The sequence below is a fragment of the Coffea arabica genome, chromosome 4c, assembly GCF_036785885.1.
Source record: "Coffea arabica cultivar ET-39 chromosome 4c, Coffea Arabica ET-39 HiFi, whole genome shotgun sequence".
Classification (NCBI taxonomy): Eukaryota; Viridiplantae; Streptophyta; class Magnoliopsida; order Gentianales; family Rubiaceae; genus Coffea; species Coffea arabica.
The window spans coordinates 51,616,572-51,688,660 of NC_092316.1; the positions used below are offsets into that span (position 1 = coordinate 51,616,572).

A 72,089-nucleotide genomic window follows, 5' to 3' on the forward strand; every position below is an offset into this window, starting at 1 on the left:
GAACTACGATTCACATCTTACCACTAAAATGTAAATAGATAACATATGAAAGAACACAATAATTTGCTCTCATAATTTTCCTCTCTAAATAGATAACATATGAAAGAACATAATAATTTGCTCTCATAATTTTCCTCTCTACTTATTCACGTTCTACTCTATGTATATGTATAAATATATAAGTATCTTTTAATTTTAAAATTTTCTGTCATTTAATACACTGCCTAATATACACTTCATCTTTTAGACTTTTACAACCCACTTCTCTTCAATCATATTATTTAGTATAACTTCTTTCCAACCACCACTAACCTATGACACTTTGCATAAAGTATTTCCACCCTTTGTTCCTCTGATTAATTTGGTATTCTTTGTCTTTTTGAAATTTATTTATTCATTATTTTCTTCTTAAAATACACACACGTATTTAAAGACTAACCAAAGCATTCAAGAATCCCTTAGAAGATGAAATGCCAAAATTCTTTCTTCTAACTTCAGATCATGAACTCAAGAACATTATTAGGACCTACAATCAGAAGATACTGAAGGTACGAGAGTTTTGATCTCATGAATTGATTTCATAAATCCATAATTTCTAGCCTATACACATATACACGTACTCACATACCCACATATTTTTGTATCTAATATTGGGCATTCGATTTTTAATGGCGTCTTTATTGGATTCAATTGGTACCCTTTATTAATACCAAAATTCTGATAGAAAAATCTATCAGCTGTATAACTAGATTAATATTCACAATTTATCGAATTTTATCCTACTTGTTGCCATTCTTAAATCAACCAACCCATCAATCTAAATAACCTGGATTAGCACAGGAAGATCTCTCATAAAGATGAACACTTGATTAACTTTGAGAATTACAATTCACATCTTACTACTAAAATGTAAATAGATAACATACGAAATAACACAATAATTTGTGCTCATATTTTTCCTCTCTTCTACTAAATCATGTTCCTAAGGCCTTGTTTGATAGTCCAATTCAATACTTAAATTTAATTGATTTAAATCTTAACATATTTAGACGGTTTGATAACCAAAATTTGAACATTTGAATTAATTAAGTGGCACTGAATTTACTAGGTAAAACTTGCTTCCAAAATTATGTGATGAGTTATTCACTTATTACTGAATGTGATATGCATTCAAATATATTAGATTTAATATTTAACAATTCAATAAGTTAATGGATTTAGATTTTACATTTCACATTTCAGATTTCACATTTCAAACTTCAGTTTTCAGATTTCAGTTTTATGAAGGGCACCCTAATATTGCGTAAATCAATATACTATTTGTATAAAAGTGGTTACAAAAAAAAAAACGAAATGTACACAAATACATATATATTGGTAATGCAATAGTGCAATCTCAAGTTGCTCTTTTTAGCAATATTGCTTTACAAAGGAAGTTTCAGTAGCTAGCCCATCTTGGGTCAATGACCTGTTTCATCCCTCACATTTCATAAAAATATTTTTTTCGTCCCTCACTTTTAAAATGAAGCAAATTCGTCTCTGACATTTAAAAATTAAAGTTATTACATTCCTGAACCTAATTTTCAATCTGAATCAAATCATTAAATAATCCAGTAATAAATTTCGAAAATAGAATTGATAGATCATTCGATCAATTTTATCATATTCACATGACATTTATTAAACCAAAAAAATAAAAATTATAACATAAAAGGCCATTCTTTGTCTTGGAATAGTAGAGTTTTTTTTTTGATAAATCTTTTCATGCACCGTTAGTATATCCGCTTGCGAATCTAGATGTGTATCATAAATATAAAATTTGGTGTTTAAATTTAAATTAAAATGATATGGCGGTATATAAAACCATCTGTGTATACAATGATAATGTAGAAAATATTAATCTTTTTTTTTAATGTTATAATCTTTTATTTTTTATTTTTAGATTTATTAAATTTCACAAGAATATCAAGTTGAGTTAACCCAAGTGATCTACCAATTACACCCCAAAAATTTGTAATCAGGTTGATTGGTAGTTTGATTCAGATTGAAATTTGGCTTCAGGGATGTAATAATTTCAGTTTTTAAATGTCAAGGATGAAATTATTTCATTTTAAAAGTGAGGAACGAAAAGAATATTTTTGTGAAATGTGAAGGATGAAACGATCATTTTCCCCTTACTGTAAAACTCATTTTAGTGTTTGTATTTGGGCTGGGCCTATTGCAATTATTAGTTAAAAAGTTTTTTTTTTCCCAAGATCCGCAATGTAGCCCAAAATGCGGTGGATTAAGTAATTGCTGTTTTGGGTTTAGTTAATTTAATTGAGTGATGTAAGTGGATTAGGTGGTGAGATAAGACATGGGGAGACATATTATTCTTTCCTATTAACTTAGGTTCCGTTTGGTAACATTTGTGTCTTTCCATTTCTGTGCATTGCTATGAATGTAACAGAATACTTTCCTTCTCCTTATCTTCATCAAATTTGATAGCTAAACTTGACAAACTTTTTCTCGATTCCCATTTCTCCTCATTTCTTGCAAATTCGCAACACTTATTGTTCCACTTCAAAAGTGTCCGATAATGGGTATGCTCTTTCAGATAATGGGAGGGGAATGCCGTCAGATTTTTTTTTTATTTTTTACTCATTTTGTTACAACAACTCGAATTTAATTGACTATGCTCGTATTTTTATTTTATTTTATTTTTTGTTAAATCAAAGCTAAAGTCGAAACAGTCTCAAAATGGAAATAACTTTGACTCGCCTCGATGAAGCTGTAATTAACAAAATTTCGCTTGAATAATGTGATATTATCAGGTATGGCGATGCAGGAATGTTCAGAACTCACCTCTTTGGTGCACCTGCTCTATTATGCCAACAATGGCTTTTTGCTGAACTTTTAGGCACTGATTCCATTATAGGATCTCCAGGTGCAGATTTTTTTTTTTTTTTTTTTGTCAGCAACGATACATTTGTATAATCTACTTTATCCTAATTTAGGGGGGAGGGGGAGTCTAAGGAGGTTGTGATAGGGGTTAATGGGTATACAGACCCAACTAGACCAAGGGAGTGATATGACACAACCCTTAGATTGTTTTCTTTCGCTACAGGTGAGGTTTGAACAACCCTCACCTACTGCCCAAAGAAAGACTTAATGCCACTGGGCCAATCAAGGTGCAGAACACGCTAGACTCAGAATCTTTAAGTGTGGTAAAAGCCATCAATAAGCCTGATGCTCCCCACAGGGTGGCCCTTATGGTGATGGTCCAGCCCCGCATCGTCAGTGCCCTCCGATCCTGGGCACAGAGGGGCAGAATCGTAGCATATGAAGAAGCAAAGAAGGTAACTTATGAATTCACCTTGTTACCTGTATTGTTTGACTTATCAAATCTCTGGCAGATCAAACCCCCTGTTAAAATATAAAGAATTAATAAGAATTGAATATAAATATAGAATGTTTAAAGAATTTATTTTGTATGCCCAGTTTCTTGAAAACTATAAATATTATTTATTTTAATAGTGTAAGTGGAAGGGTTCGAATTCGAGACCGCTCACTTACATTTTATCTCTTCGAACCACCCAGTTCATCCCTCCCTCCGAAAAATTTTAAATACATGTAATATTTGATTAAAAAAGGATTTCCAAAACATTTAATAAGAAATGTATAGTCTTTCTGAAGGTTCCTTTTATTTCATATTTTTAAGTGTGGTTGACAAAACAATTTCTCTTTTTGGGTTCATACACTTTCTCTTTTGTTTTTTTTTTTTCAATAGTTCAAAAGACTCTTTTTTTACGATATAAAAACGTGCGTGAAACAAAAACTGAAATGTATATATTATTTTTCAGTAAGATTTTTTATTTCTTTAGAGAATAGGCTTAGTCTATGTGTGGCGCATGGACTGAATGGGTGAATATTGGTGGGAAAATATCTAAAAAAAATTATAAATTATCGATCAAGATTAAACCAAGTCCAATGTTTCCTTCTCTTTTGATTGTGGCGTGAATCAAATGAACTAGGCCTGCACTCTGAAGCAAGTACAGTGTAACCTATTTTTTTATGCTTTTTTGAAATGGAATGTCAGGACCAATAATATGTCGAAGAAAAATACTTTTACAAACATAAAAAAGAATAATGTACATCTTCAAAATGGGATGATTTAATGTATGAATTTGTGATATTGATGCAATAAATAAATCAATTCAATTAGAGAAAGTAATTGACAAGGCACGAGAAAGCTATGTGATGGATACGAATATGGTAATAGTTGAAAAATAGATGGTGGACCATTGTTTATTGTTGGGTACATTACCTTTTACCCTATTGTGATTTGGTGTTTTACCACAAAATGCTCCTATGGTTTAAATATATATATATATATATATATAACTCTCTCGTGATTTGGATTAATGTGTCATCGTTAATTTTTTGGCTAAAACTAAAGATTAATAGTAAAAAAATTAAAGTCAAACTAATAAATTGATAAATGTACCCTTTCATTACTTCTTTTTTTCCTCCAAAAATAAAAAAGAAGAAATTGAAATATAAAAATTGATAAATAAGAACTACTAAATACCATAAAAGATTTGGGTAAAAAACTTATAATGATATTTGTAGTCAGAAAAGATTTGGAATTTTTTGTTTCTTATTTATTTATTTTTTATTTTCCTTCTATCTCTTTTGCATTTGGGGAAAATTAAGATTTTGTAGGCCAAAATATAAGTTTTCAAATAATCTCTTCTTTTCCCAGAGAGAGAGAGAGAGAGAGAGAGAGAGAGAGAGAAAGGAAAAAAGAAAAAAAAACAAGTAGTGAAAGGGTGAATTTGTCAATTTATCAATTTGACTTTGACATTTTATCATTGAATTTCATCAATTTGAATGATTTCTGGCCACATTCCACATCAGTCCAAAGCACAAAGAATTTATTTGGGTGTTCCTGAATGATAGGGGGTTCCATGATTGTTAACCAAACCACAAGGGAAATGATTTGTTTTAAAAAAATAAAATAAAATGGGCACCTAAATCATCCTATAATTTTGGAATTGAATTAAATGTACAAGTTCCATAATTTAAACAAAATCCTTACGTGTATATACCTTAATTAGGCTCATCAACGTGGTTGTATATGGCATTTGTGCTTGATGTTTTATGTGTTTTTAAGTGGAAAGAAAGAGCAAATTAATCTTACTTTTCTTTTTTAGCATTAATGTAGTCATCCCAATAAATGGAAGTCCCATATGGTCAGGAGGAAGCTTGGTGCCACGGGCGGAACATTGGTTTGTTTGGATTGCTTCATATTTCCCCAATTTTATTTGCTTACATCATCTTTACAATTTTCAATACACCTTTTTATCTTCCCAATATCTTTTCATCTCACATACATCACATCACAAAAAGTGCTACAGTAAAAATATCCCAAATAATCCCAAATAACTTACAATCCAAACAGACCCCCAGTGTCCCAATAATTTTCTAACTAAACATTTACTTTGGACAATCAACTTAACTAGGGATGGCAATGGGGGCGGGTGCCCGCGGGGGGCTCACGGGGCGGGGGGTGGGGCGGGGGCGGGGGGGAATTTTTTCCCCCCGCATAGAAACGGGGCGGGGGTATACTCCCCCGCCCCGCCACCCGCAAAAAAAAAAGTATATATATATAATATATATATATATATATATATATATATATAAATGACTATATATTATATGTAAGTTAATTAGTTATAAACTTATGATAATGATATTATTAGTTAGATGTATTATATAATGTATATTAGTTTATGTAATATAATTGATATTATCAATTATATGAATAATTATACATGTCTACTAATAGAATTTATTAATTAGTTATACTAAATTTACTAATACATTTATACTAAATTTCTAATTACACTTAATAGAATAACACTTTTTTCTCAAAAAAAAAGTACAAACACAATGATGAATTAGTGATTGCATTTGTACTAAAAGTGAAAATTTGACTATTTTAGTTATATTTATTTCATCATATTGGATTGTATTCAAATAACTTCTGTTTGATTGTTTTTATGAGTTTCAATTGTAAAATTACAATGAATAATAATTTGGTGATGTGTTGATATTTTAGTACTTGATTATTTATTAAAATTTAATTATAATAAAATTATATAATAAAATTTGATTAACCCCGCGGGGGAAGCGGGGGAAGGCGGGGCGGGGGCGGGGCGGGGCGGGGCGGGGGACGGGGGGAACTAATAGGCAACGGAGCGGGGGACGGGGGAGGGGTCCCCCGCCCCAACCCCGCCCCGTTGCCATCCCTAAACTTAACAAACTTATTACATAGATATACCATATATTAGATGAATAAGTTTCAAACTTGTTGCAAGTAGTTATTACACTCTAGTAACTACTATGATTTTGCTAGATCAACATAAAATGTACCCAAAAAAAAAAAAAAAGAACGAAGAAGAAAAGGGCCTGCAAACGTGATGACTTCTTAAAAGAGACTGATTAAGGCTGAAAACTCCAAACAAGATCATGAAGCACAAAATAGAACAGCGGCCTTCTTTTGCTATTAGGTTCTGCTTATGTTAATCTCAACCCCATCAATTGGTCTTGGATGCGGGAGATAACTCATTTCTGCATCAGCATTAACAAGTTCCCACCTGAAAATTTGTTCATAAGTACATGAGTATGACATAAGCATACACACAACGTTACACTGTTGTGAGACTTTATTTTCTTAATAAATATTAATTACTGGATTTTGAATTTATGCTTTTCTCTTTCTCCTTTGGAAAGAAAGAAAAGCTGGTGTTCTCAACCAAAAAAAAAAACAAAAGATTAATTTTTCGTACACATTCAGTGTATGCACTGACGGATTTGGATGCATATTGGTTTATTTCAATTTAAATTTGAATACCAAATTTTATATATATATAGCATGTATCTAAATTTGTTAATATTGTCACAGTAGTGAATAAAAGATTTGACTCCAAAAAAAAAAAAAAAAAGGGTACAGTGACACAGAGAAATTTCACCTGTATCCTACAACCAGATGGTGGATAAAAATAGCAACCTGCATTCGAGCAAGCATATTTCCTGGACAAATCTTTGAACCCCCACCGAAGACCAAGAATGTCCCAGGCTTTGGTTGTTCCTGATCAAGGAAATATCTAACAGTTGATCAATGCATAACCCAAAATTCGTCTTCTCAATACAAGTGCAAATAAATATTTGTGCTTACGTTCCATCTATCTGGATTGAAACACAATGGATCTTCAAAATTTTTTGGATCTGTATGAATGTATCGTAGCCAGCAGATTACTTTCCATCCTTTAGGTATTTTGTATCCTGTAAGAAAGAGTTTCAACAGTTTTTAAGCAGAGGAAGACGAGCTGCATCCCTCCTCCATGCGCATCCTAAGTACTTCTATTCTGTATACTAAAAGAAATGGAGTGCTTTTACCTTTGTACTCAACATCCCTCTTAGCTGTCCTGAAAACAAATGCTGATACATTGGCTAGTCTTATTGTTTCTTCCACCACCTGCTTGTAAATATGAGTAAATTAGGCAATGAAGCAATAATACACAAGAAAATGCATAGGAATACGTACAGTAACTATTTGCCTATGAATGCTTAGCCACATAATTGTTTATGTGGTATCAAACAAAAATAAAGTACCATGTCAAGTAACTGATGGTATTTATAAATTTTGACTATATGATAAAGGGATAAGTTGGATCTATAAAATACGTTCCTATAAAACAAGATGCATCATCGCCACCATCTGCATCCTCCACAAGTGATGAGATTTTCAAGAAGGCACACGACTACTATGTTACTGTAAATGTTTTTTTTCTAAGCACACAAAAAAAAAAAAAAAGAAGAAGAAGTTTGGGGGCAGTATTAAACCTTTAAAATTACTAATCATTCCCTTAATTGCAACACTTTTCAACAAAATTTACTCTTCTACATTTAAAAAAAAAAAAAATAGACCTACTTCTTAGTCTGTTACCTTAGAGGACACCAAATAGACGAACCTTTAACAAATTAATAATAGTATTAGCATTTCCTAACTAATCTCCGTCATATAATCTTGGTGCAGATATACCTTGTTTGTGTACTGCAATTTCAGAATGTCATCACGTGTTATGAAATCACCATTTGTACCAACATTCATGTGCTCCTCCTACAATTCATTCGATTTAGAGTCATGAAAAAGGAAACATATATAAATGTAATCAAGAACAAGTAAAGAAGTTTATCTTTGGTTGTCATCTAGCTAGAGTTTGGAAGTTACTTATACCCGTAGCTTTTTGAGTACATTAGGGTACTTGGCGAGATAATACAAAATCCACATAATTGAAAGTGAAGTGGATTCGTAGCCAGCAATTATTAGGCCTACAATGTTATCAAGCACCTCTTCATCTTGTAATTGGTGACCATCGTCATCTTTTAGGTTCAAGAGTTGGTCCAACAAATCAAACTCAGCTCTTGCAGCATTGCCTTCAAACTTTCTCTTATTTATCTCCTTGGTCAAAATTGTCATGACTTTCTTCCGACACTGTGGAATGGCAAATTTGTGATTAGTCATTGGAATTCAAGTCTAGCTCATACAAGAATTGGAACTCTAGAAATTAAAAACCTCCCATAAAGGGAATTTACTCATTTTTGTACTATTTTAGCTTAAGAGTGAATTTGCTAGCCTGGAGGGCGTGATGATAAGCAGTCCCTGGAATCTTAATTGGTTGACTTCTAACTCCTTTGATCATACCCGCAAATAGCTGATCAAGTGTATCCAAATGGGGCCCTGGCTCGAACCCGCAAAAGTACTTCCCAATATTTTCAAAAGTAACCTTCAAGGACAATGAAAAAATAATGAAAAATAAGGAAAATGATGGCCTAGAGAGATTTCATGAAAGTTGAAATTAGTATGATAACTTGTATCAAGAAAATTTTATATAGATCTAGATTTTTCATACGTATATTAGTCTACCTTCTTAGCTTCTTGCAATGCTACAATTCTCCCTTTCTCTGACCATAGTCGAAGGGCTGCAACTATTCTTGGTTGGACCATAATGGCTATCTTGCGGAGGGCATCAGGTTGATTAATGGCCTTTACAACTAAGCCTCTAATCCTTGTATGTGATGATCCTTGAAGGAAAAGGAGGGAATTGTTGCCTATAATTTGAGTGGCAGGCCATCCCATGCCAAAGTTTGCATCCGATTGAAGGATGAATTTGTTAGCTGATGGAGAGGATGCAATTATAGAGGGTGAACCAAAGAGATGACTTTTGTACAATCCTTCTCCATCACCATATCTGAATTAAATGGTTAATTCGGAAGCATCTTGTTAATTCTAATTAATTTTATGTACAGCTGATGAAGTCAATTTGTAGCATTTATTTTGGGTGGAAAGCTTATTGTTTAACAATTTGTAACCAACAAGTCGAAATACTGTGCTAGGCAGAAGAGATGTCAATTCACCGCGCACTTAATCGACAACTTGGTGGATTTGACATGAGCACACGGTGACAACATCAATTTCTCAAAACAGGTTAGGCAACATCAATTTTGACAAAATGAATATAGTTTGTATAATCAATTCTCTTGTCACCAATAACTCAAATATATTTTTGGAGCATAAAATAATTATGATCTTCATCTATTCAAACGCTACAATTTATTCAATTCATTATTTCGGAACATGTTAGAGCATAATAATTAAATCCGGCCTGGTCCTCAGCCTGGTAACTAGATTGGTTCAAGGGTTTAATCACGAGTTAATAATTGGTTGAACTAGTGGGTTCTAATATAATGAAATAATATAATTGTTAAGAAACGTGTCATGACCTGAAAACTTAAGAAAAATGCTATTGTTTATGAAGTGTTTTAAGAGAAATATGTTTTCTTGCAGAAAATAATCCACCCATCAATGCATGTCTACAATATTCACCTTTCTGGGTTCGAAAATATTGAGGATAATTTTAAACCATGCTCTTCAATTAAAATGAATATCACAGATCCATCATAATATTAGTTGTTCGCTATTATTGTAGCATTCTTTTTCATATTCCAAATTTCATCTACACTACAATAATTTGATAGTTAGATTGATCCTTTTTAAGTTCAATTCATCAAAAGACACATAACTAATGTGTGGAGCACCTGCACTTGAGGAAGTAGACTTGCGATTGTCTACAAGATGTTGCAGAAATTGCTACAGCCAAATGCCATGAACTTGGGCCAATGGCCGCCGTGTATATGTAGCAATAAGTTGGACGGTTGTGCAACCGAAGTTACTAGGAATAAAATGGAACAAGAGAGGAATAAATCTCAAGCACGGAGAAAAACCTTACTTGTCTCTTTTATTGTTAATGAAGTCGTCAGGCCGACGGATAACCTTAAAATACCAAAGAAAATGAAGCATTTCTCCAAAAAATGGAATCCCCATGTGACCAGGAGGAAGCTTCGTCGTGGTTCTGCCTCCAAAACGCCAGAAAGTAATCGGCAGAGCAAATCGAAAATAATTCCACCACCACAATCCCGACACTAGCAGTGTTATGATTCCCACCACATTTGCTATCCATATCCCTAAGGTTATTTCCATCTTTGTGAGTTGAGGCTCTAATAGTTCATGTGATGTGGTACTCCCAGGCTCTAAGTTTAAATACACTTACTTGCGATGAGAGTCAAAGTTGGTGAGCTCTCCAAGAGTGCCACTACCGTGGTTAAAAATTTGACAGCCACTCCTCCTGTTGCCCACATTGACAAATTCTTGGTATAAGTATGGTTAGGTAGTCTTAGCATAATTAGATCAATTCTGTGGGAGGCCGAAAATTATTTTTATCATTTATAATTTCATCTAATATTTGAATGTGTTGTAATTTGTATGATATTATTTACTTTCCATGTTTGCTTGTTTCATGCGATTAGACGATTTGAATGCACCCTCAATTAGTGTAAGATATCTTGTTCAACCACAAAATATTTTGACTAAAAAAAATGGCAACATTTTGACCAGACTGAAATTTGCATGAGCGCGCATAAAAATGACGTTCAAACTTGTAATTTAGAAACAAGGATATGAAATTTGACTCAAATGGTAAAATTTGGTCATGTTTCAAACCTATCTTATATTCAAACTGCAGGAAGAAAAGCCTGTCATGTAGTTGGAAATAAAACAGTGGACGTTATCAGTTCTTTAAATTACCTGCCCTCTTCTTATTTACTTCTCAGTTCTCACGATACCATTGAATTCCATGGCAGAAGTTTCCACTTTGGTCCACACATTCTCTTGGTTACGATTGAATAAATTTCCTCCCTCCAAAATTTTCATCTATAGTCTACACTTTCCCTCTTTCCTTCCTCATCAATCGGTTGCTACCATATGCAGATACAACAAAAGGGTTAGCGACGTGGTTGCCAAAGAGTATATGAAAAATAGCAGTGACGAGATTAGACTATCATGTTCTCTTGAATTATCTGCCCACACATATACTGTGTGAATATCTGTCCACACAGATCAGCATTTCGTGAATCAGTAGGACTCATACATCGCAGCAAATGAGCAAGTGGTAGACGATAAGGACAGTATGGTAAAAAAGATAACAAAAGAATTCACGTTACGGTAAAATGTTACTTTGCACCCTGTGAACGTATTCAGATTCCCACTTTGGTCTCTATACTTCAGAGTGAGACAATTTAGTCCTTAACTTTATAAAATATGTTTTGCTTAAATAAAATTGTTGCTGGAAATGTGATGGATTTTATGTTTTAAAAATTAAAGTGGGACAATTTTCATATTTTAGAGATTAAAGTTTGATAGATTTTATTTAAGTGGCTTGATTACTTTAGGAACTAATTTGTCCCACTTTTAAGTTTATGGATAGATGTGAGAATTCGGGTATAATGGAAGGATGTAAAATCAAATTAACCATAAACTTTAGTTTTTTTTTTGTGTTCTTTTTTTCATTTTTTCGTTTGGGAGAACAAGAAATTTACTTTATTCCTTATCGGGGGAGAGTTGAGTTGGGTGGTTCGGGGGAGATAGTGTAAATGAGAGGTTTCGAATTTAAACCCTTCTACTTACATGAACAATAAAGTATTAGTGTAAATGAAAGATTTTGAATTCAAATTCTCCTACTTACACGAACAAAAAATACTTTATTCCTTGTCATAACATGTCTAACAAATTCCATGTTCTATAGGAGGCACTTGCTTCTCTTTGTTGGCTTAAGCTATAACAGACAGTTGGAGCTAGACATATCAATGGATAGAATCTATGTTAAATCTTTTTGATCCAAATTCAGACTCGTTAACTTTAGTTAGACCCAAACCCTTATGGGTCTAAAAAGCAAACTTAGATCTAGTTCCTCATGAATTTGGATATCCAATGGGTATCCGTGGATTTTTTTTTGAACATACAACAAAGAATTTAAGTGAAAATATTTCAAAAATAATATGAATATTATCCTTTTTTTTTCAAATAATAAATTAACATTCAAGAAGTTGAATGCAATATAAAGGCAGGATTAAGTGATGTTTTGTTAGGTTAAGAGAGTATCCTTTAATCTAATAGTCATAAAGTCTTACTTTGTTTGATCTAATGACCATAGAATATTAGATTAATTTACAAATTTAGTGATACACACACAGTCATGGCCTTGGATAGATTCTGATTTAGACTTGGATTTGGGTCTGGATCTGATTAAGAAGATTGCAAACAGTTCCGGATTTTACTTAAATTTGATTTTTTCTTCTTTATTCACGTGCATAGACTTGGACCATGTTGAGCAGTCGAAGAAGAATACGTGCATAGTGTGATTATGTAGTTCTCTCTTGGAATTCTTTCTTAGTATGCTCTGGTAACACCACATGATATCAGCCCAAAAAAAAAAAAAGACAGAAGAAGTCATAATAATTTTAAGAAAAAAGGAATTACATTTAATATAATTACGTAGTACTGCATAACTGCAGCAGATGCTGGAGTGCTACTGCGTGTGACTTTTAAATACACTTATTCAAGCCAGTGATAACACATCCTCTCTTTTTTTGTTTCGTATTTTTGTTAAAAAATGTGCAAGAAGAAGGAGGAGGAGGAGGATTTCATATCACAAATGTTGACATATTTTAACTACGCATATTTAGAATCTTAATAGTTTTAGAAATTGATTTGTTATTTGATAACTATATTAAATTTGGTGTCACAGTTGGTTTAGGAAATAGAGTTGAGTCACATTTTGATATTATAATTAGAATAGAATTTGTGTTTATATTTCTCTATTTAAGGATTTGGAGTCCTAAGTTTGTAGTTAATGGAAATTAGTAAATTGAAATAGAATATTTTGTTTTCTCCTGTGCCTTTCTTATTTGTAAGATTTTTAATATTATTTCCGCTATGTAACTTTTTGTACTAACAACAAAGAAAAAGAAAAAGAATATTCTTACAGTGTTCTCACGGCACGGCATGATATCACAAAAAAAAAAAAAAAAAAAGCCATGAGAATTGTGAAATCCTAGTTTAGACTAGGGCTCTTAAAAATTGGGAAGTGTCTAAAGCTTGGAATTTCGATCAAGGTATTTTTATTCATTGATCCTGTATAGATAAGGAGTAGAGAGTGTTGTGTATAACCTTTTTTTGTGCTTTTTCCCTGGCTAGAAAATGGATTTTGGTTTCTTACCAAGGTGTACAATTTCTTGAATATCAACAAAAAAGCTGTGTTTACGTAAAAAAAAAAAAAGGAGAGAAAGTCTATGGCTATTTGTGTTATGAAAAGGACTTCATATATATATATATATATATATATTTTTTTTTTACTTGATAGACCTTTGCAGAGAGATTTGGCTGGGCCATTTTGCGATTTTATGATGTGAACACTAATATTAAATAATTAAATGCGGAGAATATAACATGATCATAATTGAATAATTTCACAAAATTTTCCATTTCCTGTAGAATAATATTTTAGTATAATTTCTGAGACTGGATTAGTTCAGTAAGTGCTTCTTCGACATTTGAATATTCAGCGATTGCATGCCCACGACCATCATTGTCGGATCATGCCCCCTATAGTCCATATTTTCTCCATACGCTGTTGGTGATGTTTACGGATCAAAACAATTATCATACATAAGTAATCTGTTTACAGTCAAATATTTCTCGTTTATTCAACAAGATGACAAAATTTATATGACTTGGGAGTATACAATCCTTGTTCTTTTCCGTGGAACATCATGCGTCGACTTTTTTATCCGGTATCATAATTTCTTTTTTCTTTTTGGTTAGAAATGTAAACGAGCCTAATTGAACTGAACACCTTAGTATTTAAAATTGTTTGATTATTTTAACGAATTTAAAATTTTTTTAAATTAGCTTGTTTAGTTGCTGAACTGAATTTGAATGAGATTTTTATCAAATTTGAGCATTATCGAACATAAAATACTATTCAAATTCAGATTGATTGGTTGGCGAACCAAATTCGAATAAGCCTTTATCAAATCGAACTCCCTTCAAGTATTAACCAGTTTGATTTAGAAGTGGCAGTTTCAATTCATGTCCATTTAACCATACATATTCACCTCACTTAAATGTTTTGGATCATTATACAAATTTAGATGGATATTAACCAGTGGTCGAGCCACATGGAAGTAAGTGGAATCAATTGACCCACTTAACTTTGAAAAAGTTAACTTTTAGGCTTAGGAAATTTAGAAAATTTTAAACTTGCATCTTATTTGACCCCACTATATTTTAACAAACTTTCTTTTCTATATATATTGACCCTAAATAATTGAAAATTCATAAATTTTGCCATCACAAGAATTTTGAATTTGTTTCAAGTTATTTATGAAAGTTATTTCAAGAATAAATTCTTCTAAAGTTTTTAAAAACAAGGGATGACCTTTCTTGACTGGAGTGGAAAAACTAATTCTTTCAAAATTCAAAGTTTCCATTCTTAAAAGAAACTCGTAAAAATCAAGTTGATGGTAGTTCACAGATTATTTAAAAGTTTCAATTACTTACATTGAAAAAGTTGTTTTAACAAAACTGATAATGCATTGATTTTGCAACATTTTTCAGAAGATGAGTACTTGTAAGGTACAATTATGAACATTTTGAAGATCTATTATTTTTAGTGCATGTTTAACTTACCATTAAAATGGAGATGTAAATCAAATTATGCTGGACAATTTTCTACAATATATTAATGAAACTTGCTTTATATATATATTTATATATATATAATTTTGATATTTGCTTTGTCAAAGTTTTAATGTACTGCCAAAAAAAAAGGGTTTAGTGTACTAAAATTTGACCCCACTTACTGTGGGGTCTTGGCTTCACCTCTGATATTAACGGACATTCAAGTAAAACCAATTGGCTCACAGTAAGGAGGGGTTAACTGTTATCACCTGTTTGGCAGTTATAATCTATTTATTAATAAATAATTAGAATTGCCTGAGCATCGATGATCAATTAGTTGAACCATTGCTGAAATTATTTCTTGGCTAGACCTTTAATTATTGTTACTCTAATTTTAGTAAATTGTCATTTAATTTTTAGTTGGTTATTTTATTTTTAGTTAAATTGTTTTAATTGTCACAATTTATGCAAAAACACCCCCTGTGTTACTTTGGATTTCTAAAGAGACAAATACCCCAATCCCTGAGGATACGACCCTACTTGCCCTGTTTATAAATTAATAATTATTTGTGTAAAAGTCATCCCCATTCAGGTATATCGGATCAAACAAACTCTTCGGGAACTGGATGAATCAAATAACCCATTACACGCCTAGAGTCCCTGCTCCAGTATTTGGAATCGGGTTTTGGCTATTTTAATTGACAATTAAGTTTATTTTTATTATTGTACTGGCATCGACAATCTGTCACTAATCAAAGAATTCAAGAATCCCTTAGAAGATGAAATGACAAACTCTTTCGACTAAACTCAGATGATGAACTCAAGAACATTTTTATTAGAACCTACAAATCAGACGACAATGAAGGTACGGACGAGAGTGTTGATCTCATGAATTGATCACAAACATCCATAATGGCTAGCCTATACAAACATACACACACTATCACAGATCCACATACTGTATTTTTTATGTATTAAATATCTGGTGTCCGATTTTTAATGACCTCTTACTAGATTTTATTAGTTTATCAATTCTAAATTCTGATTAAAAAAAAAACCCATCAGCTATATAATTGGATTAACCATTGGACCGAGTTTTCACAATTTATGGAATTTTATCCTAGTCGTTGCCATCCTTAAAACAACCAACCCCTCAATCTAAATGACTGGATTAGTACAGTAAGATCTTTTGTAAAGAGGTACACATAATTAACTTTGAGAACTACGATTCACATCTTGCTACTAAAATGTAAATAGATAACATATGAAAGAACACAATAATTTGTGCTCATATTTTTCCTCTCTTCTACTAAATCATGTTCCTAAGGCCTTGTTTGATAGTCCAATTCAACACTTAAATTTAATTGATTTAAATTTTAACATATTCAGATCGTTTGATAACCAAAATTTAAACATTTGAATTAATTAAGTGGCACTGAATTTACTAGGCAAAACTTGCTTCCAAAATTATGTGATGAGTTATTCACTTGTTACTGAATGTGATATGCATTCAAATATATTAGATTTAATACTTGACAATTCAATAAGTTAATGGATTTAGATTTCACATTTCAGATTTCACATTTCAAACTTCAGTTTTCAGATTTCAGTTTTATCAAGGGCACCCTAATATTGCATAAATCAATATACTATTTGTATAAAAGTGGTTACAAAAAAAAAAAAACGAAATGTACACAAATACGTATATATTGGTAATGTAATTGAGCAATCTCAACTTGCTCTTACAAAGGAAGTTTCAATAGCTAGGCCATCTTGGGTCAAATCCATACTCTATCTATAATATTCATATTTACTGTAAAATTCATTTTACTGTTTGTATTTGGGCTGGGCCTATTGCAATTTTCAGTTAAAAAGTTTTTTTTTCCAAGATCCGCAATGTAGCCCAAAATGTGGTGGATTAAGTAATTGCTGTTTTGGGTTTAGTTAATTTAATTGAGTGATGTAAGTGGATTAGGTGGTGAGATAAGACATGGGGAGACATATTATTCTTTCCTATTAACTTAGGTTCCGTTTGGTAACATTTGTGTCTTTCCATTTCTGTGCATTGCTATGAATGTAACAGAATACTTTCCTTCTCCTTATCGTCATCAAATTTGATAGCTAAACTTGACAAACTTTTTCTCGATTCCCATTTCTCCTCATTTCTTGCAAATTCGCAACACTTATTGTTCCACTTCAAAAGTGTCCGATAATGGGTATGCTCTTTCAGATAATGGGAGGGGAATGCCGTCAGATTTTTTTTTTATTTTTTACTCATTTTGTTACAACAACTCGAATTTAATTGACTATGCTCGTATTTTTATTTTATTTTATTTTTTGTTAAATCAAAGCTAAAGTCGAAACAGTCTCAAAATGGAAATAACTTTGACTCGCCTCGATGAAGCTGTAATTAACAAAATTTCGCTTGAATAATGTGATATTATCAGGTATGGCGATGCAGGAATGTTCAGAACTCACCTCTTTGGTGCACCTGCTCTATTATGCCAACAATGGCTTTTTGCTGAACTTTTAGGCACTGATTCCATTATAGGATCTCCAGGTGCAGATTTTTTTTTTTTTTTTTTGTCAGCAACGATACATTTGTATAATCTACTTTATCCTAATTTAGGGGGGAGGGGGAGTCTAAGGAGGTTGTGATAGGGGTTAATGGGTATACAGACCCAACTAGACCAAGGGAGTGATATGACACAACCCTTAGATTGTTTTCTTTCGCTACAGGTGAGGTTTGAACAACCCTCACCTACTGCCCAAAGAAAGACTTAATGCCACTGGGCCAATCAAGGTGCAGAACACGCTAGACTCAGAATCTTTAAGTGTGGTAAAAGCCATCAATAAGCCTGATGCTCCCCACAGGGTGGCCCTTATGGTGATGGTCCAGCCCCGCATCGTCAGTGCCCTCCGATCCTGGGCACAGAGGGGCAGAATCGTAGCATATGAAGAAGCAAAGAAGGTAACTTATGAATTCACCTTGTTACCTGTATTGTTTGACTTATCAAATCTCTGGCAGATCAAACCCCCTGTTAAAATATAAAGAATTAATAAGAATTGAATATAAATATAGAATGTTTAAAGAATTTATTTTGTATGCCCAGTTTCTTGAAAACTATAAATATTATTTATTTTAATAGTGTAAGTGGAAGGGTTCGAATTCGAGACCGCTCACTTACATTTTATCTCTTCGAACCACCCAGTTCATCCCTCCCTCCGAAAAATTTTAAATACATGTAATATTTGATTAAAAAAGGATTTCCAAAACATTTAATAAGAAATGTATAGTCTTTCTGAAGGTTCCTTTTATTTCATATTTTTAAGTGTGGTTGACAAAACAATTGTTTTGTTTCTCAAAGAGTATGGGCTAATGATGCATAACAAAAAACTTTTGGGAAATGAGTTTTGCACTTCAGTACTTTTTGGGTTCATACACTTTCTCTTTTGTTTTTTTTTTTCAACAGTTTAAAAGACTCTTTTTTACGATATAAAAACGTGCGTGAAACAAAAACTGAAATGTATATATTATTTTTCAATAAGATTTTTTATTTCTTTAGAGAATAGGCTTAGTCTATGTGTGGCGCATGGACTGAATGGGTGAATATTGGTGGGAAAATATCTAAAAAAAATTATAAATTATCGATCAAGATTAAACCAAGTCCAATGTTTCCTTCTCTTTTGATTGTGGCGTGAATCAAATGAACTAGGCCTGCACTCTGAAGCAAGTACAGTGTAACCTATTTTTTTATGCTTTTTTGAAATGGAATGTCAGGACCAATAATATGTCGAAGAAAAATACTTTTACAAACATAAAAAAGAATAATGTACATCTTCAAAATGGGATGATTTAATGTATGAATTTGTGATATTGATGCAATAAATAAATCAATTCAATTAGAGAAAGTAATTGACAAGGCACGAGAAAGCTATGTGATGGATACGAATATGGTAATAGTTGAAAAATAGATGGTGGACCATTGTTTATTGTTGGGTACATCACCTTTTACCCTATTGTGATTTGGTGTTTTACCACAAAACGCTCCTATGGTTTAAATATATATATATATATATATATATAACTCTCTCGTGATTTGGATTAATGTGTCATCGTTAATTTTTTGGCTAAAACTAAAGATTAATAGTAAAAAAATTAAAGTCAAACTAATAAATTGATAAATGTACCCTTTCATTACTTTTTTTTTCCTCCAAAAATAAAAAAGATCGAAGAAATTGAAATATAAAAATTGATAAATAAGAACTAGTAAATACCATAAAAGATTTGGGTAAAAAACTTATAATGATATTTGTAGTCAGAAAAGATTTGGAATTTTTTGTTTCTTATTTATTTATTTTTTATTTTCCTTCTATCTCTTTTGCATTTGGGGAAAATTAAGATTTTGTAGGCCAAAATATAAGTTTTCAAATAATCTCTTCTTTTCCCAAAGAGAGAGAGAGAGAGAGAGAGAGAGAGAGAGAGAGAGAGAGAGAAAGAGAGAAAGGAAAAAAGAAAAAAAAAAACAAGTAGTGAAAGGGTGAATTTGTCAATTTATCAATTTGACTTTGACATTTTATCATTGAATTTCATCAATTTGAATGATTTCTGGCCACATTCCACATCAGTCCAAAGCACAAAGAATTTATTTGGGTGTTCCTGAATGATAGGGGGTTCCATGATTGTTAACCAAACCACAAGGGAAATGATTTGTTTTAAAAAAATAAAATAAAATGGGCACCTAAATCATCCTATAATTTTGGAATTGAATTAAATGTACAAGTTCCATAATTTAAACAAAATCCTTACGTGTATATACCTTAATTAGGCTCATCAACGTGGTTGTATATGGCATTTGTGCTTGATGTTTTATGTGTTTTTAAGTGGAAAGAAAGAGCAAATTAATCTTACTTTTCTTTTTTAGCATTAATGTAGTCATCCCAATAAATGGAAGTCCCATATGGTCAGGAGGAAGCTTGGTGCCACGGGCGGAACATTACTAGAATCCGGTGTCCCAATAATTTTCTAACTAAACATTTACTTTGGACAATCAACTTAACTAGGGATGGCAATAGGGGCGGGTGCCCGCGGGGGCTGGGGCGGGGGCGGGGGGGAATTTTTTCCCCCCGCATAGAAACGGGGCGGGGGTATACTCCCCCGTCCCGCCACCCGCAAAAAAAAAAGTATATATATATAATATATATATATATATATAAATGACTATATATTATATGTAAGTTAATTAGTTATAAACTTATGATAATGATATTATTAGTTAGATGTATTATATAATGTATATTAGTTTATGTAATATAATTGATATTATCAATTATATGAATAATTATACATGTCTACTAATAGAATTTATTAATTAGTTATACTAAATTTACTAATACATTTATACTAAATTTCTAATTACACTTAATAGAATAACACTTTTTTCTCAAAAAAAAAGTACAAACACAATGATGAATTAGTGATTGCATTTGTACTAAAAGTGAAAATTTGACTATTTTAGTTATATTTATTTCATCATATTGGATTGTATTCAAATAACTTCTGTTTGATTGTTTTTATGAGTTTCAATTGTAAAATTACAATGAATAATAATTTGGTGATGTGTTGATATTTTAGTACTTGATTATTTATTAAAATTTAATTATAATAAAATTATATAATAAAATTTGATTAACCCCGCGAGGGAAGCGGGGGAAGGCGGGGCGGGGGCGGGGCGAGGCGGGGGACGGGGGGAACTAATAGGCAACGGAGCGGGGGACGGGGGAGGGGTCCCCCGCCCCAACCCCGCCCCGTTGCCATCCCTAAACTTAACAAACTTATTACATAGATATACCATATATTAGATGAATAAGTTTCAAACTTGTTGCAAGTAGTTATTACACTCTAGTAACTACTATGATTTTGCTAGATCAACATAAAATGTACCCAAAAAAAAAAAAAAAAGAACGAAGAAGAAAAGGGCCTGCAAACGTGATGACTTCTTAAAAGAGACTGATTAAGGCTGAAAACTCCAAACAAGATCATGAAGCACAAAATAGAACAGCGGCCTTCTTTTGCTATTAGGTTCTGCTTATGTTAATCTCAACCCCATCAATTGGTCTTGGATGCGGGAGATAACTCATTTCCGCATCAGCATTAACAAGTTGCCACCTGAAAATTTGTTCATAAGTATATGAGTATGACATAAGCATACATACAAAGTTACACTGTTGTGAGACTTTATTTTCTTAATAAATATTAATTACTGGATTTTGAATTTATGCTTTTCTCTTTCTCCTTTGGAAAGAAAGAAAAGCTGGTGTTCTCAACCAAAAAAAAAAACAAAAGATTAATTTTTCGTACACATTCAGTGTATACACTGACGGATTTGGCTGCATATTGGTTTATTTCAATTTAAATTTGAATACCAAATTTTATATATATGGCATGTATCTAAATTTGTTAATGTTGTCACAAGTAGTGAATAAAAGATTTGACTCCAAAAAAAAAAAAAAAAAGGGTACAGTGACGCATAGAAATTTCACCTGTATCCTACAACCAGATGGTGGATAAAAATAGCAACCTGCATTCGAGCAAGCATATTTCCTGGACAAATCTTTGAACCCCCACCGAAGACCAAGAATGTCCCAGGCTTTGGTTGTTCCTGATCAAGGAAATATCTAACAGTTGATCAATGCATAACCCAAAATTCGTCTTCTCAATACAGGTGCAAATAATATTTGTGCTTACGTTCCATCTATCTGGATTGAAACACAATGGATCTTCAAAATTTTTTGGATCTGTATGAATGTATCGTAGCCAGCAGATTACTTTCCATCCTTTAGGTATTTTGTATCCTGTAAGAAAGAGTTTCAACAGTTTTTAGGCAGAGGAAGACGAGCTGCATCCCTCCTACATGCGCATCCTAAGTACTTCTATTCTGTATACTAAAAGAAATGGAGTGCTTTTACCTTTGTACTCAACATCCCTCTTAGCTGTCCTGAAAACAAATGCTGATACATTGGCTAGTCTTATTGTTTCTTCCACAACCTGCTTGTAAATATGAGTAAATTAGGCAATGAAGCAATAATACACAAGAAAATGCATAGGAATACGTACAGTAACTATTTGCCTATGAATGCTTAGCCACATAATTGTTTATGTGGTATCAAACAAAAATAAAGTACCATGTCAAGTAACTGATGGTATATATAAATTTTGACTATATGATAAAGGGATAAGTTGGATCTATAAAATACGTTCCTATAAAACAAGATGCATCATCGCCACCATCTGCATCCTCCACAAATGATGAGATTTTCAAGAAGGCACACGACTACTATGTTACTGTAAATGTTTTTTTCTTTCTTTTTTCTATTTGGTGTTCTTAAGGAACTAGCTAAGCACAAAAAAAAAAAAAAGAAGTTTGGGGGCAGTATTAAACCTTTAAAATTACTAATCATTCCCTTAATTGCAACACTTTTCAACAAAATTTACTCTTCTACATTTATAAAAAAAAAATAGACCTACTTCTTAGTCTGTTACCTTAGAGGACACCAAATAGACGAACCTTTAACAAATTAATAATAGTATTAGCATTTCCTAACTAATCTCCGTCATATAATCTTGGTGCAGATATACCTTGTTTGTGTACTGCAATTTCAGAATGTCATCACGTGTTATGAAATCACCATTTGTACCAACATTCATGTGCTCCTCCTACAATTCATTCGATTTAGAGTCATGAAAAAGGAAACATATATAAATGTAATCAAGAACAAGTAAAGAAGTTCATCTTTGGTTGTCATCTAGCTAGAGTTTGGAAGTTACTTATACCCGTAGCTTTTTTAGTACATTAGGGTACTTGGCGAGATAATACAAAATCCACATAATTGAAAGTGAAGTGGATTCGTAGCCAGCAATTATTAGGCCTACAATGTTATCAAGCACCCCTTCATCTTGTAATTGGTGACCATCGTCATCTTTTAGGTTCAAGAGTTGGTCCAACAAATCAAACTCAGCTCTTGCAGCATTGCCTTCAAACTTTCTCTTATTTATCTCCTTGGTCAAAATTGTCATGACCTTCTTCCGACACTGTGGAATGGCAAATTTGTGATTAGTCATTGGAATTCAAGTCTAGCTCATACAAGAATTGGAACTCTAGAAATTAAAAACCTCCCATAAAGGGAATTTACTCATTTTTGTACTATTTTAGCTTAAGAGTAAATTTGCTAGCCTGGAGGGCGTGATGATAAGCAGTCCCTGGAATCTTAATTGGTTGACTTCTAACTCCTTTGATCATACCCGCAAATAGCTGATCAAGTGTATCCAAATGGGGTCCTGGCTCGAACCCGCAAAAGTACTTCCCAATATTTTCAAAAGTAACCTTCAAGGACAGTGAAAAAATAATGAAAAATAAGGAAAATGATGGCCTAGAGAGATTTCATGAAAGTTGAAATTAGTATGATAACTTGCATCAAGAAAATTTTATATAGATCTAGATTTTTTATACGTATATTAGTCTACCTTCTTAGCTTCTTGCAATGCTACAATTCTCCCTTTCTCTGACCATAGTCGAAGGGCTGCAACTATTCTTGGTTGGACCATAACGGCTATCTTGCGGAGGGCATCAGGTTGATTAATGGCCTTCACAACTAAGCCTCTAATCCTTGCATGTGATGATCCTTGGAGGAAAAGAAGGGAATTGTTGCCTATAATTTGAGTGGCAGGCCATCCCATGCCAAAGTTTGCATCCGATTGAAGGATGAATTTGTTAGCTGATGGAGAGGATGCAATTATAGAGGGTGAACCAAAGAGATGGCTTTTGTACAATCCTTCTCCATCACCATATCTGATTTAAATGGTTAATTCGGAAGCATCTTGTTAATTCTAATTAATTTTATTGTACAGCTGATGAAGTCAATTTGTAGCTTTTTTTTTTGGTGGAAAGCTTATTGTTTAACAATTTGTAACCAACAAGTCGAAATACTGTGCTAGGCAGAAGAAATGTCAATTCACCTCGCACTTAATCGACAACTTGTGGATTTGACATGAGCACACGGTGACAACATCAATTTCTCAAAACAGGTTAGGCAACATCAATTTTGACAAAATGAATATAGTTTGTTTAATCAATTCTCTTGTCACCAATAACTCAAATATATTTTTGGAGCATAAAATAATTATGATCTTCATCTATTCAAACGCTACAATTTATTCAATTCATTATTTCGGAACATGTTAGAGCATAATAATTAAATCCGGCCTGGTCCTCAGCCTGGTAACTAGATTGGTTCAAGGGTTTAATCACGAGTTAATTGGTTGAACTAGTGGGTCATAATATAATGAAATAATATAATTGTTAAGAAAATATAATTATTGAACTGGTGATTAAATCCATTAAGCTTCAGTGTTCACCAATTGAAGCGACGGGTTAATGACTTATCAATAGAAATCTTTATTATCCTCTCCAACTATCAATCCAACCTAGTTAAATAGCGAGTTCACCGGATTAGCTGCTCGAACTGCTTAGACAGACTGGGTTCAATAACTTTGGTTTAGAGTGGCATGACATTACCTTTACCTGCCTATTTGTAGGCAAAATTACAGCAGTAGCTCCCATCAAATTTATAAATTATCCTGTCCTAGTCCTTCACATTTATTGTTAATTTGATTAGAAATTTATGATTGTAGACAGTTTTCAAGCATGCTAAATGACATGTTGAGTCAAAATCTTTACCACAAAACACCACCAGCTAAACAAGTTGAGGGCAGTATGAATTTTTATGCGATTTGATTAGACTGCAATGTTGCAATTTCTGGTAAACTTTTAGCTCCCTCCATTCCTTTTTTGAGTGAAAATCTTTACCACAAAGCACCATCAGCTGATAAAGTTGAAGCATTAGGGATTTTTATGTGATTTGATTAGACTGCATATAAACTCTTCTTTTATACTGTATTAAGGGAAGGAACGTGTCATGACCTGAAAACTTAAGAAAAATGCTAATGTTTATGAAATGTTTTAAGAGAAATATGTTTTCTTGCAGAAAATAATCCCCCCATCAATACATGTCTACAACATTCACATTTCTAGGTTCAAAAATATTGAGGATAATTTTAAACCATGCTCTTCAATTAAAATGAATATCAGAGATCCATCAAAATATTAGTTGTTAGCTATTATTGTGGCATTCGTTTCATATTCCAAATTTCATTTACACTACAATAATTTGACAGTGAGATTGATCCTTTTTAAGTTCAATTCATCAGAAGACACATAACTAACGTGTGGAGAACTTGCACTTGAGGAAGTAGACTTGCAATTGTCTACAAGATGTTGCAGAAATTGCTACAGCCAAATGCCATGAACTTGGGCCAATGGCCGCCGTGTATGTAGCAATAAGGGGCAATTGTGCAACCGAAGTTACTAGTAATAAAATGGAACAAGAAAGGAATAAAACTCAAGCATGGAGAAAAACCTTACTTGTCTCTTTTATTGTTAATGAAGTCATCAGGCCGAAGGATAACCTGAAAATACCAAAGAAAATGAAGCATTTCTCCAAAAAATGGAATCCCCATGTGGCCAGGAGGAAGCTTCGTCGTGGTTCTGCCTCCAAAACGCCAGAAAGTAACCGGCAGAGCAAATCGAAAATAATTCCACCACCACAACCCCCACCCTAGTAGTGTTATGATTCCCACCACATTTGCTATCCACATCCCTAAGGTTATTTCCATCTTTGTGAGTTGAGGCTCTAATAGTCCATGTGATGTGGTACTCCCAAGTGGCATATGACCAGGTTTAAATACACTTACTGGCAATGCAATCATTTGTATTTTATACCCAACATATTATTCTTTCAAGTAATATTACAAGAGGACAATCTGAACTGTACTTATTCAACTGGGAACAAATCTAAACTATACTCACTTGGGGCTATGGCAATTTGTGTGGTTGCCGCAGCAACCATGTATGGCATTGTCATTTTCACCAAAAGAAGTGGTGAGACTCAAAGCTGGTGAGCTCTCCAAGAGTGCCACTACCGTAGTTAAAAAATTGACAGCCACTCCTCCTGTTGTCCACATTGACAAATTGTTGCCAATGTGGGTCATTCCTGGTGTAAGTATGGCTAGGTAGTCTCAGTATGATTAGAACTAGAAGCATGACTAGACTGATTCACTTTTGCTTAAGTTTCATCTCCACTGATTCACTTTTGCTTAAGTTTCATCTACTTTCTATCTTCTTCAGTATGTATAAAACAGGGCACAGTTTGAAGTTCAGAAAATGCTAATTTACTTATACTTTCTAACCAGTGCTTGAAATCTAGTATTTTAGATTTCTCATTCTTTGGAAAACTTGTTACCACACCTACAAACATGAAATCATTCAGATTAGTTGTTCTAATCAGCAAAAACTGCCACATACTAGAAAGAAATTGACTCATTCACATCCATTGGTATAGATATTGTGCATTGTGCTGAAACTTGTCTGTGAGTTTCCTTCTTCCGAAGTAACAGGCCTATCCATTAAGTTTTTCCCTGCAGAAAAGTTTGAAGGCAAATTGAAACTAGTGTCACATTTACCTCCAATTTTTCAATTGGCAATACTATATATGTTTTTTCTAATTTTCTATTAACACTGTGTACCTATTAAGGATTTGCATAGCTTTTTCCTAACTTAGGGTCTTAAGAGCAAAATATACTATATTTTGGGCTTTGGATTACAGTTTGACCGAAGGGTTTCTCAGGCTCCCCCATGGGACACTTTTAGCGGGCGTATCCATTGGTTAACGGGTGTGAATGAAAGTGAACGTTTTGTTTAGTTGATGTTTTTATGATTGGTCATTTCTAAAATCATGATTGGACATTCAAGTTTAGATTTATTAAAAAAAAAAAGAGTTTAGATTATAAATCAAAACTTTATTGGTTCTAACTAGCACATTCCAAGGATTATAAGTTCGTCGAGTTTTTGATAAATTAGTAATAGGAATCTGTTAGTCGGGGATTTGGGAAGGCTCTTTGGAGGAAATTTCTGAGGATCCATTTGGTTTTAGATATTGTAATGCATTCGCTTATATATGTTATTATAGGTTGAAAATGGATTGGTGGTACGGTGGGAGGGAGAGGTTTCAAGTTCGAGACTTTCTACTTACACTAAAAAAAAAAAAAGGATGGGAAATGGATTTTGATTAAATAAATTATAATTAAATCTGCCCAACTATTAAATGGATTAACATTGGGTTGGTCAAGTTGGGTTAATTCAAAACTATAGACCCAATTATGACCCAACATAGTTTCTCATGTGCTTCTTAATATTCATTCATTTGTACATGTATATGCACATTTTTATCCACTCTTGCTTTGGGAAAATATTAGTAAACTATTCTTTGCACATCTTCGTGCACACACATACATGCGCAATAATAATATTTTCCTTTTTTTATTTGGAATAACATTTTAAGAATTTAGTAGACCTAAATGTGTCCGTGTCCCTACCAGATAAATATGTGCCATGAATTTGGACATGGTTTCGCGAATAAGATCTACTTGTTTCTTATTCACTTGTTTCAGAAATATGTTGTTCAAAAGATGATGAGTTGAAACTTTCCCAAATTTTTGTAGACGAGGGCTAATGTCATTTTACATGAGGTGAAATTAAAGAAAAAGTGATCTAAGTAGATTAGGTTAATACTACAAGAAATAAGGTTTTCAGTCACAACACAATGACAGCATCTAATTTTGTCATAAATAAATTAAATTTATTAAAAATATAGTTTATTGTCACATAATACTATCTATTTATGATAACTTATATTGTTGTCAAAATATATTGTCAATAATACTATTCCTGAATGCAGTGACCAAAAAAAACTGAATATTGTCACTTAGTAATTTTCCATGTTTCTAACGCAAAAATAAAAGAAATAGTAATTTTTCTCCCGTGACAACTCATAATGTTGTTAGAATTTCTCCAATTGGAATGTTACTTAAAAAATAAATGTTGAAAACTTAGAAAATGCGGAACAATTGGAAAGTTCACTTAAAAAAATAGGGATAATTTCACAAACCTCCCCTGATGTTTTTGACACTTGCACTGACCCCCCTTGAGGTTTTTAAAATTTTATTAACCACCCTTGCTTTTGAGATATTGGTAACAATTCAATCCAAATAGCATTAAAATATTATTTTCATGAGTGAGATGATATTTTTATTCCATGAATGCCCTTTTGGTCCTTGTATTAGTAGAAGATTGAAAATCTTTAAAAGGTTGAAATGATTAGTAAAGTTGAGAGGGTGTAAATGTAATATAGAAACTTTCAAGCACAACATGGAAACATAAGAAGTGTTTTAACAGCCATAGCAATGGCTAATGCAAGTTCCAATGGCTAGATTTTTTATTTAGCAATGTATATAAACATCACAACTGCCTACCCTCAAGATTATGACTGTGAGTACGTAGCAAGATGTGGGGTGCATACAAAGTTATTGTTTTGTACTACATTTAGAGTTCATAGTGAAAACATTTAGTAGAAATTATGGCCTCTTCAAGCCATAAGGGAGAATCATGGAATTCATCAACATCTTTCACCATTAAAAATAGATATTGCTATCGTAATCACAAAGCAACAGTGAAGATATTTGAGAGTAAAAAAAATCTGGACAAGTTGTATTTTTGTTGTTCAAAGTGCAAGTATTTCAAATGGTATGACGGAGGTGAAGAAGAAGAAATTAACAGCAAAAAAAGCAACCGCAATATACAGAGCGAAAGGACAATTGTCACAATTGGGAGTCTTAGGGAACATGCTGCTCATCATCAACTTCATATTGTTAGCTATATTTATGTTCATTGAAAATGTAAAATCAATTGGATAAACTCATGCAAATCTACCGCAACATTGTACCAACTGTATTGTGCCTTTTTAGTGACAGGCAATTCAAACTAGAAGGCTATGTCAGTTGGAATTCATCATAAACCAATGTAAACCCACGTATGCAGCAGTATAACTTAAGTATGAAGGAATAAATGGCTACATTATTTGACTCAATCATGCACCTAGATATGTAGTAAGAAGAGTAGTATGTCAAGCTAGCAACCAGTTATCTATGATGGAGGAAATGATAAGGCATATTGAAGACGCTAAAAGGGATATTACATTAGCTAAAATGCCTTAAGCATATCAGTAGTAGATCCACATACCCATTAGTGCAATCCAATAATACAAAACACCATCTACAATAAACAGTAGATGCAGATAATGAGGATTGCAACTCCACAATTCTAAAAGACTGTTAGGAGCCATTTTCAAAAGTACTTATAGTCAAGAAATCAGTGAACTTTACAGCACCACCAAATACAAAAGACATTAAGCTAAACATAACTAACAAGTAGTTTGAGTGGCTACTCAAAACCACATGCTGAGATTATTGGTAGTACTAATGATGACGAAGTTCAGATTGTTGATGCATTTACGCTAGTTAGTAATAAGCCCCAACTTCATAGGACAAAGTGGTAATTTCAACCATCATGATGTAAGCAAAGTCTCAAATTTTTGCCAGGGGTGGTCAGTAAAAATTTTAAAACCTCGCGGGTATTAGTGCAAGAGTCAGAAAACTCAAGGGAGGTTTGTGAAATTATCCCCAAAAAGTAAATAGCGAAAACTTTAAAAAACAAAAAAAAGGACAACATCCTCATTTCTCTCTTCCTTATCACTCACTTCATTCAAAATTAAATCAACCCCAACTTCCACTTGACTTTGTCCCTTTCTCTCCCTAAAATCGAAATCCACCATTTCGATCGATTAACCTCTCTCCCTTTCCTAGCATTGAATTCGCGATTAGACTAGAAGTGATTTTTGCACTTATTAGTAGCTCAATCTCAATCTCATTTATGTTTCTAAACTCCAGTTTCAGCATGAATTTCGAGAAATTTCACTGTTAATTTTGTTTATTTTTAGGGCATTGTATCGGTAAATAGAGTAATTAGAGGTTCATCATGCATGAGTTGCTAATTTTGTTCATCGGCAAACCAATGCCTAACTCCATTCTCAAAAAAAGTCATTGCAAAATTCTCTGAGCCTTTTTTGAGCTCCTCATGTTCAAATTCTAGGTAATCAAGCTTGGATTATCTTTCTTTTCCTTCTATATATATGTTTTTTTTTTGTCATAAAAACTGCCACGTGATAAAAAGAAATTGGCTCATTTGCTTATTTTAGATTCACACCCTTTGGTATAGATATTGTGCATCCTGCTGAAACTTATCAGTGGGTTTCCTTCTTCCAAATTAATAGGCCCATCCATTAAGTTCTTTCCTACAGAAAAGTTTCAAGGCAGATTGAAAGTCAATGTCACATTTACCTCCAATGTTTCAATTACAATACTATATATGTGTTTTTTCTATTTTCTATTACCACTATGTACGTATGAAGGATTTGCATGGTTTTCTTCCAACTTATGATTTTTCAAATAATAGGAAGATGGCAAGTCATAATAATCTAAATAAATGAACAATATAGAGTTAGCTACTTTTTAGATGTTTAGTTTTAGTAACCTCATAAAAGGCTTGCCAACAAGTCGTCTACGTACATATTTGAAAATTGAAATAAACAACATCATAGATAAATTGGTTTTTTCTCAAACATTTTGAGTATTCTTTTCTCAGCTTGCTAGTACGATGAAAAAACTAAGAATACTGTTAAAAAAAAAGAATTTGAAAAAACGCTGCCAGAGAAAGTCCCAACACAAAATCCAGGCTATTGACAAAAAAGTCTCGACATAAACTATAGTTTACTAACAAAAAAGTCTCCAAGCTATAGGCTGTTGAAAAAAGAAAATCTCTATTAACAACAAAAATAACCCCAAGAAAAAAAAACTATAGTATATTGTTGATTTATTCCTCTTTTCCCACACATATTTTGCCTCCCTATATACATTGATTTTATGAAATTTATTTCCTATATTTTTTTGATAAAATATTTTGGATTATTCAACTTTGATAGGTATGAAACTTTCTAGAATATGGATGTGTAGCTTGTTCTTATCATGTAATTAATATTATATTGTTGATTTATTCCTCTTTTTGCACACATATTTTCCCTCCCCATATACATTGATTTTATGAAATATATTTCTCCTATAGTTTTTTGATGAAATTTTTTAGGTTCTACACTTGGTGCTTGGATCATTCAGCTTTGATAGCTATGAAATTTTCTAGGATATGGATGTGTTCTCTGAATGTATTCTCGTTCTTTGGATTTTACTTTGTGACGTTTATAATAGAAATTTACATAAAAAACGACATGTTGATGGAAATTTTATTCTTCCTTTACAACAATACTCTATTTTTTTTTTGTAAATAAAGATGCATTAAAATAAAGTCAAGTCAACAGAGCGCAAGATAAAGCACAATCATCCGTGGGGTGGTAACCCCCTTTAAGTCTTGCAAAAGTATGGGTCAACAATACTCTGTAGTCCTCTAGTCTTATGATTGTCAGCCTTCTAATTTCATGTTTTTCACAATTCTTCCTCTTTTTTCAGATACTAGTTTTCCTGATACACTTTTGTGCATTCTCCATAAATGAAGCTACTATTGAATTCAAATTCATTAAGACTCAGTTGATATTCCAGAATGAAAGTTCCTATTAGACTTGGCCAAACAACCCAAAGTCCAACAACCTGCCCAATTCGCCTATTAATTTTAAAGGATGGGTTGGGTCAGTTGGGTTATAGATTTTATTGGGTTGGGTAAGAATAAGCCAACTTATTTATTGGGTGGGTTGGGTTTTATATTTGGACACTCAATATCCAAATACATCCGCCCAACCACTTGTATTTAGATATGTGTTAACAATTTATTGACTAATTTGTATTCAAAATTCTCATATATATACATAATTTTTTTTTCAATCACTTTTTTAATTTTTATTTAAAAGAAAAAAAAACTTAAAATGAAAACTTGTGCTTATTTTACTTTTACAATAATAGTTAAACTTGCACGACATCTATAATAATTTATTATGCCTTTTAAGAGTATGTTGTTTTCCTCCCTTTTTTCTTTTTTTTTTAATTGTTGTTCTTCGATTGCTACTTACTTCTATTTGTTAATATTTTGTGTACCTAGAATAGAATTTTAAATTGGTTCTAATTGTAGTCTTTTACTTCTTTCTAACTTGTTTTATTTCATTGTTAATAATTCCTTATCAATATTATAATACAATAAATTATGTCTTTTAATTACATTTTCGAGCATAATATAATTTAGCATTCAATAATTTAAATACACAAATCTTACAACTTACAATAGAGCAGATATGAATGATAAAAGTGTTAAATAAGTTGTGACAAAAATAACTTTCAATCAATTAGTGGTATTAAGAAGTATAACGTAAACAAAATTTTTTAGCTAATTTATTTAAATGTACAATTTATTATCTAAAATTCACAATACAAGCAATATAAAAATATTATTCTATGTATGATGTGTTTTCAAGGAGTTTAAGAAGTGAGTGTGGGTTTGTGTGTGTGAAAGTGTGTTAGTGTGTGAAAATATATTTATGTATGTTAAAATGTGTTTATGTATGTGAAAAAAAATCTTTTTGTGTGTGTAAATGTATAAGAGAGAGTTTATGTATTACAATGTATTAATTAATATATTGGGTCATATTTGAGTCATGGGTTTGAGATGACCGAACCCAAATTCAACCCAATCTAAAATTGGAGAGGTTGGGTATAACTTATTTAAGTGAAAATCCAATATCAACCCGGCCAAAATCCGATCAACCCGCCTAATTGTCAAGTATATGATAGGTTGCATTTTTGTCCTAAAATTCATGATTGTTTTCCCTTTTATTTTATCAAATATTGCGTTAATTAGTGGATTCTACTTATATTTGGTAATTGTATTGATTGTAGAGATTCGGAGTGAAAAGAAGTTAAAAATGTGAATTTTAACTAATTTTTATGCAATTTGGCATAGGCGCGTTAAGATCTAACTCTGCATGTCCGAAAACTCGAGATTTGGCACGTGAACTGCAATCTTAAAATTGAAGCAGTAGGAGTCCGTCTCTTCACCGAAAAAGTAATCTCCTACTTCTATTAGGACATTGGTGTTGTTGGCCTATCTTGACTTTTTGAAAAGAGTCCACTACCTAGTGGGAATTTGATTTCGTGGAGGAAAGGAACTTTTAGTAGAGATAGGAAACAAAGTCTGGGAGATTGGCGTCGTTATTATATTTCTTTCTAGCAAGAAACAACAAAAACGTCTTGATCTTCTTTTTCCTTCGATATTTTTATTTCATAGAGAATGGCCTCAGCAATTAATTCTAATACTTGGAGCATGGCTTTCTCCTTAGGTATGAACTAAGCTTTTCATTCTAATTAAGTAACAACGGAGAATTTGGTTCATATAAAATTGTGAGATCGAATTGATTATATTTATTTTCTTTATTTTACTGGTATCCGTATGTTATCTGATTTAATTTCTTATAGTTATTTTTTTTATTTGAATATCAAGGGCAACCGATAATTAATTTAATCTAATAACATAAAATGAGTTAGAGCAGTTAAATCCGTAATTATTTAATTGCTTTAAATTAGTAGTGACTGGCATGATTGGATTTGTATCAAGGAACATATGAGCTAACTTAAAATAACCCTCGTAGCGTGTTATTTGATTAGAACAGGACTTCTCTAATTTTTAAGGCAATTGAAAAATTGAACTCTAAGGTCATGCCTAGGGTTATTTCTTGATTAGCGAAATAAGTAATGGTCGCACTTTGATCATCGATACAATAAGGAGAAGTTGATTTTCATCGCGTGTTTGGCAGTTATAACTTAAGTTGAATGAAATTATTATTACATCCATGATCAATTAAGTGAACCATCTCTAAAGTTATTTCTTGGCTAGAGATTATTCATTATTGATTTAATTTTGCTAAATTGTCATTTAGTTTTTATTTTATTTAATTTATCTAAATTGTTTAATTATCCTCAATTGTATAAAAATCCCGCAAGACTCTGAACTCTAGAAGAAACGAATGATCCCCAATCGCTTTGGATTTGACCCTACTCACCCTATATACAAAAATTATATTTTTCTCGAATAGATATTTATTATTGCATAAGTTCGACACCTGTCAGTATAGTTCTCGTGTTAGAGCATGGAAAGTTCACTACCGCTCATCAACAATTTTTTTTTACCAAAGACAGAAGTTCTGTTTGTGCTGGGTAGATGTATTCTAGTGATTATAAGATATATGTTACATGATCAGGCGATACCATCATAAATCTGGGTGTATCTGAAATATTAAGAAATATGGTTCTCTTAGAGTTCATATTCAAATGAGGAAGGGAAAGAAAATCTAAAATCTACTACTAATGATAATGACGAAATGTGAATCATGAATAACAGGTGTCGAATTTGATCAATGCTACTATTTTAGTTTAAGAGCAAGCATCATTCCACTTTATGCCTCAAACTTTGTATGAACTCTTATTTTGCACTTTATACTTTAATTCGGGTCACATTATACCCTTATTTTTTTATAACTAATCCACTTTGGGTCCAATGATTAATAGTTTGCAGAAACTAAATTGAAAAAAGCATATTAGCAGTACTACCGTATTTACCGAGGGTAAGTAAAAAAAACTAACATTTTCAAGTGATAAATAATTTTCTAAATGTGGAGGAATTATCAAAGGATTAAGAACTGCTGCTGACTTGCTTCATCTCCCTCATCTTTCAATAGTATTAGCGCCATTGGGCTAAAGTCCATAGTGGGACAGATATATATTAAAGTTAAGGATGCTTCATTAAAAAAGGTTAAAGGATGCAATGTGTAGCATATATGTGGGGGTACAAAGTGAGAAGTAGTATAAAGTCTGTGCATGCAAAATAATATTAGTCCCAATGATCTTTAAGTTTGAACACCCAATATTGTAGGCAAATTTAAATTTTGATAACTTTCATACACAAAAAAGTAGAGAACTTGATACTATATGTAATTTTGTTTGAAGTAAAATGTCATTTTAAATATTTTTTTATTTTAAGTGGCACAAGAAGAATGAAGCGAATTAAAATTGGTCCATACTAGCCATACATACATCATGAATTTTTATTTTTTATTTTTGGTTTAATGCATCATGCTTGCTAACCTGGAGGGTGTGATGATAAGCAGTCCCTAAAACTTTAATTGGTTGACTTCTAACTTCTTTGATCATACCTGCAAAAAACTGATCAAAGTGTATCCAAATGGGGTCTTGGTTCGAACCTAAAAAACTACTTCCCAATATTTTCAAAATTAACGTTCAAAGACAATGAAAAAAATAATGAAAAATAAGCAAAACGATGGCCTACATATGAGTCTACCTTCTTAGCTTCTTGCAATGCAACAATTCTCCATTTCTCTGACCATTGTCGAAGGGTTGCAACTATTCTTGGTTGGAGCATAATGACTATCTTACAGAGAGCATCAGGTTGATTAATGGCCTTCACAACTAAGCCACTAATCATTGCATGTAACGATCCTTGAAGGAAAAGGAAGGAACTGTTGCCTATAATTTGAGTGGTAGGCCATCCCATGCCAAAGTTTGCATCTGATTGAAGGATGAATTTGTTAACTGATGGAGAGGATGCAATTATAGAGGGTGAATGAAGAGATGGGTGAATTTCACAATATATGTATTAGGTATAGTTATACCGCTTCTCACTTTTTACCCCAAAATATAACATACTATACATTGCATGTAATGATCCTTGAAGGAAAAGGAAGGAATTGTTGCCTATAATTTGAGTGGCAGGCCATCCCAGGCCAAAGTTTGCATCTGATTGAAGGATGAATTTGTTAGCTGATGGAGAGGATGCAATTATAGAGGGTGAACGAAGAGATGGGTGAATTTCACAATATATGTATTAGGTTTAGTTATACTACTTCTCACTTTGTACTCCAAAATATAATATGCTACACATTGCATCCTTTAACCTTTTTTGATGAAGCAACCTTAACTTTAATATATATATATATATATATATATATATATATATATAAATATATAAATATCTGTTCCACTATGGACTTTAGTCCAATGGCGCTAATACTATTGAAAGATGAGGGAGATGAAGCATGTCAGCAGCATAGTTCTTAATCCTTTGATAATTCCTCCACATTCAGAAAATTATTTATCACTTGAAAATGTTAGTTTTTTTTCCTTATCCTTGGTAAATACGGTATTATTGCTAATATGCTTTTTTTAAAATTTAGTTTCTACAAACTGTTAATGATTGGACCTAAAATTGATTGATTATAAAAAAAAAAGGTAAAATATGACCTGAATTAAAGTATAAAGTGCAAAGTAAGAGTTCAAATAAAGTTTGAGGCATAAAGTGGAATGATGCTCTCTCTTAAACTAAAATAGTAGCATTCGACACCTGTCATGTAGGATTTACACTTCGTCGATAGCATTAGTAGTAGATTTTAGATTTTCTTTTCCCTTCCTTATTTGAACATGAACTCGAAGAGAAACATACTTCTTAATATTCCAGATACACACAGATTTATAATGTTATCGCATGATCATGTAACACATATCCTATAATCACTAGAATACATCTATCTAGTACAAATAGAACTTTTGTCTTAGGTAAAAAAAAAAAATTGTTGACGATCAGTAGTGAACTTTCTGTGCTCAAGCATGAAAACTTTCATTCAAGAATATCAACTGAGTCATTTTAGTAAACAAAAAAGGAACATCAAATGATCCTCAATAAATTTGAATTCAATAGGGGCTCCAATTACGGAGAGTGCACAAAAATATATCACAATTGGAAAAACTCGTATCTAAAAAAGGAGGAAGAAACATTTAAAACATGAAATTAGAAGGCTGACAACCATAATACTAGAGGGCTACATATTATTGTTGTCGAGGAAGAATAAAATTTTCATAAACATGTCATTTTTTTAATGTAAATTTTATTATAGACGTCACACAGCAAAATCTAAAGAACTAGAATAAATTTTGAGAATACATTTATATCCTAGAAAGTTTCATAACAATCAAAACTGAATGATCCAAGCACAAAGTGTATAACCCAAAAAATTTCATCAAAAAACTATAAGAAAAATATGTTTCATAAAATCAATGTATATGGGGACTAGGGAGGCAAAATATGTGTGCAAGAAGAGAAATAAATTAATAATATAATATTAATTACACGACAAGAACAAGCTACACATCCATATCTAAAAAATTTCATACCTATCAAAACTGAATGATCTAGGCACCTAGTGTAGAACGCTAAAAATTTTATCAAAAAAACTATAGGAGACAAATTTCATAAATCAATGTATGTGCCCTTTTGGCAAAATATGTGTGAGAAGAGAAGAATACATTAACCATATACTATAGTTTTTTCTTGGAGTTGTTTTTGTTGTTATCAGAGATTTTTTTTTCAATAGCCGATAGTTAGTAGACATTTTTGCCAGTAAAGTATAGTTTATATTGAGACTTTTTTGTCTGTAGGCTTGATTTTGTGTTGGGACTTTCTTTGTCAGTATTTTTACAAATAGCATTTTTAAACAGTATTTTTAGTTTTTTCATCTTACTAACAGGCTCAGAAAAGAATATTTAAAATGTTTGAGAAAAAACCAATTTACGTATGATATTGTCTATTTCAAATTTCAAATATGTATGTAAATGACAAGGCTTTTATAAGGTTACTAAAACTAAACATCTAGAAAGTAGCTAACCATATATTGTTCATTTATTTAGAATGTTATGACTTGCCATCTTCCTATTATTTGAAAAATCATAAGTTGGGAGAAAGCTATGCAAATCTTTCACAGGTACATCGTGTTAATAGAAAAATAGAAAAAACATATATATGGTATTGCCAATTGAAAAATTGGAGGCAAATGTGACACTGACTTTCAATCTACCTTCAAACTTTTTTGCAGGGAAGAAGTTAATGGATGGGTTTGTTACTTCGGAAGAAGGAAACTCACAAACAAGTTTCAAAAGGATGCACAATACCTATACCAAAGGATGTGAATCTGAACTAAGCAAATGAGCCAATTTCTTTCGATCATGTGACAGTTTTTACTAGTTAGAAAAACTTATCTGAATGATGTCATGTTGTGATATTTTTGTCAATGCGGGCATCAGCAAGAGGCGCTGTTGCCCATTTTTTAGCCAAGGCAGTGACACTCTTGAAAGAAGAGCTCGTCAGCTCTTTCAAGAGTGTCACCACTCTTTCCATAAATGGTTGTAGGAGCAGCCACACCAACTGCCAATGCCCCAAATATGAACCAGGGTAAGATGGCTTGGCTGTTTTCATTTTCCTTCTTGGATGCTTGGCCCGAACCCCTTGTTCTACCCTGGCCTGCTTCCAAGACCACATTGGATGTTTGGCCTTAACTGTTCATTCTGATCTCATTTGTTTCCGTGGCATCTTCAGTTACCACAGTAAAATCACCTTCAGTTACCGTAGGCACATGCATAGGCACATCATCTTTGATCACTACTTCAAGCTTTGCATAAAATGGACAATTAATGATGTCAATGACATGTATCTTAGAACCAGAAAGTTAGAACTAGAAAGTTGCATGGTTACCTCTGCCATCAGATGATCAGCTTACTTTTTTTACAGCAGCAGAAGTCCTAAAAACTAATAAAAAGAAAGAAAACCTACAACCAATACACAACACCTATTAGTGCAACAACTACAGAAAAAGAAGAATATAATACTAAAACAAATATAATTGAACAGCTGCTATGCTTTGCTTCACATAACATAAGCAAATATAATAAAAGAACAAAGATAATAATATATCCAAGAAAGATTCGTCTATAGAAAAGGGCACTAAAATACTAAACCAACAAAATCTAATTTCCTCGACTGCCTATATCTAAGTACCATGCAACTAATCAATTGCTTATTCTTAGGCCACTATAGCAAGCCATTGTAGTATTTTCTGTTGAATCAACAATAAATATATTATTAAATTATATCTCTTTCTTTATGTCTTGTAAATAGGACCAGTATATACTGTCGATCCATCTCATTACTATAGAACTCTGTATATCAATTCATGCACACAGTTAAAACTAAAGCACAACAACCTACATGAATTTCTATAACTAAGAAGCTGAGTTTGGGAGCAACAAATAAAGACTTTTCTAAAATAGTTTCTTTCAACACATCGCTATCAATAAAGAGATGAACATAGCAAAATGATAATAACATTTTGTAACTCATATCATGGCTATATTCAAGCCAACCAGTTTGAAAATAGGTGTTTACAAGACATAGGTGAAGTATTCAATGTTCAAATTTTGAAATATGAAATGAGATTATTTAAATAGAATCATCACCATTCAGTAAATTTCAACACATTCTTTACTTATTTCATCACCATATGAAATGAGGTTATCTTAAATTGACAAGAAATAAAGAAACTAGTGCCCAAATTTCAATTTCATAAACAGGTGTTTTACAATTCTATAAGGTTATAACTATCAAGTTGATGAGTAAAAGGCAAACTTACCAGAAAAGAATTCTATTAGGCAGCTAGATATGAGTTGGGATGACCACCCAAGCATATGAAATTCCAGCACTTTAGTTTGTCCTGTTCAATCCGAAAATAAAGGTAAATCACTGATACTAATATAAAATAAGATTTCCATATATCAAGATTTCAAAACCGTTTGGGATTAACATAAGGCATAACAAAATAGAATTAGAGCATTTTATAAAAGTATTATGAGAGCATTAGGTTGATTAATGGCCTTCACAACTAAGTCTCTAATCCTTGCATGTAATGATCCTTGAAGGAAAATGAAGGAATTGTTGCCTATAGTTTGAGTGGCAGGCCATCCCATGCCAAAGTTTGCATCTGATTGAAGGATGAATTTGTTAGCTGATGGAGAGGATGCAATTATAGAGGGTGAACGAAGAGATGGGTGAATTTCACAATATATGTATTAGGTTTAATTATACCGCTTCTCACTTTGTACCCCAAAATATAATGTGCTACACATTGCATCCTTTAACCTTTTTTGATGAAGCAACCTTAATTTTAATATATATATCTGTTCCACTATGGACTTTAGTCCAATGATGCTAATACTATTGAAAGATGAGGGAGATGAAGCATGTCAGCAGCATAGTTTTTAATCCTTTGATAATTTCTCCACATTCAGAAAATTATTTATCACTTGAAAATGTTAGTTTTTTTTCCTTATCCTTGGTAAATATGGTATTATTGCTAATATGTTTTTTTTTAAAATTTAGTTTCTACAAACTGTTAATGATTGGACCTAAAATTGATTGATTATAAAAAAAAAGGGTAAAATATGACCTGAATTAAAGTATAAAGTGCAAAGTAAGAGTTCAAATAAAGTTTGAAGCATAAAGTGGAATGATGCTCTCTCTTAAACTAAAAGAGTAGCATTCGACACCTGTCATGTAGGATTTACACTTCGTCGATAGCATTAGTAGTAGATTTTAGATTTTCTTTTCCCTTCCTTATTTGAACATGAACTCGAAGAGAAACATACTTCTTAATATTCCAGATACACACAGATTTATAATGTTATCGCCTGATCATGTAACACATATCCTATAATCACTAGAATACATCTATCTAGTACAAATAGAACTTTTGTCTTAGGTAAAAAAAAAAATTGTTGACGATCAGTAGTGAACTTTCCGTGCTCAAGCATGGAAACTTTCATTCAAGAATATCAACTGAGTCATTTTAGTAAACAAAAAAGGAACATCAAATGTTCCTCAATAAATTTGAATTCAATAGGGGCTCCATTTACGGAGAGTGCACAAAAATATATCACAATTGGAAAAACTCGTATCTAAAAAAGGAGGAAGAAACATTTAAAACATGAAATTAGAAGGCTGACAACCATAATACTAGAGGGCTACATATTATTGTTGTCGAGGAAGAATAAAATTTTCATAAACATGTCATTTTTTAATGTAAATTCTATTATAGACGTCATATAGCAAAATCTAAAGAACTAGAATAAATTTCAAGAATACATTTATATCCTAGAAAGTTTCATAACAATCAAAACTGAATGATCTAAGCACAAAGTGTATAACCCAAAAAATTTCATCAAAAAACTATAAGAAAAATATGTTTCATAAAATCAATGTATATGGGGACTAGGGAGGCAAAATATGTGTGCAAGAAGAGAAATAAATTAATAATATAATATTAATTACACGACAAGAACAAGCTACACATCCATATCTAAAAAATTTCATACCTATCAAAACTGAATGATCTAGGCACCTAGTGTAGAACCCTAAAAATTTTATCAAAAAAACTATAGGAGACAAATTTCATAAATCAATGTATGTGCCCTTTTGGCAAAATATGTGTGAGAAGAGAAGAATACATTAACCATATACTATAGTTTTTTCTTGGAGTTGTTTTTGTTGTTATTAGAGATTTTTTTTTCAATAGCCGATAGTTAGTAGACATTTTTGCCAGTAAAGTATAGTTTATATTGAGACTTTTTTGTCTGTAGGCTTGATTTTGTGTTGGGACTTTCTTTGTCAGTATTTTTACAAATAGCATTTTTAAACAGTATTTTTAGTTTTTTCATCTTACTAACAGGCTCAGAAAAGAATATTTAAAATGTTTGAGAAAAAACCAATTTACGTATGATATTGTCTATTTCAAATTTCAAATATGTATGTAGATGACAAGGCTTTTATAAGATTACTAAAACTAAACATCTAGAAAGTAGCTAACTATATATTGTTCATTTATTTAGAATGTTATGACTTGCCATCTTCCTATTATTTGAAAAATCATAAGTTGGGAGAAAGCTATGCAAATCTTTCACAGGTACATCGTGTTAATAGAAAAATAGAAAAAACATATATATGGTATTGCCAATTGAAAAATTGGAGGCAAATGTGACACTGACTTTCAATCTACCTTCAAACTTTTTTGCAGGGAAGAAGTTAATGGATGGGTTTGTTACTTCGGAAGAAGGAAACTCACAAACAAGTTTCAAAAGGATGCACAATACCTATACCAAAGGATGTGAATCTGAACTAAGCAAATGAGCCAATTTCTTTCGATCATGTGACAGTTTTTACTAGTTAGAAAAACTTATCTGAATGATGTCATGTTGTGATATTTTTGTCAATGTGGGCATCAGCAAGAGGCGCTGTTGCCCATTTTTTAGCCAAGGCAGTGACACTCTTGAAAGAAGAGCTCGTCAGCTCTTTCAAGAGTGTCACCACTCTTTCCATAAATGGTTGTAGGAGCAGCCACACCAACTGCCAATGCCCCAAATATGAACCAGGGTAAGATGGCTTGGCTGTTTTCATTTTCCTTCTTGGATGCTTGGCCCGAACCCCTTGTTCTACCCTGGCCTGCTTCCAAGACCACATTGGATGTTTGGCCTTAACTGTTCATTCTGATCTCATTTGTTTCCGTGGCATCTTCAGTTACCACAGTAAAATCACCTTCAGTTACCGTAGGCACATGCATAGGCACATCATCTTTGATCACTACTTCAAGCTTTGCATAAAATGGACAATTAATGATGTCAATGACATGTATCTTAGAACCAGAAAGTTAGAACTAGAAAGTTGCATGGTTACCTCTGCCATCAGATGATCAGCTTACTTTTTTTACAGCAGCAGAAGTCCTAAAAACTAATAAAAAGAAAGAAAACCTACAACCAATACACAACACCTATTAGTGCAACAACTACAGAAAAGGAAGAATATAATACTAAAACAAATATAATTGAACAGCTGCTATGCTTTGCTTCACATAACATAAGCAAATATAATAAAAGAACAAAGATAATAATATATCCAAGAAAGATTCGTCTATAGAAAAGGGCACTAAAATACTAAACCAACAAAATCTAATTTCCTCGACTGCCTATATCTAAGTACCATGCAACTAATCAATTGCTTATTCTTAGGCCACTATAGCAAGCCATTGTAGTATTTTTTGTTGAAACAACAATAAATATATTATTAAATTATATCTCTTTCTTTATGTCTTGTAAATAGGACCAGTATATACTGTCGATCCATCTCATTACTATAGAACTCTGTATATCAATTCATGCACACAGTTAAAACTAAAGCACAACAACCTACATGAATTTCTATAACTAAGAAGCTGAGTTTGGGAGCAACAAATAAAGACTTTTCTAAAATAGTTTCTTTCAACACATCGCTATCAATAAAGAGATGAACATAGCAAAATGATAATAACATTTTGTAACTCATATCATGGCTAGATTCAAGCCGACCACTTTGAAAATAGGTGTTTACAAGACATAGGTGAAGTATTCAATGTTCAAATTTTGAAATATGAAATGAGATTATTTAAATAGAATCATCACCATTCAGTAAATTTCAACACATTCTTTACTTATTTCATCACCATATGAAATGAGGTTATCTTAAATTGATAAGAAATAAAGAAACTAGTGCCCAAATTCCAATTTCATAAATAGGTGTTTTACAATTGTATAAGGTTATAAATATCAAGTTGATGAGTAAAAGGCAAACTTACCAGAAAAGAATTCTATTAGGCAGCTAGATATGAGTTGGGATGACCACCCAAGCATATGAAATTCCAGCACTTTAGTTTGTCCTGTTCAATCCGAAAATAAAGGTAAATCACTGATACTAATATAAAATAAGATTTCCATATATCAAGATTTCAAAACCGTTTGGGATTAACATAAGGCATAACAAAATAGAATTAGAGCATTTTATAAAAGTATTATGAGAGCATTAGGTTGATTAATGGCCTTCACAACTAAGTCTCTAATCCTTGCATGTAATGATCCTTGAAGCAAAAGGAAGGAATTGTTGCCTATAGTTTGAGTGGCAGGCCATCCCATGCCAAAGTTTGCATCTGATTGAAGGATGAATTTATTAGCTGATGGAGAGGATGCAATTATAGAGGGTGAACGAAGAGATGGGTGAATTTCACAATATATGTATTAGGTTTAGTTATACCGCTTCTCACTTTGTATCCCAAAATATAATGTGCTACACATTGCATCCTTTAACCTTTTTTGATGAAGCAACCTTAATTTTAATATATATATCTGTTCCACTATGGACTTTAGTCCAATGATGCTAATACTATTGAAAGATGAGGGAGATGAAGCATGTCAGCAGCATAGTTTTTAATCCTTTGATAATTTCTCCACATTCAGAAAATTATTTATCACTTGAAAATGTTAGTTTTTTTTTCCTTATCCTTGGTAAATATTGTATTATTGCTAATATGTTTTTTTTTAAAATTTAGTTTCTACAAACTGTTAATGATTGGACCTAAAATTGATTGATTATAAAAAAAAGGGTAAAATATGACCTGAATTAAAGTATAAAGTGCAAAGTAAGAGTTCAAATAAAGTTTGAGGCATAAAGTGGAATGATGCTCTCTCTTAAACTAAAATAGTAGCATTCGACACCTGTCATGTAGGATTTACACTTCGTCGATAGCATTAGTAGTAGATTTTAGATTTTCTTTTCCCTTCCTTATTTGAACATGAACTCGAAGAGAAACATACTTCTTAATATTCCAGATACACGCAGATTTATAATGTTATCGCCTGATCATGTAACACATATCCTATAATCACTAGAATACATCTATCTAGTACAAATAGAACTTTTGTCTTAGGTAAAAAAAAAAATTGTTGACGAGCAGTAGTGAACTTTCCGTGCTTAAGCATGGAAACTTTCATTCTAGAATATCAACTGAGTCATTTTAGTAAACAAAAAAGGAACATCAAATGATCCTCAATGAATTTGAATTCAATAGGAGCTCCATTTACGGAGAGTGCACAAAAATATATCACAATTGGAAAAACTCGTATCTAAAAAAGGAGGAAGAAACATATAAAACATGAGATTAGAAGGCTGTCGAGGAAAACTCATTGTTGTCGAGGAAGAATAAAATTTCCATAAACATGTTATTTTTTTAATGTAAAATTCTATTATAGACGTCACATAGCAAAATCTAAAGAACTAGAATAAATTTTGAGAATACATTTATATCCTAGAAAGTTTCATAGCTATCAAAACTGAATGATACAAGCACAAAGTGTATAACCCAAAAAATTTCATCAGAAAACTATAGGAAAAATATGTTTCATAAAATCAATGTATATAGGGACTAGGGAGGCAAAATATGTGTGCAAGAAGAGAAATAAATTAATAATATAATATTAATTGCACGATAAGAACAAGCTACACATCCACATCTAGAAAATTTCATACCTATCAAAACTGAATGATCTAAGCACCTAGTGTAGAACCCTAAAAATTTTATCAAAAAAACTATAGGAGACAAATTTCATAAATCAATGTATGTACCCTTTTGGCAAAATATGTGTGAGAAAAGTGGAATACATTAACCATATACTATAGTTTTTTCTTGGAGTCGTTTTTTGTTCTTAATAGAGATTTTCTTTTTTCAATAGCTGATAGTTTGTAGACATTTTTGTCAGTAAAGTATAGTTTATATTGAAACTTTTTTGTCTATAGGCTTGATTTTGTGTTGGGACTTTCTTTATCAGCATTTTTTCAAATAGCATTTTTTAACAGCATTTTTAGTTTTTTCATTCTACTAACAGGCTCAGAAAAGAATATTCAAAGTGTTTGACAAAAACCAATTTATGTATGATGTTATCTATTTCAATTTTCAAATATGTATGTAGATGACAAGCCTTTTATGAGGTTACTAAAACTAAACATCTAGAAAGTAGCTAAATATATATTGTTCATTTATTTAGAATGTTACGACTTGCCATCTTCCTATTATTTGAAAAATCATAAGTTGGGAGAAAGCTATGCAAATCCTTCACAGGTACATCGTGTTAATAGAAAAATAGAAAAAACATATATATGGTATTGCCAATTGAAAAATTGGAGGCAAATGTGACACTGACTTTCAATCTACCTTCGAACTTTTTTGCAGGGAAAAAGGTAATGGATGGGTTTGTTACTTCGGAAGAAGGAAACTCACAAACACGTTTCAAAAGGGTGCACAATATCTATACCGAAGGATGTGAATCTGAACTAAGCAAAATGAACCAATTTCTTTCTATCATGTGACAGTTTTTGCTAGTTAGAACAACTAATTTGAATGATGTCATATTGTGATATTTTTGTCAATGTGGGCATCAGCAGGAGGTGCTGTTGCCCATTTTTTAGCCAAGGCAGTGACACTCTTGAAAGAAGAGCTCACCAGTTCTTTCAAGAGTGTCACCACTCTTTTTGGTGAAAACTACAACTCCATAGATGGTTGTAGGAACAGCCACACCAACTGCCAATGCCCCAAATATGACCCAGGGTAAGACGGCTTGGCTGTTTTCATTTTCCTTCTTGGATGCTTGGCCCGAATCCCTTGTTCTACCCTGACCTGCTTCCAAGACCACATTGGATGTTTGGCCTTAACTGTTCATTCTGATCTCACTTGTTTCCGTGGCATCTTCAGTTACCACAGTAAAATCACCTTCAGTTACCGTAGGCACATGCATAGGCACATCATCTTTGATCACTACTTCAAGCTTTGCATAAAATGGACGATTAATGATGTCAATGACATGTATCTTAGAAACAGAAAGTTAGAACTAGAAAGTTGCATGGTTACCTCTGCCATCAGATGATCAGCTTACTTTTTTACAGTAGCAGAAGTCCTAAAAAGTAATAAAAAGAAAGAAAACCTACAATCAATACACAACACCTATCAGTGCAACAACTATAGAAAAGAAAGAATATAATACTAAAGCAAATATAATTGAACAGCTGCTATGCTTTGCTTCACATAACATAAGAAAATATAATAAAACAACAAATATAATAATATATCCAAGGAAGATTCATCTATAGAAAAGGGCACTAAAATACTAAACCAACAAAATCTAATTTCCTCAACTGCCTATATCTTTGTACCATGCAACTAATCAATTGCTCATTCTTCGGTCACTATAGCAAGCTATTGTAGTATTTTTTGTTGAAGCAACAATAAATCTATTACTAAATTATATCCCTTTCTTTATGTCTTGTAAATAGGACTAGTATATACTGTAGAACCATCTCATTACTATAGAGATCTCTGTATATCAATTCTTGCACCCAGTTAAAACTAAAGCACAACTACCTACATGAATTTCTAGAACTAAGAAGTTGAGTTTTGGGGCAACAAATAAAAACCTTTCTAAAATAGCTTCCTTCAACACATCGCTATCAATAAAGAAATGAACATAGCAAAATAATAATAACATTTTGTAGCTCATATCATGGCTAGATTCAAGCCAGCCACTTTGAATTTAGGTGTTTACAAGACATAGATGAAGTATTCAAAGTTCAAATTTTGAAATATGAAATTAGGTTATTTTAATAAAATCATCACCATTCAGTAAATTTCAACACATTCTTTACTTATTTCATCACCATATGAAATGAGGTTATCTTAAATTGACAAGAAATAAAGAAACTAGTGCTCAAATTTCAATTTCATGTTCAGGTGTTTTACAATTCTATAAGCTTATAAATATCAAGTTGATGAGTAAAAGGCAAACTTACCAGAAAAGAATTCTCTTAGGCAGCTAGATATGAGTTGGGATGACCACCCAAGTATATGAAATTCCAGCACTTCAATTTTTCCTGTGTAATCCAAAAATAAAGGTAAATCACTGATACTAATATAAAATAAGATTTCCATATATCAAGATTTCAAAACCATTTTTGATTAACATAAGGCATAAAAAAAATAGAATCAGAGCATTTTATGAAAGTATTAAATATAGAATTGTTATTATTAATATGCAAGGATAAAAAAAAAAGACTGCAAATATGATGTTACCTATAAACCAGCAAAAGCAAATGTTCTTCATGAATTTTACATTACAAACTCTACTTCTACCATAGCATTGATGTCCTTCTACGTCTCACCAAGAACTATTATATTAAGCAATTACTAAAGCTAAATTAATTTCATGGATCTTTTTCAAAATATTGAATCTGAACATTCTCCACAGGAGCGGTTTCATCCACAAGAATAGGTCTACAAAACCTCCCTTACCTAATCTTGGAAAGTGGATCCAGTAAATAACTAAGTACTAAGAAAATATTAATTATCAAGACAAACCACACTCTTAAAATATATGCATCACTAGATAGCCAACATAAAAAAATTAATCATGGTGAGATTTAAGGCTAGGGACAAATAAAAATCTACCCCATGCAGCAACTAACAGAGCAAGCTAAACATTGAAACTGGAAGGCCTAACTTTTGTCATGTTTGCCATATTTACAGACTACCATAGTCATACTGATCTAAACGAATGAATTAATATGAACAACTAATCATTTTGAATATGTTTTGAGTCTTAAAATTATATTTTTTCAAATTCAAACAATTAGCTAAATTCCATTTATAAAGAACAAATGGTACCTTAATTCTTATGTAACTGATATTACTACTCCAAATTGTGAGTGCCAGCAATCACCAGTTCATATTTGTATTGTAAGATTTATTAGGAATGGAGATCATTGATTTAATTTTCAATTTTTTCATAAAAAATTTGCAAAAGCAACCACATAGGTACACATCTTATCAACAAAAAATAACCACAGAAGTCTAAAATTGATAAGTCATGCTCAACTATTTGATACTTTACTCAAACAAGCATAGAGATGTTATGAAATAACAAAAATGTGGATGTCCCTTTATATTCCCAAGGGGATTAATTCATGATTTTATGGCTACTTATGTATATAAGTTACAATTCATAAATCCATTCATGTAGTGGAGAAACCGTTTCATAGGTTTCTTCATATTATTGTAGTAGTGGATGTTTAATAAGATTTATGTATCTTTAATCTTGTAGTGCCTATATATAGAGGTACATTGAGACCCTTTGTGGGTACTTTTGTATCTTGTTGAAATATAAGGATATCATTCTCCCTTTCTCTACTCCTTTCTCTAATACTTCTTCAATTCCTATTGTAGTATATTCATTTTATTAGTTTTATAACATATAATAGTAATCTATCATGTGTTCACCTATATGAACATAAGAAACTACTAATTCTGAAATTTAAAGTAAATGTGTGCCAAATTCCATTAATACAATTGTAATATGATAAATGGCTTACTAAATACAAAAATAATAGAATAGTATCAATTCTTTTGAAAATTTCTAACTTCAAGAAACAACCAATCAAAACAAATTGCATGCCTCTGTAGATATCCATGGAGCTGTACACATTTAAGAAGAGAAACTAAACACACAATCAAACAAAATGAATTTTCCAAATAGACAACAAATTGTAGATGCATAGTGCACATGATTATTTAATTGAAATTGAATTAAAAATGCATATCAAAGTCAAAATTAACAAAAAAAGTTTAGTATTTACCTCTTTAAAGGCGCTACACATTCAACTCTCTTAGTAACAAATTGCAGTTTCAGTTCATAATTAAATAAATCAGACCTCAAGGAGCCCTAAAGCAAAAAGTAAATTAAGAAGGTAGAATCGTAGTATCGCATTCAAATATTTGCACAGTATAGAGTAAGAAATAGAACTTTAAACAATTTTGTACTAAACCTAATTTCATACACATGATCCAAGACCTAATTTCAACCATGGTTTTTTTTGCTAAACCTAATCTCTTGTACGTGCATTGAAGACCTAATTTCACAGCATCAATTTTGTTTAAAAAAAAAATCAAACTTCATCAACTTATTAGGAAAACAAAGAAACAAGATCATCAAACTAAAAAATCCAAAAATATAATAATGAATTATAAGGAAATAACAAATTCCTACTTTACAAATTTACAGTGAGATAAAAAGTAAAGAAAAAGAGTCCAAAATTCCGGAAAAAAAGGCAAAACAAGCAAAAAAGGATTGATAAAAGAATGAGCTTAAAACTTGAAGAATCTTGATCCTTATCCATTTTGAATTTTGGAAATTTCTCAGAGCAAACAAATTTCCCAAGTGTCCACTGCAATGGTTTCAGTTTGAAGTCAAAGCAAAATTGGTCAAAGGAATATTGGAAAACTCTCAGAGCTTGATACGGAGGGAAAATTGGAAAATGATAAGAGGAAAAAGAGAAAAATTGAAAGAGGTTGATAAGAGGATTGATACATAGGGAGACGAAAATGCAAAACGCAAAATGAGAAATTGAAAGAGGGGAGAAGAAATGCTTCCTATACATTTTCTATTTTATCACCAGAGTTTCATACTTTATTTCTATTTTTTGGTTTCCCCTGAATTCTTAATTTCTATTTCAGTATTCTATCATTGGATATATATATTTTTTGACTTACCAAAGAAAATAAATATAGCTGGGTTTTTATGACCTGAATGGTGTTAGTCACAAGAGGTTGCTAAATGACATAGTTTTATCCCCTCTTATGTGACATGTTTAGTAGTGTCAATAAAAGGTTTTGTATTTATGACCCTCACAATATTACAAATCACAAACCACTTAGAAGGGAATAATGTCACGCAACCAAATTTCATGTTCAATACCTCAAAACTCAATACTGATATATCCTCTCGTGCCAGGAACCAGTAAACTATGTCATAAAAAATGAACAATATTTCTACTTGCCAAACCATTACAAAGCCACTAACATTGATCACAAGTGAGAAATGCACCTATATCAACCATTAGTTAAATTTGTTGCATAAACAGTCTTCTACGTCTAAAATTTGCTTCTTTATAAGTAATCAAACAATTCAAGCAACATCACACACTTTGGCTCTATATTAATGACAAGGGAATTATCCTTGTGTGGTTTCGAAAATTATACATAACCCATCATGGTTTGAAAAGAATGTCAAAGTGATGAATTTATATTTCATAACGGAGTCAATTAAAATATAAAAAATGCTCCTACGAAAGTTGGAAATTATTTATTAACGACAAGGGAATGATGTATATATTTTGAAAACTTTAAAAGGGTTACGTGGAAAAGTACTAAACCATAAGGGGATTATATAATAAAATACAAAATCATAAGAGATTAAGTGTCAAGTATACTATATTTATATATTTTGGTTACTTCTGTGGTGCCTTATTTTTTTAGAAAAAATAAAATCTAAATATTTAGGTGTTAGAAAAATGAATTTTTGATTTGGAAAATGAGTTTTTTTTTATTTTAGAGAATAAATAAAAGAAAAAGGGCCTAACATGGGACTTAAAAAGTGCGATAGTTTTGGCCCAAAATAATAGTCTGAAAAGAGTTTTTAGGAAAAATATGAGTTGCCATTTGGTATTGAGTTAAGGTATACCAAGTCACCAAAAATATACTTTTAAATGAAAAATAAGCAAAATCCTTTTTAGACGACTCTAGGTCTTCGAAAAAGCAAGAGAAAAGAGTTCGAGAGTTACAATTGAAGAAAGGGAAGATAAATATTTAATTTAAGGCACCCTTTCAATCTAGCCACAACTAGTTGCGTGACTTAGTAAAAAATTTTCTTAATCTAACTTATAAAACTTATCACATTAGGGCGTTTCTATATAGATGCAAATCTAGACTTAATGAATATCGAAAGGGTCGAAATATCTTTTCAAATTTTAATTCGCAAATCACATTAATTGTGATGTCCAAAATGATTCTTAGAAGAGATCACGAATATGCAAAAATGAGACACAAAGAAAAAAAAATTATAATACAAAAAATATATGTGACCTAAAAGAGAGGAATGCAACATAATGGGTGCGGGGCATCTAGATAAGTGACTCAATTTTCCTTTTTATAGAGGAGATGCGAACGTGCTAAGGTTAAGAAGCCATACTCGTCCATTTTCCATATTTGAAGAGTGACTCCCCTCATCTAATCAAGCAAATGAACTAACCTATTTCTAATTTCCTAAATGGAAGGTAAGTCTAAATGTCATGTTTCCCACACATGGGGGTAATACAGATAATATATAGAGCAAATATCATACAAGATAAGAAAAGACCCTAAAAATGAAAAAACATGTATGAAATGCGATGAACGTCATGAAAAAATGTGATTCTATCGCAAGACGGTCTAAAGGATCTAGTATTGGACTACCCATTTTTACAAGTTTTCACTAGCGTCGGATTAATGAGAAATTGGAGAGAAAGCCCACAACTAGCGTTGGACTAGTGTAGTGACGTCATGCATTTATTATATACAAATAAATCATATAAAACATAATTAAAAGAAATAAATACATAATGCATATAAAGCACATAACACAGAACCATAATTTCTAGACGCAAAACTCTAATGAAAGTAAATAAACACGTAAACACATAAGTATGCAAGCACACAAGCAAATAAATGCATTACAATCTAGGGGGAAATTTTAAAAATAATAACCTAACTATTACATTTATCTAACAAAATACATTTTTAGCAAAAATTAAAACCTATCTATTACATAGGCTAGCTAAATACATGACTTGAGCGCCTATCTATTACAAATTTGACATTTTAATGCCTCTCAAATAATCATCAAAAAATTAAACAAAATAAATGAAACTTAAAATAAATAAAAATGAATAATTAAAAGAAAAAGCATTCAAAACATGCCATTACACATAAAAATACATTGGAAAACATAAAAAAATTTAAAATAATCAAAGAGGTTACCTCTCTTGAAATTGTGGTTAAATGGGGTGAAATTTGCCCTATTTATAATCCAAAATTAATAAAATAATCAAGACAGCAATTTAATTATAAAAAAGTGAAAATAATCATGAAATCTACCAATTAAAGCACTTAAATGGAGTATAATTACCAATTGAAGAAGAAAAGTAACTTATATTTAAGAAATCAAAACTGTTAGGAACCTAATTGCACAAATTAAGAAAGTTTTTGAGGTCAAATTATAATTATTACAAAAATTAGGAAAAATAAAGTTTAGGGATCAAATTGCAATTAAATTAGGGACCTAATTGAATGAATTCAAAGTTTTTAGGGTCGTAATAAAATTACTCAAACATCCAGAGGCCAGAGTGCAAATTTCGTTACCAGATTTTCTTAAGAAATTGGCCATTTCATGATTTCTCTGGGCCATAGGCCATCAGGCCTATCAAAAGTGCAAAAGAAAAAAGCAGGCCAGCCCGTCTTTGAACAAAAAAAAAAATTCAACAAAAAAAGCATGGGCTTTTTTCCTCTAGCCCAAACCAAAATTTAATCAAAATAAATCAAAATCCATTTTCCAAACCCAACCAAATAACGGGTTTGTTTGGATTGCTGTTTATTTGTCAAAATATATTTGCTTGCATTATCATTACAATTTCCAACACACCTTTTTATCTTTCCAATTATCTTTTTATCTCACATACATCACATCACAAAAAGTGCTACAGTAAAAATATCTCTAATAATTCACAATCCAAACAAACCCGTTATCTCTAATAATTCTTACTAAAACCCAACAAGATATAAATCAACTAAAAATTATTAAACCCTAATTATGCCCTAGAAACCAAAAATTAATCTTTACAAAAACATGATTAAAATATGCAAAAGATGATTAAAACTTAAAAGGGATCAAAATGGTTCATTTGCAGAAGTTTGAGGCCACAATAAAATTATGCAAAATTAGGGGGTCAAAATGAAAATTTCAGAAGTTATCATGCATCTTGTTCGAAGGTTTCTGCAATCCTTTTTCTTTTGCATTTTATCAAACATAACAAACATTACAACCGATCCAAAGTTTCAAACCAAAGCAGCAAGAACACACAACCACATCATCAAGATTCAATCCTGGTACATTTAACATGAAATTGTGCAATAAAATCTGAACTATTATCCCATAAAATGAGCAAAAAAAAAAAAAAAATGCAGCAAAAAGAGGAAAAAAATGCAGGCAGAATCCGAATGATTTTTGGCACAGATTTAAGCTTAAATGGCAAGGGAAAGATGAAATACATCACCTTTGGCACTTTAAAGGATGAGACAACGCGTCAAACGTCGAAGGAAACGGATCCAAACGCAACAACTTGAAGATTGAATCTTCCTGTAACAGGTTTCGAGAGCTGACAGTGCAGCAAATTCGGGCCCAAATTAAGCAACCTTAGAGGTGTTTTTCCTGTGAATTTTCAACATAAAGTTCTTCTCACACATCTATAGAGTATTAGAAATCAAGAATTGATCCAAAAGAAGTCGATAAGAAGAAGAAAATGGCCACTGAACAGGGCTACCCGTTCAACCCTGGCTCAAGTTCTTAAAAAATTTTCTGCACTTTTTCCTTCTTCTTTTTCTCTATTTTCTCTCCTTTTATTCTCTGTTTTTCTTTCCTCCGCCACATCTCCTTTGTTCTCTCATTTTAGGGTTGCGTTTTTGTCCCTTTTATAGCCACAAATCCTCCCCAAAACCTGGAATTAAGGGTGTAGATGATGGCTGGTTTTCTTGGACACTTTGAGCCATTAGATCATTCCATTCAATCTTTTGATATATTACCTTGGTTGTACATTTCATTTTTTGGTTGGCATCACTAGTAATTATACCTCCATTTTTGGTGATAAATTTGTGCTCTTCCTGCATTTCAATGGGTTTTCAGGGTACTATCAGACAATTCCGACTGTTCCACAAGGAATTAAGTAAGATTTGGATATGAATATACCTCAAGCTTTTTCAAAACATTGGGGTATATTTGGCTATAAAATACACAGCCCACATAATCCATTAAATCGTTTCTCGGTTTTGCCTCATTCCATCCATCCTTGCGCTTTTTCATCTCCTCCTTGAAAATCGCTATGGCTTTCTTCTGACACTATTACAACGCAAATGGTATCAAGAATTTACAATGATTAAACTGCAAATTGGACTAATTAAACTGGCAAGACGAAAAGGAGTTTAAATACTGAATTGTCAAGAGTTAACAATATCCTCTTTTGTGTGTTATACATAAAGCTGTTAGTGGTATTAACCATCGGCTGTTCTAATGGGGGCGGGGAGGGACTGCTGCCCCCCAAGATTTCAAAAATCCATTTGTGGCCCTTAAAAATTATAGTAATTTTCATTTATACCCTAGTAGAAATTAGATTTTATTGCCCCAAGTTTTATAAATCCTTCAACATTTCCTTAAAATGTTTCATCTCAATATTAGAATTTGCCCCACAAATTTTCTAAAATATACAAGAGTATTTTCTTAAAAGCACATCCTTCCTAATCTTGCGTCTAAAACCTTATTCTTAACCTCTAGTTCCGCCAGTGGTATTAACCCTCTTAAAAGAGCAGCGCATACTGCATATTGGATTAACAGTCATTGTTAGCATGTATAAGAACAAACAAGAAAACTACACAAGCTGACCCTAGAAAATTGATAATCTGACTGCTTAATCCTTTTACCACAGCGGCGGAGCTAGAAAAAATTCTCAGTAGGGGCAAAAGTAATTCTAAGAATTTTTACCTACTTTTTTTTCTAGTTTTTTAAACAAAAAAATATTCACCAACAAGTACAAATGATGCATATATTCCATGAAATACATAAAAAGACAAACTCAAAATTATTAATGTAATAATAATTTTATTTCAAAAAGCAAACTAAACCATTTACAATTGCTCATGGCGAGTTTTCATATTTTGATAACGGTTTATAACCTTTTTATTTTGAATTTCACGAATATATTTTTTTCAATGTAAGTAACTAAATATTCATTCAAGTATCTCCCATTTTATTTCGTAACCGATTCTTCACTATATTCATAACTGAAAAAACTCTTTCTACGGTAATTATAACAACAGACAAAATCAAAACCAACTTTAGAAACATATAAACTAATGAATGCACAAAACTCTAGGGATACACTTAAAATTATATCAAAATTCTATGGGTACTATAAAAATTTAAAGGCACAGTGGAGGCCCGTGCCCACACCGTAGATCCGCCCCTGTTTTACCATCCCCCCAAATGGCTTATCAAGGGTTTCCAAATGGGCACCTCACCTGGCTGAAAGCCCACAAAATATTTACCGATTTTCTCAAAGGTGACCTGCAGGCAAAAAATGATAGACAAAACACCAGAGGTCTAGATAATATATTCAGTGTTGTATATACGTGAATTCTTGGCAATCTTTGCATTAAACTTTTAGGCAACCTTTTAAGCTTCATTATATGCCACAATTCTGCCCTTTTGTGCCCATAATTGTAGGGCAGCGACTACACGAGTCTGAACCATTGCAGCAATCCTGCGAAGAGCATCAGGTTGATTGACGACCTTAATTACAAGGCTTCTGACTCTAGGGTGTGATGGTCCTTCTACTGCTACGAGGGCATTGGCGCCCACAATTTCAACAGCAAGCCAGTTCAAGCCAAAGTTTACATCTGATTGGACTGCAAATTAGCTATCTGCAGCAGAACAAGCAATGATGGATGGTTTACCGAAAAGATGTGTTCTGTACTTTCCTATTTGGTCACCGTACCTGACAGATTATCCATAACAAAACAATATGTACCTTTTAGTTGTCCGATGATTTTCTAGTCAAAGATGTAACCAATTAAAAATTCCAATAGCTTAATCGATGTTGTGTAGTTTGCATGCCAAAACAAAATTAAATTGATCAACTTCACTTTTTTTTTTTTTTTATTTAAAATTTCCAGTAGAGAAGTGGTGGAACTTAAGAAGTGGGGAGGGAATAAGGAGATTTGAATCCAAAACCTCTAATCCTAAGGTCTCAACCTAATTAACTTCACTTATCACCACACTTTATTATTATTATTTTTTTGTTGGTTTGCCATCTTCAAAACATGTTGGATTTGTAGTAATCACTCGTCTGGTGAAGTCTCATGTTCATAAGCGAAATCCTGGAATCAGATTTTAGCTTAGTAAGTTAATGGATATATTAACTTACCCAACAAAAAAAGAAAAGAAAAAAGTTAGTATAGATATATCATAGTGAAATTCCAGTGGCTTTAATTTGCTGGATGACTTAGCAACTGAATAAACATGTAATTCATAAGGGCATGTCTCGTTGTGCACTGTTGCATAACCCCCTCACTTGCATTTCTCGTTCAGGATTCCCTGAAACATTTTCAGGAAGTAGTTTAGCTTCCTTCGAGTTCTCAATAATTTAGTTGGCTCCATCCCCATCTTTCTGCTCCTCCCCCTAATATAGGATCAGTTGCAAAAATGTCGTACTAAAAACAAACGGAATGAATGGAAAAAAAAGGATATATCTTACTTCTTTCGTTTTGCATTAATATAGTCATCAAGGCGGAGAAGAACTTTGAAATAATAGAGAAAATGAAGCATTTCTCCAAGGAAAGGAAGCCCCATGGATCCAGGAGGAAGCTTGGTGCCGCTCCGGAACACCGGAAACTTGTTGGTAGGGCATAGAAAATATCAATCCACCACCACAAACGACACCACAAAAGTGACACTATACCAATGTCTATAGTTATTTCCATGTTCCACTAAAGTTTTGTTTTCTTCCTTTGTTAACCTTAATTGATGTGTAAGTAATGGGGCTTTGGATGTTCTCCTTATATATGAAAACCTCAAATGAAAGGACAAGTACCAGAAAAGATGCTTGTCAGATTATTCGACCAAGTAAATCAGCAAGAAGACAGATCATACTAGCTTCGAAGTGTATACAGATAAAATGTATCTATATAGAAGAGTATAGGTCGATCCAGTTGTGAAGAGCTCCCAAATCTAGATCTTCCAATAGGTTGAGAAATTGATTCTGTTTGTTACAGTCAATACTTGCATAAAATAGGTTGAGAAATTGGTTGTCTTTGATTCAAAAATTGTAACAAGAATTGTACAACATCCGTCAATATCAAGTCTAAAAAATTAATTAACGAAACACAGCATCAATATCTATCCGTACATGTCGGTAAGCTTTTGCAAGTAGCAAGAAGAATGTTGTTTAAGGTGCAAATAGATAAATAATCTCTATGTACCAGTTAAGATACATGCTCAGTCAAGCTAGACACACTAGCTGATTGGAGCACTGATTAGTTTACGTACAAACTACAAAGGGCAATACTGAACTGATTGGCCAAATTTTGTTTGGTACGTAATTAATTCAACTTTTAATCAACTTCAACACGTAAGCAAGTGAGTCCAAAAGATAACAACAATTAATTAACGGCTAAATCTTCGTTGTTTTCTCTCCATAAGAGACTGAATAGTAGAAAAGAATAAGATGCGTTTCCCTACTCTATCAAATGAAAAAGGGGGAAACGGGAATCCCCCTTAGGACCCTTAGTAACACTTGGCATATGACCATTTTGTCTGGACTTCTTCCAAAATGCTTATCGGAAACAAATTTGCAGTTTATTCGCATCGTTCAACAATGTGAATGAATATGTGCTAATATAACAACTGATCGTAAAAGTGAAAACCACAAAAGGTACTTATATTCACAACTATTCACTTTACACATATTCACAACTAATGAAAGTGAAAACCCCAAAAGGTACTTATATATGCGGGGGCTAAAATAACACTTTTCTGTGTTTACATCACATGTTTAAATGTGTGTATAATTAGATTTTAATGGTGCCGAACTACAAGGGCTACCAGTACTTTACAAGAAAAAATCTATGAACTACAACGGCTTCTAGGGCTACCGAATCCTGATATTAAGCCCTTTTGGACCAAAGCAGTTGGAAATAGTAGAATATTCGGTATCATCTTGATACATCAGAGTTGAGAACTATAAAGCTTAGAAACAAATTTCCTAAAAATTTCATGTTTAGCTGTCATTTTACTAATTCTGGTCTTTCAGTCTTGAGTAGGTTTGCCTTTCTCACCAGAACTGACACAATTTTCGGAGGTTCATGTTTTAACAAGTCATGCAGTGAAAAAAAAAGGGGTTTATTGTCTTTCACCAGCTCATTTAGAAAGAAACAAGAAAGACATTCACAGAGGAAGATAGGAGGGGAATCAAATGGCTTTCAATTCTACTAGCCATTCTCCTTCAACCCAACATGAAGATTCTGTTCCTCCTTCCACTTCGAGGAAAGCAGGAGGCTGGAGAGCCATTGCGTACATTCTTGGTAATGAATGCCAATTTGGCAAATCATAGCCATATCCGCGTTTTGAAGTATACATAATGCATGCAAATATATATATTCAACGAGACATTCTTTAATGCTTTCGGGATGCCTTTCTCTCTCTCTCTCTCTGTCTGTTTTTTAGTCTATCTTATATTCAAAAAATCAAGAATAGTTGGAGTTGAGTTGGGTTGTTATTTTTGTTTAGTGGTAGAGCTAGGACTTGAGAGCATGAGACAAGATGCACAGGCAGTATTTGCATGTTGAGAAATTACTAGCATTGTAGTTGTTCCTTTTTTTTTTTTTAATTTTTTTTTGGAGAGGAGGGAGAAAGGAGGGAGTTTCTGAGTATTGCAAGAATATAGCTAGACAGGTGACTGCTCCTCTCGCTTGCCTAATAGATTAATAATCAATTTATTCATTCTAACAAAAGGCCTCTATTACATATATATTTGATTATTGAGATTGAATAAATATGATGGATTGATTTGCTCATTTTTGGCTCTCTTTTGTTCTTTTGCAAGGTAATGAATCATTTGAGAAGTTGGCATCCATGAGCTTGATAGCCAATTTAACAGTGTACTTGCGAACAAAGTACAATTTGGGTGGCATATTTCTTGTTAATGTGGTTACTATTTGGACGGGCTCTTCCAACGTCTTGTCAATAGCCGGGGCTGTTGTCTCAGATGCCTATTTGGGCAGATTCCTTACTCTTCTCTTTGGCTCCATATCCTCTCTTGTGGTATAATTGATCTCCTTCAATCCCATTTTGATTTTTCCCAAAAGAAGTACCCAACATTTTCTGCACTTGTGGTATAATTGGGACTAGACTGGTACCTAATCTTTCTTTGTTCACTTTGAGCAAATGTTGTTCAAGATATTTCTTGAATTTGCGTGAAATTGTACATGATATTTTTGAAAAATCTTGTATCCAAAAAATATGACCACTCAATTTTCTTGAAACAGGGCATGGGCACAATAGCTTTGACTGCAGCCATACCTGAACTGAGGCCACCAGCCTGCCATGAGCCATCTGTATGCGAACAGCCTCGGGGATGGCAGATTGTGGTGCTTCTTTTAGGCCTTCTTCTGTTGGCTACAGGTGCAGGGGGCATTAGGCCCTGTAACATTGCCTTTGGGGCTGATCAATTTGACACAAGGACAGAAAAGGGAAGAGCACGTCTGGAAAGCTTTTTCAATTGGTGGTACTTCTCATTCACCATTGCACTCATGATAGCCCTCACTGGAGTTGTCTATGTTCAGACAAACATTAGCTGGGCAATAGGATTTGCTATTCCGACAGTTTGCCTAGCTTGTTCGATAATCATTTTTTTGATTGGTCGCAGAACCTACATAATCAGGAAGCCTCAGGGGAGTATTTTTATAGACATGGCTAAGGTGATCAGTGCATCGATCAAGAAAAGAAAGGTAAACCTGAGACAAAGTAGTGATCATACCTTCTATAGTCCTGCAACAGATGAAGAGCTGGAGCCAACTAAACTGATGCTGACTGACAGATTCAACTGCCTAAATAAGGCTGCTGTAATCCTTGACTCAAGTGAACTGGATTGTCAAGGTCAGCCCACAGATAGTTGGAGATTATGTAGCGTGCAACAAGTGGAACAGTTAAAATGCTTGGTTGGTATCGTGCCAGTATGGTGCTCCGCTATTGGTTGTTTTGTAGTCATGGACCAGCAGAATACGTTTGGGAACCTTCAGGGAATTCAGATGAATCAATTTCTAGGACCTCATTTCAAAGTTCCACCGGCTTGGATGGGAAACACGTCAATGCTAGCTCTATCCTTTTGGATATTCATATACCAAAGCCTCTATCTCCCGACGTCAAGGAAAATCATGAAAAGGGACGCAAGAATAACACTGAAAGAAAAAATTAGAACTGGCATTGTGATGTCAATTTTGTGCATGGTTATGGCTGGTATCGTTGAGAAAAAGAGGCGAGAATCGGCTTTAAAACACGGATCTCATGTTTCTCCTCTTAGTATCGGATTTCTCCTGCCTCAGTTTGTTCTATCAGGCTTGACAGAAGCTTTTGCAGCTGTTGCTATAATGGAATTTTTTACTGTCCAGATGCCTGAGAGCATGAGAAGTATTGCAGGTGCTGTGTTTTTCTTAAGTTTGTCAATTGGCAGCTACTTAAGTTCTCTTATTGTCAATATTATTCACGTTGCAACTGGAAAAAATGGGAGACAGCCATGGTTGGGAGATCATGATCTTAACAAGAACAGGCTGGACTACTACTATTTCATCATTGCATCTCTAGGAGTAATCAATTTTGTATACTTCACCTTCTTTGCCGGCAATTATGTATCTAGCAAGAAAGCTATAACCACTGGGGGGGATCTGCAGCTGGACAACCACTCAATTTCCCAATCTAGAAAATTTTCTGCTTGATGGGACACAAAGGATGAAGAGAAAGGATTGCAAACACATCGTCCTTAACCAGCAGACACAGTTTAGTTTGATTTCAATCAGAGCGAGCATCTGATATTGAGTATAGGATTAGACCTTGGAAATTTTGTTCGTCGTAGTGCTTTCTTCTTTTACACGCAGGAAAATGCTTTGCTCTTCATCGTTCCTTGGCACTATTAGTACTAAGAAATGATTCTTTTTTGGATTGAGGTTGCAAAGAAGATCTTTGTTATCAGAAGGCATAAAGAGTTTGTGACTGTAGGAGCATGCCTAGAACATGTACAAAAAACCAAAGGCAAGATGACACCAAAAGGCAGCAGATGTGTCAAACTGATACCAAGATAGATGTAGACATGCGCATAGACTGGTAAAGATAACGAGCTAGATTGATAAGATCATCTTAACACCAATTAAATGTACACGAGTTTAATCAAACAGGATGGTGTTTTGAATTTATTTCATCCATGGGAGCAGCAACTGGGATGTCCTTGCCCTGTGTTCCTATGTACTTGTACCACTTTGCACAAACGAGAAAATATCCTAGGTTTATGATCCCCAAAGCAGCAACCAGGTAGTAAAAATAATCCAATCTTCCCTTGTTGAGGTCTTGATCCAACCAACTACGTCCTGATGCGTCTCTGGTTACCCTATTGATGACCGAAATCAAGGAGCTGCCCATATAATCAGTCATTGCAGCACCGCAAGACAAGAAGGACCCTCCAAAACTTCTCATGCTCTCAGGGAACTCCTTGTAGAAAAATGCAACTTGACCAATAATGGCAAATGATTCTGAAACCCCAATTAATGCCAACTGAGGAATCAACCAACGAGCATTCATCGGAGAAATGCCACCTTCGCTTGGTGCTGTTCCTACGAATGGCATAGAAAGAGCCATTGTTCTCCTCTTGTATTCCACTACTCCAGATAGTATCAAAGCGATTGGAGCAATAACCATGCCAACACCAATCTTTTTCAGGACTGTGATGCCTTCTTCTCTGTTGGTGATCCTTCGAAGTAGCGGAACCATGACTGCATCATAGATAGCTGTGCATATTGAAAAGCCTAGCAAGGAAAAGATTATGAAAGATGCTGGCGGGATTTTAACGTTTCCAATTCCTATTCGTCTATCAGATTGGATGGCCTGGAAAACTACGTAGGTATGTATCTGCTTCAGAGCCACAAAGTACATAGCACCTGCAAACCATATAGGAATTATTCTAACCACACATTTCAATTCTTCCACCTGCTGGATGCTGCAAAGTCTCCATGGATTGGAAGCTGAGCCATCTAGGTTCATACGGTCTTCTGGAGTTATGATTGCTGCTTTAGTGAGGAACCTGAATCAATTCCTCTTGTCTTAGTAGTGGAAACTAAGAGTGACAAGAAATGACAATTAACAATTTTTCGTAAATAAATGAAAGGTTTAGAGGGTTCTGTACAAGGAAGCTTTGAGTTGATTGATTCAAACTTCGATGTCTGGACATCAATTATTACCTGAACTGATCTGTGTAAGGAAGCTTCGAGTTAATTGAATTGGAGGAAATGTAAGCAAATAGAGAATCCCAAGGATGATCTGGTAAATGCATATGCCTCTTTTTAATTGCAGCCACCATCACCTGAGCCATACTTGTCAAGGGACTGCCTTGTGGCGTTATCATCACATACATTCTCGTGCCCACGAAGAAGAAAAGGCATGATATAAACATAAGAAATGTAGGAATCGCAAACCCCAGAGCCCAGTTGACACTGTTTTGGACGTAGACCAAGACCGTGAATGATACCATCACAGCAACTGTGGTGGTGAAATAATACCAACTGAAAAAACTGTTGATTCCCTTTCTCCCTGATTCGGTATTGGGATTGAATTGATCTGCTCCAAAAGGAATGTTACATGGTCGCACGCCACCAGCTCCTATTATCAGCAATCCAAATCCACTTAATAAAATAGTAAGTTGGCCTGATGTTGCTTCGGCGCATTTGCTGCTTCCTTTTTGGCAGGAAGGAGGATGCAGATTAGGGATCAATGCTGTTAGTGTTAGCACCAGCATTCCCTGTAATTCATGCATACCAGAAGCTAAAGATCAAACAAATATGCTCGGAATTCGACTCCTATATTCTTCTTTCTATATAATTCAAGAGGACAAGGATTATATTACTTCAGTTTCTCATAAAGAGAAACATCAGCCTGGAAACATTAAATTGTTTATGCTACATTACCAAGAAATAGCATATAGAAGCGAAGGCGAGAGTCTTGTATCGACCAAAATAAGTATCGGACAAGAATGCTCCGACCAAGGTTCCCAAATGGCCGGTACCACTGAAGATATTGAGGAGATTGGTTGCAGTAATGGGCTTCATATTGAAGACAGTGGTCAGATACACCAACAGATTTGCTCCGATTCCAAATCCTCCCAGCTTATCAAACATTTCATTCCCTGCCAGAATTTTACTTTTAATTTCTCCCAAAGATTATAAACTTCTACAGAAATGCATGTTTAAAATCATTACCTATAATAAAAGGCATGACTTTGACCCCTTTGTACTTGATTTCATGACTAACTTCGAGAGATGTTTCATCCAATTTCAAGTCGGTACTGTCATCTGTAGTAGAACTCAGTCCCATTGTTCCCTGCTCTTCTGCCTCTTTTTGCTATTTTTATTGTACTAATGGGATGACCTTACTTTTTTGCTTGTGTTGCTATGGATTTATGATGTCTAATAGATTTTGAAGCAACATATATAGAGAGAGTTCTATATATTCTTTGAATCTCTCTAACAGTGTTGATCCTTGTAAACATCTCTCCGTACCCTGCTTCAGGTTCAACAAGTGTACAAAATGACAAATCTGGAGCCAGTGTAACTACCCTTACTCATTAAGAATGTTTCATAGAGGGATAATTTCAGAAACCTCCCTTAAGGTTTCTAGTAGTTTCGCGTAGCGCTCTTGAAGTCATAAAAATATCACTTGCTCATCCTATTCTCAAATTTTTGCAACATCCTCAACCCAATTCAAATTAGATGAATAAAATACTCATCTTGGGAAAGAGAACATAATTTCTTTCTAACAATGTCCTTCATTGCCTTGCTTTTTTTTTTTTTTTTAAATTGTACGTATAATAATCAAATGTTAAAAATAAGGAGAAAAAGTATGAAGATGTACTTTTTTTTTAAAAGGGACAAAATATAGCAGTCGTAACCGTAAGCAATCTACTTTTTTAATGTACAAACAAATGATAAAAGTTTATTTAACATGTTTTCAGATTACAAAATAATATTTTCCTTTAGAGTGTGTCTATTTGGTACTCTAAGGTCACATAGTAAAAAATAAATCTGGTATTGTTTTTTTTTAAATAAAAAGGTAGATTTCATGCATAAAAGTGTTGCAATTTAGGGGTCAACTATGATTTTAAAACTTCAATATTGGGTCCACATTTATTTATATATATACTTGTCGTGTGCCCTTAGATTACCAAGTCAGAAAGTATTTATTTTTATGTAAAATATTTTGATTGAATTTAATAAATTTTTTGAACCGTTTAGAATCTTTAACTTTTATTTATCTAGATTGATAGCTTAAAATTTTAGAAAAGGGAAAATTTTTTTAATTACATTTAAAAACTAATTTGAGATGGTTAGATGATGAAAATTTTTCATCTTTACAATATTTTAAATTGTTTTTATATTCTTTTGAAATTATTTATAATTCATCAATTTTAAATTTTGTCTTCAAATTATAGATAATATTTGCTAAAGTATCTCTCAACCCCAAACTTATACTTTTTTTAATTAAAAAAAAACATCCATCAAGTTATCAAATGTCAAAGGATTTTAAATTGATTTGTTAGTACAACTAAGGGACCACAACAAAAGGGCAAATTTGGAATGAAATTAATTTTCTCCTTCTTAACCTAAAAATAGTATTTTAATTATATAATTTGAATTGGGTCGAGAATGATACAAAAATTTAAAAATAAAGGAGGCAAACGATATTTTTAAAACTTTAAGGGAGTTAAGTGAAACTATTAGAAACCTAATAGAGGTTTCTGAAATTATCCCTTTTATAAAACTCTTTAAGCCTTGGATTAGAGTACACAAAGCACACAAGCCAGTATGGGTAAGTAATTAATGCAATTACAACTTTCAATTTTGTACAGATCCAAGTCCGTATAATTCTTTGCAGACTGCTGTGACAACTGTTGAAGTGCCAAAAACAGAACGATGACAAGGAAGCATAAATTTGGAAGCGGTGTCAAGCGGCTTTGATGATTCTGTTGGAACTCTAGTAATTGGTACTAAATGTTCCTTGTCCTCTGCATCGAGTGTTTTGGGTGGACACGGAAATTGCGTCACTTATATGTAGGCAAAAAAATTTTTTTTCTGAAGGATGGAAAAGGTTCAAGTTATATAAAAAGGAAGGGAACGTTCTTTGATCTAAAAATCTAGGCTGCTATGAACCTAAAGTGACTCAAAAACTAGACTTCACTTAAGTTGGATATCCTTTTGTTTTCTTCTTTCCTATTCCTTTTATATAAGACTTGCTGTAACCGACACGAATATGTAACTGCTGCTGATTTACTGGTTGAAACCGTCTCTTTTTCATAGGGATCGAGTTGAATCAAATTCGAGTATGGCGAAAGATGCTCGAGCTCAAGCTCAAGCTAGAGCACGTAGTGTTATTGGAATTCGAGTTTGAACTCAATGCATTGCTCACAGAACTCGAGCTCGACTCGCATTGGTTCGAGTCTATATGAGTTTTATCGAGTTCGAGTCAGAAAATTTCATTTTATTGACAATTTTTAAGCGAAAAGACATTATTGACCTTTAAAAATTTTCATATGACCTGAAACATTTCGTTAATTCAACCACTCTTTTGGACATAAGGGTAATTTCATAATAATAATATATTAAAAAATTAAAATTAAAAAACTCAATAAGGCTCGATGAGCTTTCGAGCATTGCACCTGGTTACTTTAATTCGACTTGCTCGGCTTATTGATCTACTCAAACTCAACTCAAACTCGGTCAACCTGAATCCGAGTCAAGTTTTTGATCGAGCTCCTCGCGAGCAACTTAGTTGGATTACAACCTTACTTTTTCCTTCAATTTTTTACATCACATTGTTCTTTACTCTTGTTTCATGTTTCCTAAGATGACGGTTACATCCACTTTCCACTAAAACCTATAGCAATGTTGTTAAACTCGAAACGAATAGCGATTTGGTTAAACTATTAGATTAGGGATCAATTAGTCGGATCGGTTAGACCATTCTTAAAAATCTGTTGACGTCAACTTGATGTCATAATTATTTTATATTTTTATAAGTTTAAAAAATATTGAAATTAAGTTCTTGGTTACATTCAATCAACTATACAAATGTCCCAAAAATATTAGACTTGCAATCAAATATACACCTAAAATTTATATATAAAAATGTAAATGCAAGACTAAAACATGTCCATTTTCCAAAACTAAATGAAGATAAATTAATGCAAGTTAGGATCACTGATGCTAAATTAATAAAATGATAGAGATAAAAACTTCTTGATTAGAGATCATTTAGGGAAGCGAGTGATTTTCATGTTAATACTAAGTGGGTGGCATTTTCTTATTTCTATTAATAAATGAAAATTTTACAATTTAGTTAATTCAAAATATGTTTAGAAAAAACAAGAACGAAAAGTTTGAGAATCAGATCAATTAGTCGAACCGGATCATTGGTTTAACTCGTTTTTGAAGGTTTTGACTACATTTTGCCCAAATCGGTTTTATTCTACAAATCAGCTCAAGAAGGAGGCTAGTTCACGATCGGATCGGTCAGACCGGCCGGTCCAATTCAGGTCTAACAACACTTACCTATAATGCATGAAATGCAACTACCCATCTACTTTTATTTTACCTTTAAGAAGTCATTCAAGTGCTTGAATTTTTGAAAAAATAAAGCCAATAAGTGAAAGTATATAAATACAATTTTGCGAGAGAGAATAATAATTGTTAGTATATATATTTACATATTAGATTAGGTGTGATTTAAGTGTACTGAAAGTACAGACTAAATAACCGTCTTTAATTTTATAAAATTTATAGTCTTCTTGGACTCACGAATTGGAGTGCTTGTGAAGTAAAATGTGAAAAGTTTGGATAAGATTGACTGAACTATACAGTCAAATTATAAGGAACTTGGTTTTAATTCATAAATTCTCGCAAACAATTTTCTCATATCCTAACATTAACCTAATAAATATTCTTAAAAAGTGAATGGATAAATAAGTGAATTAATAATCATGCACATATTTTTCACCGATTACAAAAAAAAAAAAGAAGAAGGTCCCTTTCCCACTACATAATTAAAGAGAGGTAATTACGGTAGCTTCCTCCTCTTGCTGCCATGGCAAGCTTGGCATTGGCAACTTTTTTTTTTTAAGGTTGACCTTGTGGGCCAATTTTATTCAAAGTTAAAGTAATTAATTATTTGGTTAGTGAACAAATCCAATAAGTTTTACCAGTATTCATCGTCGGATCAAATCTATCATTAAAATGCATCTAACTCAAAACCAGTGTTTAAAAAACATAACAACAAAAGGTATCTCGTTGATTCATACAAAATTCATCTCTATTATTTTACGAAAAAATAATTACTAAAAAATATATCAAAAAAGCTGGAGACACTTTATCAATTAGAAATAGGGATAATTTTAGAAACCTCTCTCGAGATTTCTAACAATTTCATTGAATTCTCTTAAGGTTTTAAAAATTACACCTACCTTCCTTGTCCACCTAAAATGATAATATTAGCCATTTTAATAAAATTCCTTTATTGGGTATGCATATACAAAGAATTTCTTTTTCTCTTCTTAATCTTCTTTTTTTTTTATATTTAATGAGTAAAAATACAAAAATATAAACTATAAATATTGACCCTAGTCACTATTCTTACTAAATGTTGAATTGGTGACCTTTCTTTTTTGACAACTTTGAATCTGATACAATCTTTTAGTTGATATTTTTTTCGTCATATTAAAAAGCAACAATAACTTAAAAAGAAATTGTCCAAAACTACTACTAAAGAAATTGCATGTTGTTAGCTATAGAAACTCTTATAATCCCATATGAAGAAACTATTTCCTAATTAAAACTGTTGCTCTAGTAGCACAAAAAAATAAATATGAAGAATAAAAATTAATTGAATAAAAAAAATACAAGTATAGAAGGTTTAGACATGAGTATCTTGCTTTGTTTAGAATTATTCAAACCTTTGTTTGTAAATCAAGTCCAGTATAACAAATATCTGTAAATTGTTACCTCCAAAATATGAGAGCCTAATCAAACACTCATTATCTTTGAAAAGTATAAACTTATGTCAAATCCACTACGCATGTATTTGCATGAATATCTACGTGTTCCCTACTCTCATAACTATAGTCGAAGAAAACCTTGAAAGATATATCAAATTAGAGACGACAAAATAAATATATGGATCATAATTGATTTTATATAAATGGACCATGGATTAAATGGTCTAATCCGCTCAAATCCATATAATAAATGGTTATATGTGAATTGGATTCAAATGGACGATGAATGTCTAATTATCCATTTAAACTCCATTTAACTAACACACATCTAATTCCTTTAACTAACACGCAGCTTACATTGACACTGCTAAGTTAATAGAATGAGTTTTGATAACTAAGAAGAATAAAAACAGAAAAAAAATGGAAAAAGAAAATAAATAAAGCATGTAAAAAGTTGTAAAAGGCTGATTGAGAAGAAATCTTTGTCCGCTGACTGGGAAGAATGTGAACGATGTCTTGGAAAAGTTTCAGCTCCTCCGCCACATTGGCTGCTGCTGAGTTGCTAAGTTGCTGCCTCTCATTACCAACGGGCATCTTTCTGCACACGACGGTGCTATGGCAGCAATCAAGTTTATGTAAAGCACTTTTCTTTTCTTTTCTTTTCTTTTTTTAAAAAAAATTACTCATCCTCTCTCTGTTTCGTTTAAAACGTTTTAATTCGACTTCAAAGTTTGAAACTGGAGACGAGGGCAGTCTTCTGAGTTCTGGGTTTCTATGTCAAAGTTTTTCTTTTATTTTTTTTTTCTTAATCACTTACTGCGAGATGGGAGATTCACTCAGCATCATAATAAACATTTAGAACTACTGAAAAATGGTGGGTTTTCTCATTACGTTTTTAAAATTTTCTAAATTTTCTAACCCTAAAAGCTAACTTTTTCAAAGTTAAGTGGGTCAATTGACCCCACTTACTTCCATGTGGCTCCACCACCGGCAAATATCCATCTAAATTTGTTTAATAATCCAAAACATTTAAGTGAGGTGAATATGTATGATTAAATGAATATGAATTGGAACTGCCACTTCTAAATCAAACTGGTTAATATTTGAAGGGAGTTCGATTTAGTAAAGGCTTATTTGAATTTGATTTGCCAACTAATCAATCTGAATTTGAATAGTATTTTATGTTTGATAATGCTCAAATTTGATAAAAATCTCAGTCAAATTCAGTTCGGCAACTAAACAAGCTAATTTGAAAAAATTTAAATTTGTTAAATAATCAATCAATTTTAAACACTAAGGTGTTCAGTTTGATTAGACTTATTTACATCCATAACCAAAATAAAATTTAAAAAAAATTATGATCCCGGATAAAAAAGTCTACGCATGATGTTCCACGGAAAAGAACAAGGATTGTATACTCCCAAGTGATATAAATTTTGTCATCTTGTTGAATAAACCAGAAATATTTGACTGTAAACAGATTACTTACGGATTGTATACTCCCAAGTCATATAAATTTTGTCATCTTGTTGAATAAACCCGAAATATTTGACTGTAAACAGATTACTTACGTATGGTAATTGTTTTGATCTGTAAACATCACCAACAGCGTATGGAGAAAATATGGACTACAGGGGACCTGATCCGAGAATGATGATCGTGGGCATGCAATTTCTGAATATTCAAATGTCAAAGAAGCACTCACTGAAGTAATGCAGTCTTAGAAATTATGCTAAATATTATTGGGAAAATGGCCAATTTAGTCGTTCAACTTTTTAACTTAAGGCGATTTGATCCTTCCTCTTTTATTTAGGTAATTTTAGTCCTTTAACTAAAATTAGTAACCAATTTCATCCTTTTGCAGGGTCGCTGCCAGTAAAATTGTTTTCGGCACAAAATTCACCATCAATTAAGGGCAATATAGGAATTACGAAATAGGGATCATTTTTAAAACAATGAATGCAAAATAGTTTTTGTTACATTGGCGAGAAAACCAATTCTCCATTAATTTGGGAAGTAAAACAAAAGGTGCAATAAACCAAATTGTTCTTCTTCTCCACCTCTGGATAATGCCGAAGCCCCACAAAACTGCAAAAGCCAACCCACCAGCGGAATTCCAAACCCAAATCCCCAAAACCTTACTCAAAGCTGCTAATTCATTTATTTTTTGGAACCCCAATACAAGCCCACTCGTCAAGTCTCGTTTCCCCAGCAAAATCTACTACTGGCATCGGAGTTAATTGCCGACAGGGGCTATGCAGCAGGAGGGGATGGATAAAGAAGTCGAAGAAAAAGTCTGAATTGTAAGCCTAAAGTTCAAAGTGAAAATGCAATTTAAAATAATGATTTAAGGAAGTTATTTTCCATGCTTTGATGCAACGATGATGAGGTAGCTATCGACAAGGGAATGCTTAAAAAACAGCTAATCCATTTGCTACTTTGAATACTTTTCTTGAGTTTATCAAAAAAATTTTATATGTTGATAAGTCTTAATTGTAAACTAAAATTACAAGACACATGATGATGAACAAAAACAATGTTGATGAAGGTTTTTTTTTTTAAAAGAAAAAAAAAAGACATATGGTTTTTGGAAGTTCGGCAGGAGCTAACCGAAGAAGAAGAATCAGAGATGCAGCTGCTTATTGAAGAAGATGAAATGTTTTCTGCTTTACTCCTTAGCATTTTTCTGATTTTTTGTTTTGGCTTTTAACTTGTAGTTCCTATATTGCCCTTAATTTGGTGGTGATTTTTGTGTCAAAAAGTAGCACCGCCACAAAAGAATGAAATTGACTACTAAATTTAAGTTGAAGGACTAAAAGCATCTAAATAAAAAAATTAAGGATGAAATTGATTTAAGTAAAAAAGTTTGAGGATTAAATTGGCCATTTTCCCAATATAATTCTACAGGAAAATGGAAAATTTTGTGAACTTATTCAATGATGATCATGTTATATTCTCCGCATTTAATTATTTAATATTAGTGTTCACACCATAAAAATCGCAAAATGGCCCAGCCAAATCTCTCTGAAAAGGTCTGTCAAGTAAAATATATATATATATGAAGTCCTTTTCATAACACAAATAGCCATAGACTTTCTCTCCTTTTTTTTTTTTTACGTAAACATAGCTTTTTTGTTGATATTCAAGAAATTTGTTGATATTAGTGTTCACATCATAAAATCGGAAAATGGCCCAGCCAAATCTCTCTGAAAAGGTCTATCAAGTAAAAAAAA

At 32.7% G+C, this 72,089-nt stretch overlaps 4 protein-coding genes across 4 annotated transcripts; 1 reads left to right on the top strand and 3 right to left on the bottom strand.

Annotated features, from left to right (window-relative positions):
• Positions 1 to 6,401: 6,401 nt before the first annotated feature.
• LOC140005009 (ent-kaurenoic acid oxidase 1-like) lies at positions 6,402 to 10,489 on the bottom strand. Its single transcript, XM_072045081.1, has 9 exons — positions 10,338 to 10,489; positions 8,975 to 9,299; positions 8,685 to 8,834; positions 8,285 to 8,542; positions 8,090 to 8,167; positions 7,444 to 7,522; positions 7,223 to 7,329; positions 7,017 to 7,135; positions 6,402 to 6,641 (listed from the first exon to the last, which is right to left on the bottom strand). The coding sequence occupies exons 1-9, from the start codon at positions 10,430 to 10,432 to the stop codon at positions 6,551 to 6,553; spliced, it is 1,302 nt and encodes a 433-aa protein (XP_071901182.1). The 5' UTR covers positions 10,433 to 10,489; the 3' UTR covers positions 6,402 to 6,550.
• A 10,713-nt stretch (positions 10,490 to 21,202) lies between these two features.
• On the bottom strand, positions 21,203 to 23,246 carry LOC113739348 (ent-kaurenoic acid oxidase 1-like). The gene is made up of 6 exons (XM_027266562.2): positions 22,959 to 23,246; positions 22,764 to 22,841; positions 22,094 to 22,172; positions 21,873 to 21,979; positions 21,668 to 21,786; positions 21,203 to 21,293 (listed from the first exon to the last, which is right to left on the bottom strand). Exons 1-6 carry the CDS (start codon positions 23,244 to 23,246, stop codon positions 21,203 to 21,205), a joined length of 762 nt encoding a protein of 253 aa, XP_027122363.2.
• Positions 23,247 to 58,910: 35,664 nt separating this feature from the next.
• LOC113739349 (protein NRT1/ PTR FAMILY 2.8-like) lies at positions 58,911 to 61,785 on the top strand. Its single transcript, XM_027266564.2, has 3 exons — positions 58,911 to 59,137; positions 59,659 to 59,876; positions 60,101 to 61,785. Exons 1-3 carry the CDS (start codon positions 59,029 to 59,031, stop codon positions 61,544 to 61,546), a joined length of 1,773 nt encoding a protein of 590 aa, XP_027122365.1. The 5' UTR covers positions 58,911 to 59,028; the 3' UTR covers positions 61,547 to 61,785.
• Positions 61,786 to 61,815: 30 nt separating this feature from the next.
• LOC113738384 (protein NRT1/ PTR FAMILY 2.11-like) lies at positions 61,816 to 64,297 on the bottom strand. Its single transcript, XM_027265566.2, has 4 exons — positions 64,073 to 64,297; positions 63,782 to 63,999; positions 63,059 to 63,615; positions 61,816 to 62,901 (listed from the first exon to the last, which is right to left on the bottom strand). Exons 1-4 carry the CDS (start codon positions 64,185 to 64,187, stop codon positions 61,995 to 61,997), a joined length of 1,797 nt encoding a protein of 598 aa, XP_027121367.1. The 5' UTR covers positions 64,188 to 64,297; the 3' UTR covers positions 61,816 to 61,994.
• Between the last annotated feature and the right edge of the window lie 7,792 nt (positions 64,298 to 72,089).

Coding starts and splice junctions, on each gene's coding strand:
- LOC113738384 (XM_027265566.2), bottom strand. CDS start 64,187: ATGGGACTGAGTTCTACTACAGATGACAGTACCGACTTGAAATTGGAT. Junction 63,616..63,781: donor CTTCTATATGCTATTTCTTG/GTAATGTAGCAT, acceptor CATGAATTACAG/GGAATGCTGGTGCTAACACT. Junction 62,902..63,058: donor CCTTACACAGATCAGTTCAG/GTAATAATTGAT, acceptor GAATTGATTCAG/GTTCCTCACTAAAGCAGCAA.
- LOC113739348 (XM_027266562.2), bottom strand. CDS start 23,246: ATGACTAATCACAAATTTGCCATTCCACAGTGTCGGAAGAAGGTCATG. Junction 22,842..22,958: donor ATGTACTAAAAAAGCTACGG/GTATAAGTAACT, acceptor AATGAATTGTAG/GAGGAGCACATGAATGTTGG. Junction 22,173..22,763: donor AATTGCAGTACACAAACAAG/GTATATCTGCAC, acceptor ATTTACAAGCAG/GTTGTGGAAGAAACAATAAG.
- LOC113739349 (XM_027266564.2), top strand. CDS start 59,029: ATGGCTTTCAATTCTACTAGCCATTCTCCTTCAACCCAACATGAAGAT. Junction 59,138..59,658: donor AGCCATTGCGTACATTCTTG/GTAATGAATGCC, acceptor TTCTTTTGCAAG/GTAATGAATCATTTGAGAAG. Junction 59,877..60,100: donor GCTCCATATCCTCTCTTGTG/GTATAATTGATC, acceptor TTCTTGAAACAG/GGCATGGGCACAATAGCTTT.
- LOC140005009 (XM_072045081.1), bottom strand. CDS start 10,432: ATGGGGATTCCATTTTTTGGAGAAATGCTTCATTTTCTTTGGTATTTT. Junction 9,300..10,337: donor ATTAACAATAAAAGAGACAA/GTAAGGTTTTTC, acceptor CATTTAATTCAG/ATATGGTGATGGAGAAGGAT. Junction 8,543..8,684: donor CTTATCATCACGCCCTCCAG/GCTAGCAAATTC, acceptor GCCATTCCACAG/TGTCGGAAGAAAGTCATGAC.